This window comes from Ammospiza caudacuta, chromosome 8, assembly GCF_027887145.1.
Source record: "Ammospiza caudacuta isolate bAmmCau1 chromosome 8, bAmmCau1.pri, whole genome shotgun sequence".
Taxonomy (NCBI): Eukaryota; Metazoa; Chordata; class Aves; order Passeriformes; family Passerellidae; genus Ammospiza; species Ammospiza caudacuta.
In genome coordinates, this window is record NC_080600.1 from 37,902,223 (window position 1) to 37,974,311 (window position 72,089).

At 38.7% G+C, this 72,089-nt stretch overlaps 1 protein-coding gene across 1 annotated transcript; it reads right to left on the reverse strand.

Moving 5' to 3' along the window:
• Nucleotides 1-22,158: 22,158 nt before the first annotated feature.
• Nucleotides 22,159-25,450, reverse strand: CXCR4 (C-X-C motif chemokine receptor 4). The gene is made up of 2 exons (XM_058809694.1): nucleotides 25,334-25,450; nucleotides 22,159-23,735 (listed from the first exon to the last, which is right to left on the reverse strand). The coding sequence occupies exons 1-2, from the start codon at nucleotides 25,370-25,372 to the stop codon at nucleotides 22,674-22,676; spliced, it is 1,101 nt and encodes a 366-aa protein (XP_058665677.1). The 5' UTR covers nucleotides 25,373-25,450; the 3' UTR covers nucleotides 22,159-22,673.
• Nucleotides 25,451-72,089: the final 46,639 nt, after the last annotated feature.

Genomic DNA, 72,089 nt, shown 5'->3' on the forward strand with positions numbered 1-72,089 from the left:
CCTTTGTTGTCTAAGTTGTCATAACGGATGACTTGGTGAACTGTGATATTGATGAAGAATATTGATGGATCAGTCGTTATATTTTTCTTACATTTTACATTTTTCGCCTTAGATTTTCCTTGATTTTACTCTCCTGTATTTGCCTCTGTCTTTTTCTAAGCTGTGTAGTTATTTAGGGAACAATCATAATGCTTATGGAGGTTTTTAGTATAATACATGTTTTCATATTTAGTTTGATATAAAATTTACATATGTTTGGCAGTGCTGTGTCAAATGGGAGTAAATCCTGAGGAGGTGCCCCTGATTTAACCCAGTGTCTTGTGTTATCCAAAGAATAACTTCAAAGCTGATTATTTCACTGAGAGGAACCACACAGGGCAGCCCTTTGATTTTCCTTTTTACTGCTCACAAGCTCTGATAAATTAAAATAAAATTTCTCAAAGACTACTTCTTTATATTTTTAGTTGCCCTAATAAAAGAGATCACCTCCACGTTTTTGGTTGCACTATAAAGTGCTTTTCTGTTGAGCCAGTGTGATTACCATTTGCACATTCCTTAGTTTAAAGGAAAAAAGAAAGCTTTATAACTTGGAGCTTGTATCACACAGCCCTGCATTGTGTTTAACGTGATTCAGTACTGCAGCTGTTTATTCCCTTTCTTCTTTTCTCTGACAACAATTTAAGATGTTTTTGTTTAAAGTGAAACCATGTTCCTGTTATTCACCTACGTTATAAAAATCCTGCTGTATTTGAAAGTGTCATCAGTTCAGCAAATGTTTGAAACTGTATTGAGGATTTAATAGATCTGAGCAGATGGGTCCCCAGTTTCGATCCCTGTAGTGAAAGATGTGCACTGCTGAGAACCTGCCTTTAAACAATGACTATACCATATGTTGTAAAGAAACACATCAAGGTTTGGCAAACTGTTTAAAAAAATACTTTGCATCGTTCAACCTCTTATTTTAAGATTGCCAAAGTTATCTCAAAACATGGAACAAATAATTTAAATCAAAGAGTTTAGCAGTGCTGATGAGCATTTATTCTGGTGTGTCCTAAACAGCTCTGTGCATAATTGAGAAAGACTCAGAAAATGCTACTGTTGTATCAAATAGTATGTTGGCAAATCATTTAACTGGGCTGTCCTGAAGTTTTGTTTGATGTGTGAGAACATAGCCTTCTCACACTGTTTTTATTATGAATACAGGAAGTAATGGTTATTAGGGCCTGGGAATCCTGTTAATGCATATACTTGAATTAACTTGTTACCACTGACAGTAGACTTTGTTAGCAAAGAGCTTGAAGCATTCAAGTAAAAAATAATGTATTCAAAGGCCAGTAAATGATGAAGTAACAACTTATCTTTTAGTGCATAAAAAGTAACCACACACTTAACATGAGATCTCTTTAATCTACAACAGTTGGGAACAACAAATGAGAGAACATAAAATAAGTCAAGGCTCGTATGAAGAAGTAATGCCATGTAGTAGACAAATGACTTAAGTGAAATAACAGCTGGACTTTCTAGGGTATAAGGTCTTATTTAAGCCTGAACTAAAGCTACAAATAAATATTTTATTTTGTCTGCTAAAAATATTAACTATCCCTAGGCAGCTTAAATCATTTATATGCACATACTGTCATAGTTGCAGATCATTGCTACTAGAAACATATTTGTGAAAACAGCTTTTTTTTTTTCCCCTAGCTATCCTCCATTCTCCTCCACAAAGTGATTCCCCTGATTTTTGGGAGGGAACTCAGATACGCTGGAAGTGCAGAGTCAGTAACAGTGCCACATACCATGCAATCCCAGTGAGAAGTGGAATACTTGAGATACAGATCCTTAGACCAGCTTGTATGGAATTGTCATCAGGTTCCATTAGATACGGTCCAAATTTGTGGCCACAGTGATTGCTAGAGGCTGCTCCCAAAGCCTCTGCTTCCAGAGCCTGTAGCTGAGCATTTATCCTCCAAGGCTGAGCCTGTCAGAACTTGATACAGTTCTAATTCACAATTTGTAGCCTTCACGTGGAAATCTTCAATTGTAACTAATACTTGGTATTCTGGACCCTCCTTTGTAGTCTGTAGTAAGTTCTTAAATTTTATTTTCTTCTAAGATGATGGTGTACTCTGGCAATCTTTTCAGACAGAGGATTGAGTCCCTCATTCAGGCTGAATGAGCGGTTGTGTTGAATCCAGTGGGCCATGCTGTCTGCACAGTGGGACAGTGGGGCACTCTGCCTCACTCTCTAGGGGTGCTTGAGGCTGTGCCATTGCTTACTAAGATATTTAAATCATATAATTGCAGTTACTCTTTTAGAATGTGCAATATGTATGGCTTTTGAATGGGAGATGAAGGAGTGAAGGTTTGCCTAAGACACAGGTAATAATTAGATGGTGAAGGAATGTACATTTAAGGATGTAATAACATTGAGCATTATGGGTGGTGCAAGCACATCCATAACAGTAGTGCTGTACCTGTGCTGATCTGAGAGCTCAAAAGGACAAGCAGGGCAAGGCTTCTAGGAAAAGCAAAATCTTATTTATATGAGTTTTCAGCTGGAGAAAAGAATAATCTTTTGATGCAGGACAGAAGGAGAGATGGTGTAGAAGCAGCAAATGTCAGCCTGTATTCCATTTGGGAATAATTGCTTTGGTAATTTAAATTAGTCAATTACATTAAAGAGTTTGAAGGAAAAGAGGTGGCAAGGACTGCTGCCAGCACAGGGAGAGATGGAAAAGTCATTAGTCACTGGAAGACTGAAGGATAATGATGGAAAACCACAATAAAGGGAAAGTTCAGAAACAGCTACTAAAAAGGAAAAAAAGTATATTGAAATAGGGTGTTTTATTATTAAAAACCCCACAACTGCATTCTTCCAAAGTAATCCTGTGAATTTCAGTAATTTCTTGTGGGTTGTGTTAGAACAGAATTTCTCCACCAGCATCCTTGCCAGACTGTGATTTACTATCTGTGATGTAATTGTCTTTATGTTTGTATTTAAAGTAACTAAGTTCTTTCTTTGTTCTTTAACTTCCTTAAATTGAATGTTTTCTCTCTTTAAGTGTGAAGGCACTTGTTCTTTTATTTGGTGAGAGAATCAAAGCAGCTCAGATTGCATAGCATTGTTTCTAATCAAATGAAAGCAGATAACTCTGTAGTTTGAAAGTGAAACCCAGCAGCAGTTCCAATGAAAACAAATCTCATTAAGTGTAACTATTTTCTCTATTTATATTGCCTTGTTTTTTCCATCTCCTTGCAAATTGCTGTTTGTTCCTCTTCTTTTGTAGTTCTAACAAACCAAAATGAAATTAAACATGCTCTGATTGCATTAACATCATCCAAAAATTCAGTGACTCACATCATATGGAAGGTACATGATCTAAAGACTCAGTTATGTGAACTTGGTAGAAAGTTTGTTTGGTATTATCAATACTCCTTCTTCCAGAACAAATGTGTCTGAAATACTTTCAAAGGAAGATAACTTTAAAAATTTCAAAGGAAGACATGGTTTGAGTATTGCTGAAGTACTTTCTGTATCAATATGATTCTTAGCAAGTGTTGATCATTAAATATCTTTACTAGTGTATAAATTTTATTTTTAGTAATGATAAATGTAGATGCCTGCAAAGCCTTTTTTTTTTTGCCTGTGAAGTGTCTTACCAAAATGAAATACAGTTCTACTGTGAAGCAGAGAAAAGAGCTATGATTAGCATTGGTCACTAGTTACTGCAAAATTCCACTGAAAATCTGCTTCTAACAAATTATAACTCACATTACTAATACTAAATACTTTAATTATGAAATTGGTAGAATGACAGGCCTTGGTCTGATTTGCCAATGTATATCATAACAAAAATCCAAATACCTAAGCTAATTTTCAGAGTGGCACTTGTGTGTAGATGCTGGTGTTTGCTCTCTTCATACTTGCAAATGCAAACCCAGAAATTGGTGTGTTGTAATGATACCTGTACCTGCAGAAGGGGCTTTCACATGTAAATATGAAAGTAGAGAATTTGAAAGTACTTCTAATATCAGCAGAAGGTGAGGACAGTAAGAAATGTTTAGTGTTAATTCATTAAGTATTTCTGTGAAAAGCCTTTGTGAAAAGAATTGTTTAATTGACTCATAACATTGCATATTGTGTGCACTTCATTTACTGTAGAAAGCTAAGATATTTGTGTGCATGTTTATAACAGTTTCTTCTGAACAAACTGGATTCTTCTGGATCAGGTGATGCATGAACTACCAGTTCCTTAACAAGATCAGTTTAAAAATGGTTTAAAGTACCTACACTGTCTTGTATAATATTGGGGATTAAGCATAAAATTGCTTATGTAAAAAAGTCTGACAATTTGAGGAAAAATCTGAAAGTTTCTCTGCAGAAATGTTTTTTCATCAACTACCACTGAATAACAGCAACCTTTCAACTGATTGCTGTAAGATGCTTTTTAGGAGAGGAAAACTACTAAATTCATACTTGTCTCACCTTTGACACTGTTTGTAGGGTCTAAGTGATTAAAGGTAACTGGTGCATTAAGATCTGAATCTCCAATCAATTAATTTTATTTTGGATAATTGCTTGCTCTGGACATCTGGTGTGATTACTTCTATCACACTGCTTTTGTCTCTATTTCCACCAGACATCTGCCCTGCAGACATTGTTTTCATTGCCAAAAAACTCTAGAAAACCTGAGTTAGTCTCAGCTAGAGAGCAGACTATAGACAAAATCTCAGTGAACATAAGTCAGTTTGTTGGTTCCACAATGTTAGCTCATGGCATTTGAACAGCTAATTTAGCTGTAATTAATAGTTGTATCAGATACCCTTAAATTTCACTCAGCTAAGTGCTTATTTTTCTTCATTCTCTATCACTTGTATATTTTGCCATGTGCAACTCATCCCTGCATCATGGCTCCTAAAGGTGCAGTTTCTCTAACACTGGCAAAAGGACATTGTCACAAAGATGCTATAAGAAAACACCAATTCTGAATACTGCTGATAAAGAATATTCCTTCATTTACTGGATACTGACCAGCTGAAGATTACCCATAGAATAATTTTATAATAGAAATAGAATAGTCCTATTCTGCGGAATGCTGGTATACAATTGAATTTGAAAGTTGTATGAAACAGTGCTAGCTTTTTGGCTCTGCTTTAGTTTAAAATTGTTGCTTTTACTATCTACTGCAAAAAAGGGTCAAATATTGTGTTATGAATTATATGACATTAGAAATTCAGTTTTAGAGTTAAGAGAATTGGAGTTCCAAATTAGTGGCTGAAGTAGACACTCAGACCTGAAGTCTGTGCATATTAGCAATCTGCAGTATTCCTTCCTCAGTGTGGGTATTCAATTGCTGGAAGAAGTTGCTGAAAGGGGAAGAAAATTTCATTGTATTTTCTCATATCAAATTTACTTGACTATGTCTAATTATATCATGGTTGACTGTCAGCAGAAAAAGTGCTTGGGTAATGTTTTCCCAGAGCATAATAAAAATGCAAAGAAAAAATTGCAATAGTGGGGGTTTTTTTTGGTCCCTATTCTGTCTACATGATAGTGATGTTTCCCTTTTAGGCACTTTGGGTTGTTTCCATTTTTTAAAAACTTTGTGCTGAAATACTTCTCCATTTTGCTGTACCCTCAAAGAGTTTCCCATGCCAAACTCCTCTTACTGGGACAATCATGTGACAGTTCCTATTCTAAAAAATAAAAAAACCCCACCACAACCTTTATAGAATTTTGAAAGAATACATTTATAGTCTGATCCTGAAATCTTGTGGCTTCTTCTACTGTGCCATATAAGATTCTTAAAATATAGCCCACTTTTCCCCCTATATTTACTTGAATCTGTGTAGTTCTCATAGTAGACCTTCCACATAAAATAGCTGCTGACTTAATCTAGAAGCCACAGATTGTCTTTTCTTATATATCAGAGAAAAGGTGTTTTACAGTGCATATTTTCTATTATCTAAAGAAAAAAGGAGGCTAGGGAGCAATCTCAGACTTTGATTTCATTGAATGTTTTTATTCTCCACTTCAAGCTCAGGATGATTATGACCATAATAATACCATGTCTCAGAGGGTTAAGTCACTTTTCTCTCTTAGTCTTAATTTATTTGCACATTGTAATCCATTCCACAGGAAATGTCATCACTCTGTTGCAGCCCAGTGTCACTGTTTGTACAGTGCAGTCCAATCTTTCTGTTACCTTGAGGGCCTCTTGCAGTGGCCAATGCTCATATAAACTTATTTTCTATCCTTATATCTTGGTAGATGGCAAGAAAAAATCTTTAAACATACTGCAGTCTCTTTTGGACTTATTAACCCTTTAAATCTCACAGTCAATATGTCACAGTCTCCTCTGAAGTGCAAACCATGATGTACATGAAGCAACCCATCTTGATTTTATTTCTAACAGACCTTATCTGCCTGAAATCAATTCCAAATGTAGGATCTATCCTTCAAGAGACTGAGGTTATTCTTTCATGTCACAGAAACTACTTAACTTGAGGAATCATTCCTTCCCTTGAAAATTTTAATTCCAAGAATGTAAATATGACTTTGAGTTGTTCACCTCAAGTGAACATGATGAACACAAAATCTCTAGGAGTCAAATTTTTCATTATATACTGGAAAAACCCACAAAGTGTTAGCAAGGGAATGTTCTGTTATCTTCAGTGACAGTGTAGGCCATCAGCTGTGTACACATCTCTTGGCTCTGGTGTTTAGACACAAGGTCTGTCCTAAAGTTTCTCAAATCTTCAGCTCTGCCTGGTGGTCATTTGAAAGATAAAGCACAATGCAAACAATCTAATTATTTCAATAAATTAGGGTTGAGCAAAGCTGATCTCTTCCTGAATTCATCCCAGCTCTTAGAGAAGGCATGTGAAACCCTGTCCCCCTCTTGTATAAAATCCTGCTGTATTAAAAAATTATGGTGAACAGAAGAATGTGACAATTTCCTTAGAAATTCTAAATACATTGTCTTTGTCTTCTTTCACTAATCTTACCTGTGATTAGGTGTCACAATTTTGTCTCTTAAATGCATGCTTTCCTTTTGCATCTCTATGGCAACATTTTCAGTTTTCACACTTACAAGCATATCTGGCTGTTTCTGACACTTTGATCACAAACTCCAAGGAGCACTCATCTTTCTAAGTTTATTTGTAGGAAGAACTATAAGAGTAATTACAAATTGTCATGTTAAAGTCAAATATTTTTGAAGTAAGGATAATGTACTTGTGTGACTGAAGTCCTTTATCTCTTGGGGTAAATTGTATTCTATCAGTGTATTCTGTTCTTGGCAGTACTCTTAATATCGGTCTTTTCACCCTCAGGACCAAAATATTAGAATTTACCTTCTCACACCATTTTTTTCGTATGGGGTTCCCCTGGTTGAAGTCTCCCTGTCATGATCCCTGTGGAGTTATGGACACTGCTGCTGCAGTCTGCAGCTATGTTTCACTCTCAGCTGTGATAACTCTTGAGTTAAATCAGCTGTAATTGAGGCTTTTGCATGCTTCTAAATAATTGAGAATACATTTTCAGAAATGGCTGATAACTGAGGGTGCATAGGTGGACATTTCTGTAAGAGTGCTAGAGTTATTGGTGCTGAAAGTGGGACATGGTTACTGAATCTGGACAGTCCCAGAGAATCCAACTAAAAGCCCCGACTCCTATTATCCCATGTAGGAGGGCAACAATCATGCCACAGTCTCATTCCAGGAACGTGGTTCTGCCATCAGCCTCAGCCTCATTAGCTTTCTGTCTAGTGCCAAATGTAGCAGAGTTGTCTTCCTGCTTTCTGTGCTTTCTCATGAAACTGTTTCATCCTCTCTCACAGAACTCACAAGCCCAGTCTCTCCACTACTAACTTTTTTGAAGCTGTTAAAAAAAGAGAAGGAAGTATCTCTCTTTTATTTACTTAATTGTTCCTACTCAAAGCTGGGTATTCAGACCTGCATTGTATGAGAATTTAGACATCCAACTGATTTCAGTAGGACTTTTCAAATCCCAAAACCTGCATGTAAGAACAGCTTCTCTTGGTCAGACTAAAGGTTTGTCTTGTCTTGGCACTGCCCAGCATCAGAGCCCAGGAAAGGATATATGAGAAGACAGAAAGTATACAGTGCTATTTCCCCAAAATGCTCTGCCAGCCTCCAGTAGTTTTCAGAGCAGGAACCTCTAAAGCCAGATATGGCCTCTTTGCTTTTAATGTCCAGGCTGGATTTTCTTCCACTAATTTTATGACACCACTTTTTTTGTCCCGATGAACTTTTAGCATCTTTTAGTTCTCCAGATTAGCTATGTGCTAATAAGCAATAGCTGCTTGAACCAGATGCTCCCTCATTTTTATGTCAGTCTGTTTTACACTCTCTTATCTATTTATCTTCTGTGTAATTCAGTAGTTGATTGGTCTATCTACAGCTGCAGAGTCCTGTGTGTATTTCTGTTCCTCACACAGAACCCATCCCATACCTGTGGTGCACATAAGCATACGTAAGTCATGAAAAAGAGTCATGGTCTTGGCACCTTGCCAGACGGAATGGCAAATTTAATTTAATTTATTAATTGATTAAATGGATTATATCCAGTAAACATTTTATATTCCTGGATTTCAAGCTAATTCTCTCTTGGTATTTGAATCCTTAAACTTCTGGTCATGGTTCTTTAATTTGTAAAATGTGAATTACATGCAGTTTATCACTTCAGAGTTCAATGTCCAACAGATATATTAAGATAGAAATCAGATGGGCTGCCAAGATAATTGATTTTTGCATTAATATTTACAAAGTTATATATATTTATAAAATTTATTAATATTTTCTTATCTCTGAACTTTCCAGTCTGTCTATCTACCTGACTGGGGTTACTCACCACTTACTATTCCTTCATCCTAATAATTCAGCCCTTCACATCCCTTCTCTTCAAGTTAGCTCTTTTAACCTAACAATGCTTCATTTCTTGACTAGGACCTTGTTAAAATACCATTCTTTTGTCTTCATAAGCTGTTCTTGTGACTATGTGCATCAATGTAGAGGAATTGTTACCATTTGTGTAAGATGGAAGCTGTCTCAAATTTATGCTTATTACATTCCACAAGACAATTCATGCAGGGGGAGAGAAATGCAGTTCTTTGAGGGCTCTGTAGAGAGGAAACTTCCTTTGTCAGGTAGAGTGCATCAGAGTGAGCACAGAGGTGCTGTCAGGTGCCTGCAGGAGGATGTGAGCTGCCTGACACATTCAGTTCCTGACCAGTCACTGGATGGCAGTGAGCTCCAGCAAAGCCCCTGGGAGACAAATACCTTGTCTTTGTGATGGAGAATCAAATACAGCAGCAAAACGTCCCCAAGAGGAAAACATGAAACTAGGAGAAAGAAAAAAGAGAGAATTACAGAGAGGTATTAATTGGAATAAGTTTTTGCCTTGGTTCTCTTCTAAAGGACTTCACTTTTTGGCGACAGGTAGCAGAATGTTTTTAGACAGTTCTAACATATTTTATTCTCCCCTCATCTCTTTGCTCTTCATTCCTTTTTAATGCATTTCTGTTTTCACCTTTTCCTTTCTACCTTACTTTTTATTCTCATCAATCACCCTTTGATAGCTTTATATTTACCTTTCTTTGTGTGGATCAGTTATTGAAAGTAAGCAACTACTTTTGATGTCTCATTAGCACTTTTTGAGGCTTTCTTCTTGCTTCCCAGTTTCTGGTTACAGAAGCATAACAGTTGTCATGAAACCAATATTATAAATAATGGAATCTGTGTGTTTGTGTATCTGATGAATATATAATATTCAGTTCCCATAATTAAGGCAACTGAAAAGGTTTTAGCATATAAATAAAAAAGCACTGTCTGCATTTTAAACTTAGGGAGTTGCACACAGGCAGCCTCAGAGCAGCTACGAGCAGAGGTGCCAACAACAGAATCAGATAGCACTGCTGGGAAAAAATACATTCCTGAGTTTGACATCTGGGTCCTGCAGCTGGAGTGACTGGGAGAAGAAAGGGAAACAGTACAGACTGTCATCAAAAGGAGATACTGGTGCCAAGTGGAAATTGCACACAGATGCCACTTTTTTACTTAAGACAAATAGCTCAACTATACAACAGCAACAACATCCAAAGATGTGCTTAGAAGTGCCTGATGGGTAAATGAGCATTGCTTTTTGCCAGTAGAACTGGCTTATGACTAGAGATGTGAGATTTTGAAGCTGAATTTAAAGTTGGATACATTTTAATGTTTGAATAACTAAGCTCCAAAGAATTTTAATGTATAAAAAGGCAAAGAACAAACATGGTGTATTCCAGCTATTTTCTGAGTAACTCATTGTTTTAGCTTTCCTGCCCAATACTTCACTTTGCAATATATCACTCTTGCTCAGCACATCAGTTAACCACACAGGGCCCACTGTAATCACTCTGCTGAAAAGCCCCAAGTATTTGAAGCAAATGTTAGTCAGAATTACTTAGACAACTTTCCTAGAATCATGTGATTCAAGCATCTCAACAGAGAAATAATGTGCATTCACAAATAAAATGGAAAAAGCAATCTAGACTTTTAGGAGTTGCTTGTCTGATCAATATGATCTTCTGGAGAAGACAGATAATCAGGTAGTGCTGTGTGCTCTGTAATGCCTGCTGTGAATACAAAAAGGTTGTGTGCCCTCTTTGTTGAGGAAACTCTGCAATAAGAACAATAATAAACCAGGAAACACAACAGCATAAAATTCCAGTAGGGATACTCTGCCTAGAGAGTGTACCAGCACTAGCCCTAAGGAGATTGTGACTGGAGAAGAGACTGGATAATGCCACAGAAATAAAGATGAAGAAGGAGGTACATTTAGATCTTAGATTTATTTAGACCATGAATTAATGGTCAGAATCTATTGTACAATGAAAAGATGTCCATGTACTGGAATCACTTCTACCCTGCTGATGACTTCTGCAGGAAAGCTCTATAATCCATGGGTCCTAAGGATTTTCCTTTGCTCATAGAGGTAGTCCCAGGAAAGTTATAACATCTTCAGTGTTGCAGATTTTCTGTAAATGTTTAGAGGTTGTACAATTTCCAGAAGCACCAAACCAGGCATCTTCTACAGCATAAATCAGCCTTAATTAATAAAACTGTTACATTACCATGGTATCTGATTTTAGAGATTGAGTATTTAAGGCTTCTCTTTCTATCACCACATCTTCAGCATCTGCAAGTGTATTCCAGGCTACTTTACTAAGAAGAGTAAGTGGAAATGCTGATTTGGGGAGTAAGCAATTGGTGGTTTTGAAAGTCTGTCTACTGAAATGCTTGGGGAAAAATAATGCAGTCTGGCAGCTAAATAACTTCTTCACTGAAGGACACTTTACATTATATACTGCAAATTGAAAGGAAAAAAGCTTGAACCCAAATCAATCCTATACAAACAAGACTCTTTCTTGTTTAGCTTGTATTATAACTTGCTGTCTTGGTGCTATCTGAAGCAGCATCAATGGGTCTTGCTACCATTTGGGAAACCTGTGTGTGTTTCAGTCACACATTGTTCTTGCAGGATTTCCTTAGGCTAAGCCACAGAAGTGAAAGAGCTCCATTAAGAGAGTCTGTGAATAGCTAGGAAATGAGCATCAAACTCGGCATTATCTGAAGATGTTTGTTAACATGCAGGATGTTCCTTAAGGCCTCTGTCTTGACTGAGAAGAGTTTTTATTCAGGATTGCTTTTTGAAAAAGCAAGAGTTCCTTTGCATGCATGTCACTATGGACCCTACTGAGGCAAAGAACGCTGTTTGATGCTCTTGGCACAGTTTCCTTGGATATAACTGCTATAGGCAGCTTTATTTGGAAGAAGATTATGTGAGAATGGGCACAACCTTGCATAGTTGCCTATAAACTACCCCTATTCTATTGCAAAGTTGTAACAGAAATCATAAACCCCCCTGGTTCTCTACTGAGGGATCTCTAGAGGAAAAACGCTGTTATGGAGAGAAGGCTCTGCACTTTCTCAGAAGATCTACTGTGACCCTTGCCTTATTTTATAAAAAATACTACACTTTTTATCTAGCTGAGAAAAGGGAAATATCTTTGTATAGGCAGTAGTCTCTGCTTCCTAAGGAATGTTGGCAAAATTATTTCTTATTATATAGCAGAATAACAAAACAGCTGGAGAAGCAGGTTTTAGATGGGTGCCAGCTCAAATGTACAGCCATGGAGATAAATAAAATTGAAGTTTGCTATCAGAATAAGAGATTATGACCCAAAGTATAATCAGTTGGGTTTGTGGGTGTGTATCTGTGTGCTTTCATGGATGTATTAAGAAGGCAAACATATTTCCAGAAGTATGTTCTTACTTGAAGCCTTGCCTACAAAATTTACACTAGTGAAAAAATCTAGGAAGTTGTACTGGTATAATTTTCTGTAATATTGGCAGAATTTCAGAAACAGCTTCAGAGAAAAGTATTAACCTTTAGACTATGAAACCCATAACCTTTAGACTATGAAATGTGAAAGCCATCCGCCAAAAAGTTAAGAAAGCATAAAGCAGAACCTTGTTAATACAAAGACAAAAGGGATCCACTCATACATTCACTCTTGTGTGCTTTGTATTAGCATCATCCTCATCTCTAGGGAAGCAAAGGCTTAGAAGAATACAAATGCTGTATTCATGTTTATCTAATTAATTTATAGAGAGATTCCTAACTCAGCAGACAGTTTTTTATATATTAAAGTCAAAGGTCCTAACATATGTCAGCCTTCTTACACAGATGTTATACATTTGATATCTAATAAATAATTAATCATTAAATTCAGTAAAGCTACACAGAATATAGATTTGGCCTATTTAATATTTGAAAATTTGAAAACCAAAAATAATATAGATACCACAATGATGTTAATAAGGCAAAGTGAGGTTGTTGACAAGGTTTGCTTTGGAGGCTATGTCAATTTATGTTAATTCAGTGCAAAATCAGGCTGGGATATTGAATACATTACCATTTTCCACTTTGTGCCCACTGACTTGTAAATCTTGAATTATTAGCTTTTATGTCTGATGGTTTTATCAATTGCCTATTTTAGATTGAAGCAGATCTTTTAAATAAGTCAGAATAGCATGTTTTCTGTTTACACCATCTTTTCAGCTACTTTAAATTAGCAATGAAGCTACCATGTAGTGTATATGAAGATACCTGCACTTCAGAAACAATAAGAGTGTGGCTGAAGTGTGGCTACAGCAGCAGATGTGAACTAATTTTTCATCCTTTCCAAGTCATAAACAATTAACTGTTTCTTTTCCATAAATGCAGACTATCTATTGTAATGTAATGGAACAAATACAAAGCACCTGGAAAGAAAATAATTATAATTAAATTAGTCTTTCCAATTAGAGAAAATGGTGAGCCTTTCCCTTGATTTAGAGTTATAATAATCATTTGTAATCTGATTTAAAAGGGGCTTATGGTTGCATTCATAAAACTGGGAGACATTAGGATTGACATGACCTCTTAGGTATCTAGAGAAATTATAGGTCTACAGAGGTAAGAATATATCATTAAGTCCTGAGCTGACAGCAATTTTTTATTTGTACTGACCTTTGGTTGGATTAAGTCCAGCCATCAGAAAATAATTCCATTTCTAGCAGCTGAGGATTATTATCAGGTTTCGCTGATTCAGGATTAAGTGTACCTCAGTGCCGAGGAGCTCATTAGGATGAGCTGGTGGCGTTTGGGAAAAGACTGAGGAGGAAAACACATGGAGCTGTTTTTGTCTGGTGTGTGAATATCCTCTACAACTCCATTTTTAGGTGGTACAGAGTTTGTAGTGTTCTAGAGTCCTCTTGCTGACAGCTAGACTGCAACACATTTCTACAGAAATGATATGGACACTTAAATGCAACCATAAACCTTAAGAAGCCTTTATGGGTTCCCAGTAGGTCTGACAGCCAGACATCTCTTGCTGCTAATGCGCAGAACTGGATAGTGCCCGTGGACAGTAGATGTGCCGAACCCGGGCAGAAGTCATAAACAAAGCACTTCTCAGCTTTTTGCGAGGACAGTGCTTACTCCTATAGGTGCTATTTTAATCCTACACAAAACATTGAAGAGCAGGAGGAGGATCCCTTTTTCAAAAAAAATGTCCCTTGTCAAGGGACTTCGGGGCAGAAGCTCGGGTTTCCTTGCAGTCTGAGCGCCACTGTCTCTCGGGAGGTGCTTAATCACAATGCTGTTGTATTTGATGGGGTGCTTTTGTCTTGGGAGTCCTTTTGAAAATGCTGAACTTTGCATAAATAAATATTCACCAGGTCGGAGAGAGACTAATTCTATAGCCCGATGGTCAGGACAGCCGGGATGGATAAAGGGACAGGTAATCACAGCTGCTTCCCTGGCTGCGTTGATATTACCTCGGCTAATATCAGCCAATGGCACAAGTGGGCTCAGTCAGTGTCACCTCAGCAGCTCAATCCCATGTTCCAGTTCAGGAAGATGCACCTTCAATTTCCTCTCAGGACATGGCTTGTAGAGGGCACAATGGGCCCTAGTTTGGATGGCAGCTGAAAGAGTATATGTAAAGTGTATGCTATTAAGAACAGAGGATTTCAAAATGGATTCTGAAGAGATAGAAAAATCTTTGTTCTCATTGTTTAATGAGAATGAATTAATGAGATCTCTTTCAAACAGAGTCATCTTAAATATCACAAAGGATCTTGTATCCATCATCTGTTACACTTTTTATTACAGATGACCACAAAGTGCTTAATGAGGGGACAAAGTTTCTTACGACTTCCTCCACATTAGCTGGTAGGAAGAAAGCAGAAGCGAGTGGATTCAAGGATTCATAGCTCTGTTGACTGTTTATTCTCTGGGCTGAAGTATCATTAAACTATTGGACTGGTGAATACACTACACTGAATATTCATGCAAATGGCATGCTCTCCCCTTTATTGCAGAATATGAGGAGAGCCATATAGCTCCAGACATTCAAACTGTACAATCTGAGCATACTTAGTCTAGTTTCAACATGGCTGGGCTGACTACATTTCAAACTTAGTGAAAGTAAGTTTGCCTGTGCAGCAGGGATCTGATGTTTTTTCCTAAGCAGTTGTCATACCAAGAGGCAGCTGCTTTCCTTAGTTGGTAGGTTAAGGAGAGAATCACAGCGTACTACTCAAATTAAGTGCTTTGTGGGGTTTTTTGTTTTTTGTTTTTTGGGGTTTTTTTTTGTTTTTGTTTTTTTGTGGTTTTTTGTTTTTGTTTTTGGGGGTTTTTTTGGTGATTGTTAAATGGGAAAAGACCTGCTCTCTGCTTTTCAAGCATTCTGCTTTTAAAAATCACTCTAACATCCACCTCATTCAAAAGTCCTGTGGACTCTATATATGAAAATAGAATTGCACTGTGTCTTAACCAATAGCTGCATTAAATCTGATGAGCAATATAGTCAAGAACATGATTTATCATTGAGATATATTACAGATCTCTTTAGTTCAAAACACTGTTATTCAAGACCTCTTTCTTGAGCTTTGTTTCAGGGAAATGTTCTCTGCAGGACCATGATTATGTAGTCAACAGGTAATGAGATATTTTACCTCAGGAGCTCAATTCTCTTAATGAGGGGCATCTGTTCTCTTCATATTTTTCAACCTCTTGGCCCCTACCTGAGAACTCGTGTGTTTGTTTAGCAGTTTGGCTGTTTGCTTAAGGAAGTTTTGACAAGATAGCTAAACTGGTCTAACAGCTTGCTGGTCCCAAAAGCTGGGGTCCCACTTTGCTGCCCTGACAGCTCCCAGGTGCATGAATCTGCCCTCAGTCTTGCAGTTGCTCTGAGTTTTGACTTCTTAGGGAGACAGTTTGGTTCACTGTGCTGCCTGAGATCCATTCACTTCCTTCTGTTCATTTTCTGTGGCTGGTAGGCTTTACAAAACAGGAGTCAAACTAAGAGCTTATTGCTGCTGAAAGAAAAAGTGAAAAGTTTCTTTCTTTGCTTAGCCTTGTATCTGATTACTTTTTCTTTTAATCTTGAGTGTAGTCAGCCCTGTTCCTGAGCTAGCTTCATTAAAATTGTATAAAATACATTTAAAAATACTGTCTATTTAATTAATTAAGTCTGTTAAAAAAAAAAAAGTTACTTATTCAATAGATAATGCATAGCAGGTGATAGGGCCACAGAATTTAGAATCTGAGTATTGAAGATTTCAAATGAAAGGATTAGAAGAGGCAGGGAGGGAGACTGAAGACTTTCCCAACAGAGGAAGTCAGCTTCAAATTCCTGTGCAACTCAATTCTTCAAGAGCTGAACTGATTTGCCAGGGAGTCACATGAGCAGAGACTGAGGGCTCTGCATAGGTAAGAGTAAAGGAGAGGAGGAAGGGGACTGTGAGGTGTGAGACTCCTTTTTATCCTGTTGATGAGCAGATGAGCTCAGTTACCTTGTGTTAGTGCCCAGTTCCACGTGGGAAAGCTCTGTTAGGGGATCACCTCAATGGAATTGGAGAGAAAGAGAGCAAGGAAAGCAGAGTGGGGGCATGACCTGAAAGGCCTTGGAAAGGAAGGTGGTGAGCACTGAAGGGCAGGGGAGGAAAGGAACTCTACATTTCCTTTGCTGTCAAATTAAATCTAACGTGAACCTTGCCCTTGTATAATAATCCCTTTTCTCCTCATATTCTTGTTAGACTCTTATCAGTGCATTCCTGTACTGAGTTCCAACAGTCACCTTAACACTTTTATGAGATGTAATTCCTCCCACAAAGAGCAGGAATAACAGATTTCAGATTCGCAATGAGTCTAATCTTGACAAGACATATCTATTGCTATCACAATGAAACATGTCTGTAAAAACACCAGAACTGTTCTCTTGCTTCCCACAGACTTTAGAGATGGAATTCATCTGTGGACACTGAGGCCCCAGTGTCATCTTCTACTAACAAGCATACCAACATTTCTCTCTTTGGTGAACTCATGTTCAGACTTGGCAGAATCAGTGTTTTTAAACACATTTTAAATGCTAAATATTTTCCCCAAGGGAAAAAAATCCAAAAGCATTTCCCTAAGAGGGGACAGCATTGAAATGGAACAGCCATAAGAAAGATGACAAGGAGTTGTGAAAGGAAATCTAAGGAAAGATATTCTACTTGAACTTCTCAAGTTTATTTTGTGTATTTTGTTGAAGAATGTCACAAGTTAGGATTATCACCAATGATAAGTATTGCTGTCTAGTCTCATTGTAGCTTGCAGAGTGCTGAATTCCTGGGCAGCTCATGTTCTTCAAGATGTGCTGGTATCAGTGGTGACGCTGACAGGCAGGTAAGGGCCCCCCTCAGCCCCCTCTCTGGAAGATCTGCCCCATTTCCAAGTGCTGGATAGGAAAGAACCAAGGAAGTAAACAAATGTATGCTGGGATTGCACTTTAAGAAACTTGAGAGGAAAACCAACCTTTGAGTTTAAATTTTTCATACAATATAGAAGTAATTTATCCTTCAGCTAAAGAAAAGCAGATGTTGGAATGCAAATACACATGAGAAGACATAGAAGCAGTTGTGAAAGCTTTAACTTTTTTTATTTGAAAAGTTTCTTTTTACTTGTGAAAAGAGGGTAGAAGGAATAAAAGGCAGCATCAACAGCAAAAAAGTCCTAGTCAATACCAAACAAAAACAGAAGCCAAAGAACTCTTTGCAGTGTTACCCTTCAAAAATCCCTCATAATTACTAATTATTCTGACATGTGAGTGTGGTGAGAATCTGTTCCTGGTGTGAATTCCAAAGGACAAGGCTATTTTAAATGTTGATCTAATTTTTTTAATCACTGTGCCACTGAAGACAAATTACTGCGCGACCGTTGATAGGTGGGTATGCAAAGCTTGCAAGCCTTCACTAAGAGAGAACCATTTTGCTGAAAATTTATTTCTGTTTTGTTCAGCAGAACAGTTCCACCTGCTCCTTACTGACAGATTTAGCTTCATGTACATCTCTGACTGCAAGTGAAATCAGCAACTTGTAATCTTCATTTGTAATTGATTTGAGCTGTAAGGTTGTACACTTTAGGAAGCATATTTCTTTAGACACCCTGCTGTCTCTGAATTCAGTTGGAGTTTGTCACTGAAGCCATCTGTCCTTCCAAGAAAATAGTAGTGTTAATCAATCCTGCTACATGGATAATGAACTCTGACTCCTCTGAAGTCAGTGGTAGCTGTGCTGGAGCCTGGATCACTTGTATGAGCAACTGAAAATGGTGCTTGGTTATCTACATCATTATATACCTGTAGATATATTTATGTTACATATTTATAAATAAGCAAACACAAAGTACCTTTATAATCAACTTCTAGTAAAGTATATTTTCAGAAACAATAAGAATAGCATTGTTTTATTGTATGTCCTGATAGAACTAGAATGGTGGGAAGATAGTAAGAGAATTGCTATTAAAACATTCTCCTCAAACTTCACCCTGTGGAAGATGAAAGATTTTCAGAGAAAATGAGAAGAATGACAGAAAAATTGTTACCTAAAGAGAAAGGATTTTTAAAAATCTGTGCCTTCTTTATAGGCAATAATCCCAGTGCTCATGTAATTTCAATTGACACGTGATTTATGGCTGTGAAAAGGAGTCTGTATAGCTCTTTCAAAACATAAAGTTGAGGGAGTGGCATCCTTTGAGCAAAAACCTCTGGGGCTCTATCTGCTTAAGTGTTTCCTAAGTTTCAGCCCTATGAGAATATGAGAATACTCCATTGTTAGGGGATTTTGGAGGCATGCCTGGATCAAGGAAGTACTTCCTCGTCATGCTGTTTCCTTTCCCAAACAATGTAAAAAATGGCCTTTTCAACCAAACATCTAGAGGTGGTCACTTTGTACATTGTCTAGCTAGAGCACAACCATGGCAAGATAAACCATTCACTTGCATGAATGGCTCCATGTTATTACTGCCACTTCCTTTTTATTTTCATGGTGATTTTGTTTTGATTTATGTATATGCATAGAAGTTCAAGCCCCTGTATAATGATTGTGTCATAAAACTGGCCCAGAAAGCAGCAAGTGACACCCCCTGCTCACTGCCCTCAGTGTACATTTGCTGGGGCAGCCTCATTACACCCCTCAGCTTTTCACTTGCTCCTCTAATGTGGGCTGGGTAGCACCTGATCAGACAGAGTAAAAACACACTACAAATAATGGATTACCACACAAATAATGGGTTACAGTGGCATTTTACTCCACTCCTTTAAGTGTTTTGACTTTATATCCAAACAACATTTCAGAGGAAGCAAAAGTAAGTTTGTGTACATGTTCCATTCTTGGTTTATCCTTGCATGATCCAAAGGATTTCTGACTAATCTCAGGCACTCAAAATGTGTGCATTAGAGTATTAGGTGAATATCCATGTTGTAGTCCAACATTGCTGTTGGCATATTGCAAAAATCGTAGCAAAAATACTTAGTGAATTCAGTGGAAAAAGTTTTTGTAAATACATTATAAATCTTTTAAACTGCCACACAACATTTTGAACTGGTTTGTAACCAATACTCAATGATTTGTAACCAAACTCACATTTGTTCTCTGTTCTGTGTCTTAAGTTGCATATTTAAAATTACTTGGACACAGCTATTATTTTATGACTTCAAGTAAGTGCTGAGAGTATGCATTGTGTATGTCTTGAAGAATGTCATGATTATTCTGTATGCTAGAGAGGAGTAATTTGAAAAAAGACTTGGAAAGCTCCTTCGAAAACTTTGGCAAATTCTTGGTCTGTGTGAACTTGTCCAATGTATAAATCACAAAATTAGGTTCATTCGCCTTTGTTGCTGAATTTACACTTTGAGAAATGCATTTACCAGGACCACTTTTGCTTCACAAAGATCTAAAAAGTCACAGCCTCAACAAAAAATCAGCCTAAAGGTGATTTTGTTTTGAAATGGAACAAATTAATATTTTTAATGACATGGTATATTTGGAATAGCTCAGTGGATTTAAGAGAAATTTGCCTTATTTTCTCTGACTTACTCATAGGTAAAAAGACAGAACTGGATTAATAATTTCTTGCTAGGTTTCATGACAACCTCATCCAATTTGCAAATATTTGCCCTGTAAACAATACAAATATATATTATATTCATATTTATAGATATATGAAGTTATTTAGGAATAAATACATGTGGCTTTTGACTCATTTTTCTTGCTGAAGCAAAACCCCAAAGAGCTTGCCACTCCTTTTCAAGACAGTCTTGTGTCCATAGGTTCATTAATTCTACTGAGAACAATGGCAGTTTTATAAAAATCATCCCTCTGGGGCATGGGTTAAAGTTTTTTTAAATTTTGCTAATTAATTTTCTCCACAAATTCTTTCTGTTGTTTGTTTAGTGTCCTTTTAGTGGTCTTTGGCAGTAACATGACTGCTGAATTTATTCTCTCTTTCACCCTCTTTCCTGTTAACTCTGCTTGAGGTAGCAGTTGGTTGACTGAAGCATAATGGGAATAATCTAAGTTAATGCTGGGGGCTCTAAACATTTCCTCAACAAATAAGCAGCAGTGTGTTGATAGCCTGTAACTATTTTATAAGTGCAATTAAATCACAGTGATTGATTGGGCTGGGGTGAAAATCAGAATCATTTAGAACAGCAAATTCTTCACAGGGAAACCCTCACTAAACTAAGAAAACACACAAGCGAACAACAAAAATAAACCATTTAAGGAGTTCTGCTCCTATACCATGTTTTCCTCATTTCTCAGCCCTGTTTAGGAGGAACAACTTGATCAAAGTGAGACCTTTTGTTTCTTGAGACTGCACCTTTTCTGCTGTTAATTTATGTTGAGTGAAAACACACATTAGAGTTAACTGATCTAGAAGTTTAGTTGCTAAAAGTGGGAGAGGAAATCTGTGTCCTTTTCATTTTGTCTCTTTTCTCTCCCTTTGCCTGGCTTCAGATTACAAAATCTTGCACTTCTGTAGTACTTGTTGGATTCCTCCTAGAACGCATTCAATTCACTAAATTGCTGGAAAATTACCTATTTTCTGCCAGGTTTTGTGCTTGTTCAGCACTGAATCAGCTCCACACAGAATCAGATGATTACTACTGTCATTGCGAGGGAAGGAGTGCAGGATGCAGCCAAGGTTGCAGCCTCCTCACTGGAGAGAAGGGAAGTTGAAAACAGAAGGGTCACGTATTTATGAAAATAACTAATATGAAATATGGGATTTAATGTATAGTTTAGCATAGTGGTACTGGCTCCACAAAATCACTAGGGTGCTGTGCCTATGAAAAATTTGGTAATACCCCTGCAATATCTATGTTGCCTGTTTCAGTTCTGTCTGAGTAGTAGATATTAAATGTTTTTGCTTTTTTTTACTTCTAGGTTGTTTTTTATATGTAAGTAACATTTTGTTTGTTTTGTTAATCTAAGTACAAATACTCTCAATGGATCTGTTCTCTTGGGTATCCATTACTTCTGAATGCACTCTACTAATGTGAAGACATGACTAACCAGACAACTAAGATTTCAGCACTAATTATTGGTAATCCTATAGTCTGGCTGATTCCTACTAGAACTATTCTCAAGAATTGGCACACATTCTGTGTTTTTAGAAGCAATGTGAAGATTTTAACATTACTTTAAGAAAATCTGGATGTAGACAGGATAGGGAAAACTCCATAGAAGAGAACCACTTACCTCCCTTAGAACAGATACACTTTATTAGAATAACTTTATTTCTAGTCAGAAATGGCGTTGATTCAGCTGCATTTGATTAGTATTAACTTGTGAAACTAAATTTAGAACCACAACAAAGGCAGAAGAAATGTATGATTGACTTTGTACACAGGGCATAAAGGTTAGGAACTTGCAGTAATCTGAGTTTGACTCCTGAGGCCATAAACTTTAGCAATTGTTTAACACGTTGGTTTTACTTTGTAGATATTTTTCCTCAAAAAGTTCTCTAAGTGACAGTTTAAGTAATTCTAAACATAGTGTTAACTGGAGCAAATGTATTCCAGTGAAAAAAACATATGACATGGAACTCAGAGGTGTCAACTGAATAATCAGTATGTACTGAAACTAATTTTCCTGCTTTTCACAAGACCTGCAATTTTCTAAGACATTATTGTGTATTTAGAATTGTAAATAAAAGCACTGAGAAAACTTGAACCAGAAATGAAAATACCACTCAAAATAACTTTTTTTCATGTACTTTTATTTTACCTAGAATAGAAACTTTGCAAACCATCAATTACTGAGAATGGAGGGAAATACCTTAGCATGTAACAGAGGAGGCTTTGGTTATAAGTGCCATTTCTACAGCAGAGTTAAGCTATTGTAAACCAAACATCTTGTAGTAAGGTCAAAATATCCAGGCAAACTTTTAAGAATAACACCAACACCAAAAACATTTACATATAAACAACAGAGAAATATTTTCTAAACTTTTAACAACGACTTTGCTACAATCCAAAGTGTTTAGTTCACATATCTATACATACAGTCACTAAAACTTTTGTGAACCAACCACTTGTCCACAGGACCTGCCTAGACAGTTTGTCATCAATACGAAAGGTTTTTTATATAAATAAGTCAATTAAACTTCACAGAGACTAAAAGAAACAATATAAAATTCCAGCTGTAAATAAATCTGTACATTATTGTCAGTCTTATTTGTCTGAAATCTCGCGCAGCTTTAAAGTCTCTTTATAAAATGATGGCAAGGAGCAGCGTTAGCTGGAATGGAAACTCGAAGACTCCGACTCTGTAGAAACAGAAGAATGTCCTGCACGTTTGCCTTTTGAAAGAATCTTGAGGCTTGATCCTCTGCTAACTGATGTCAAGGCATTTTGAGCTGATGTTTTGAACTTGGCACCCAAGAAGGCGTACAGAATTGGATTCAGGCAGCAGTGGAAGAATGCCAGGGCTTCTGTGATGGAGATCCATTTGTGCACTATGGTCTCCAAGCTGCAGCGGTGCCTGATGACCCCCAGCAAGATGAAGGTGTCGATGCTGATGCCAATATAATATGGCAGCCAGCAGGCAAAGAAGGCGAGGATGAGGATAACCGTGGTCTTCAAAGCTTTGCGCTTCTGGTGGCCTTTGGAGTGTGACAGCTTGGATATGATAATACAGTAGCAAGTCAGGATTATTAGACCAGGCAAGACAAGTCCTACCAGGATATGCTGAAATCTGAACGAGATCTGCCAGTTTTCATGAGGGTACATGCGGTCACAGAGATACTTTCCTTCCACTTCACTGGTACCGGCGAAGATTAAATCGGGTACTGTCAGAAGCACAGCTGGCAGCCACACGCCCACATACACCACCTTCTCAGCCAAGAGCTTTCGTGGGCGCTGGCTGTTGGTGGCGTGGACTATTGCCAGGTAACGATCTAAACTTATGAAGGCCAAAATCAAGACACTGCTATAGAGGTTGACTGTGTAAATGACATGAACTGCCTTGCACAGAACATTCCCGAAGTACCAGCTTATGGCTGCATCCACAGACCAGAATGGCAAGGTGATGACAAAAAGGAGGTCAGCCACAGAGAGGTGCAGCCTGTATTTATCAGTCATGCTTCTTTGCTTCTTCTGGTAGCCCATAACAATAATAACCAATCCATTGCCAATTATTCCGGTTAGGAAGATGATGGAGTAGATTGTTGGCAAGAAGATGCGGTTGAAATCGGCATTCTCATGTTGATAGCATGGCTCTTCGTAGTCTCCATAGTCACCCGAACCAATCTCATCTGTGCCATTTTCAGAAAGTTCAATTAATAACCCAGAGGACAGCTAAAAAAAAAGGAAGAAAAGTAAATTAGATGTTAGGTTCTCTGCAAAAACTTCTTCTATATGACAATATGTGAAGGGTTGCTTGAACAGTCTCCACTGTCACAAATGGGTAAACGTTTTGAAAACCAGGTGGAAAAATACAATGTTTACATGTACATATATAGAGTACACAGCAAATAAGAATAACTTTAAAAACTTCCTTTGTCTTTCTCTGGGGAGTAAGATCTTGCTAAGGGCAGGGCATGCAGAAGCAAAGAAAGATAATGGCTACTCCCAGAAATAACGTTGGTTACAGACACTTCAGTGCTCTTATCAGATGGACACTACAAATGGGAGAGACCAGAAAGTGCCAGATGCGAGAGGTCTGTCCACATAGAGCATGACCTACACCACATTTAACTTCTACAATAGAGGGCTATAAAAAAATTACTTAGAAATGCTGCTGCTCCAAAGTCCCTTCTCATTAAGAGGATGGGGTCAAGGAGAAATAGAGAAGGTACCCTCGGCTGATGTAATAAAGGATAAATAATAGCAAGAATTCCCTACTGAGAAGCAATTGACAGCTCCACACACTCAGACAAGGAAAAAACCCCCAAAGCCCAGAAAGAAAGAAAGAAAGAAAGAGAGAGGTGACCTTAATCAGGGGAACTCAATGCCCGTGAAGGGTCACAACGATGGTCCACGCTCCCTCCCTTTGTTCCCCACCCTCTGCGGTTGCGGGGCCGGGGGTGAGCGCGGCCGGCGCGGGACTGCAGCCAGACGGACAAGTGAGCACAGCGGTGGAAAAAGGAAGCGAAATTTGGTGGGGGCAAAAAAGCGCGTCAGGAAACCACCAACGGTTTTGGCCACGGCGCTAAAAGCAAAGCTGGCGGGAGAGTGCCATCTGCCTATGTGCAATTCCTCAGGTTTTCAGATTTTTTGCCGTCATGCCCTGTGTCCCACGGACCCCCGAGCGCCGCGCAGGGCGCGCCCGAGAGACCCGCAGCGCTTCACACGCGGAGGCACCGGCACCACGCGGGCATTAACTGCGGGCCTAAAGTTGGAACTTGCCAGAGATCTCCTTTTTGCCAATAACTGCTCCCCAAACCAAGGCAGAGGAGCTGCCCCCGAAAGAGCGGGTTGCCGCTCCGTTTCGCTCGGGGAGCGGGCGGGATGGCCGGGCGCTGCCGCCGCCCCCAGTCCCGCCGGCAGCCCCAGGTCTGGGCGCGCACCGGGGCAAAGGGATATCGTGCCCTGGAGTCAGACCGCTCCAAACTTCCTCGCCTCTTCCCTTCTCATCATTCCCACAGCGCTAATTGCTCTGCCGGCGTTTTTCAGTCCAAAAGGTGCCACATGTCACTTGAACTGACGGCCGAGCAGCAGAGCCCCAGAGAAGGAGCGGAGTCCCGCAGCTGGAATTTGCAGCGGCTGCAGCTGTGCCAAGGTCCGAAGCGCTGCAGGCAGCGGCAGCAGCGGCCGGGGCTCAGAGGGGAACCCTGCCCGTTCGCGCCCACAGAGCCCTCCGCTGCCCCGACCCCGCCGCCCGCAGCCTCCGCCGAGGGCACCTTTGTTTGCCAACAGCGCGCACATGGGCAGCCGGCCGCGCTCCCGGCACTTACATCCAGGCTGTCGAGGCTGCTGTCCATGCTCAGAGCCATCGGACGGCTCCGCGCTCTTGGGCTGTTGCCGCTGTCGCAGAAGCGCCTCCCACAGTGACACCGCTCGCCGCTGCTCCAAACACGCCCCGGCTCTTCTGGCGGGACGCCTTTTTATGCGGTCCCAGGCTGTCCCCCGCCCCCGGGGCAGCTGTGTCTGGCTCCTCCCCGGCGATGCCGCTGCGCTCTCGGGCTCCGGGCGGGCGCCTCGGGCCGCTCTTTGTCTGCCGCCCCGGGCATGGGAATCGCACTTGCCCGGCGCGCCCGCGGGGGCCACGCTCCTCACGGGGGCATTTGCCCCCGTCTGATTGATGTGTTCATACAAGCGGGCTTTTGAATTTCCCCTCAAGAACATTCTTTGAAGTGTGTTGCGGAGCCCTGGGTTGCCATGGGTACCCCAGGCGGGCTCCGAATGAAGTCACTGGTCCAGGAGTCGTGTGGAGGAGGAAGAGCAGGGGTCCTGTATGCCATTCAAAATTCTGGCAACTGTCCTCAAAGTTGTCTCTTCCCCCCTGCTGAGGAGAGGCAGGAAACAAGGGCTGGTCCCTATTGAGACATGAGAGGTTCTACAAACTTTTCAAGCGCTGCAATGTGAGTGGGTTGCAGGTTGCCCTCTGAGCTCCTCTGGCACCTGTGGGTTTGGGTGAGAAGTCCGATGATGATCCCTTTCATGTAGCTGGATAATAAAAAAAACCCCACAAACAAACAAACAAGCAAATACCCCAAACAAACAAAAAACCAACATCAATGCCCCCCCCACCAAACTAAACCAAACCAAACCAAAACACCCCCCATACACACACAAAACCACCAAAACCCAAAAAACCGAAACCCCACAACAAATAAACCCCCAAAGCCTGAAATTATATATGTAGAATATACGTAGCAATTATAGGATAGGTTTGCAAGAGAAAATCTACCCAAATATAGACACAAATAAAACAGAATAATTGATTTCCTCTACAGTTATCTCTGGAGTCTCTGTAATATTGTACTGGTAATATTCATGCAGGCAAATTAATTTGCAGAAAAGATTTTAATTAGCATAGTGTGTCATGTGTGTGTGCCCCCTCGACTTCACAACTCACAACAAAAAGTTATAGTTAGTAACTGTACTGGGAATATTTAATTCAGTTATATAGATTTACTTTTTACATTTGATTTTTGTAGTGGAAAGAAGAAGGGAGAGAATATTCTTTATGTAATAAAATGTTCTCAAATTACCCTGGTAGCCTCAAGGGATGATAAAAGTGAACGTTTGACCAAAGTTTTGTTCTGAAATGCCCCTATGATCAGTTCACATGTGAGTTAGCTAAAACAGCAGTTTCAAATGCAAATATTATCTTCAAGTATTTGACAAGAATTACTATCTTACTCTTCCTCTAACAGCTCTAGAACTCTTTCTTGTACACTTTCTCACATCCTACAGTGAGTATGAATTTGGTTATGATTAATAACCAAATAATGTTTATCTTTAAAAACATGGTATGTAAGGTATGACCTATAACGTGATTGTGTACTTTCACTGTACTGGAATTTGATAGTAATTCATATTTTGGTAGCAAGTCTGGAATATCACATACAAGTTGCATTAAAACTGTAATTGATTATAATCGAATTAGCAGTCTTCAGAAAATTCAGTATCTACTTTATGTTTATATCCAAAAAAATCTGAGTGATATCACACTATACCACAGAATTCTATATAAATAAATGTTCTCCTGAGTCTCCATAATTAGATACGTACCTAAGCTTATACCATAAATCTTCTTTAAGAACAAATGTGACAAAATTGTAATTATTGCTATTAATTCCTTATTTTCCATAAAATCTGTGATACATTCACTACATTTTAGACATGCAAATAGGAAAACACATTCCCCAAATCATCACAGAATGTGCACAACATCAGATGTCTAGGCAGATAAATGAGCAGATGAGGGATTTTTGTATACAAATGAGTAGTATCATGTCTAAATAATCATCTTTCACTCTTTCACTAAAGGGGGATGCCCAGCTCATAGCACCATCCATTGCCATGCAGTTTTCAGGATGGATATGCAGGGATATGGTGCTGGGAGGGCTCTCCAGCCTGCTAAACTTGCAAACCTGTAAAACACGTTTGCAGAAATACGCATATTGAACAGGTTCTAAAAACCTAATCAGGACACAGAACTGCACACAGGGGAGGTGAGCTTTAGGGAAAAATTGGTTTCTACCTTTCCAGAAATTCATATGGGTGACAGATGTGTTTTTTTGGAGAAGTATTCTCATCTTGGAGAGGCATAGATGATTAAACATTGCTCCTTCTCTAAGTGTGAAGTGCAGGACATTAAAATATGCTCCTAGTGCAGGTGAGTTGTGGCAATGGCTGCAGATGAGCAAAAGATATGTAGTGATATTATAGTATAATATAATATAATGTATAAGTATGTGAGGTCTAGAGCTGTTTGACAAATTTGAGAGTTGCCCTTCATTGGAGTGGGTAGCATGGAGTGCATTGACATGTGGGGAGGGATGCACAGAACAGTGAGTGTGGTTTCAGCCCAAGCAGACAAATGTTCCCACAGCTCCATTTTACTGTACAGATAGACCTGTAACAGCAAAATATATGATGTAGAAATCGATTATGTTAATTAGTGGGATATGGGACAAACACTCAGTTATTTGTGTTCACGGATAGCCTAAGAAATTTGGAAGTGAGGAATGGTTCACTGGATTAGCCCTGAAGCATGGTAGTGCTGAGTGAAAGGAAATTTGGGGATGATACCGATCTGATGAGATGTTACTGAGGCTTGTTTGGATGAAGGTCCTCTAAAACTGTCTTTCACACTGCTGCTTTGTTATCTATGATCTCTTTTGTTTCCCCTATCAGAAAATCCATGTGAAAACTTCCTTTGTTGCACAGAGGACCATCCAGGGCAAGTTAATGATTTCCAAAGTGATAAAAGAGGGGAGCTGTTTCTGCAGAGCATGTAATTCTTCTCAGCTACAAATCTTCTTGAGACAGAGCTAGCAAATAGCAATTTCCAAGCTTATGTTTTGCATTATATGTTTTCCTGGTCACAGAATTACTGTGAAAATCAGACCCTTCCTAACCCACATAATACATGATTTTACTGCTGGAAAAACACACCTTTCTAAGAGTCAAAATCCCACATGTTCTTACACTGTTAGATTAAGACTACAATTCCTCAGGCTGTTAATCATTAACTATTTTCTTCTAAAAAGAGACCTAAGTGATGGTCATGTAAGAGAAAAGTAGGTACTAACAAACCTTTCTAATGGTAAAAATAATCTTTTGATTCAGCATCCACAGGAGTAGAAAAATAAATTGCATTTTATTTAACCACAACCATATGTTAAATAATTTACTTAATCTGAAGGCTTCACAAATGCCTTTAACAAAGTAAACTTTTAGCTAATAAAACTTTGATGGGCCATTTCCTGTGGGCAACACCTAATACAAAGGAGGTAAGATCCTTAGATTATGGAATATGTGAATACCACCGTGTATTACAGTGGTGTACTAATAAACTGTTTGTTATTTTTGTAGCATTAATGGAGCTATACTTTCAGGACATGTAGAAGATTGTGTAATAAAAGCACATAACCAGCAATATGGCTGAAATTACTGTACTATAGCATGGGAAGTGAATAATTTTCAAAAATTCACTGATTTTCTCTGTGCATGTCAATTCCTGTACTGGAAGGCTTCTGACAGTAGAATGTCATCTGAAATATTAACAGAAAATGTGCTCAAGAGTTGCAAGACATCAACTTTGAGTAGTGGATTTTTCTATTCTAAAAAGTATTCCAGGGAACCAATGCTGTGTTGAAAAGTGGTTTCCTGATAAAACTCAGAAGTTTATTACAATACACTGGATTGACTTAATGACAAATGGGTCTCCAAGTGGCCTGAAGTTGTATACATAGAGAGGAAAAGGATATACTCTCCCTTTTCCATCTGATCGTTCTGTTGAAGTGGGAAAGGTATCAATCTTACGCCTGTTAGAATGGTTACAAGCGGTTTGCTGGGGTTGGGTTTCAGTTAATGGCTTTCTTTGCTCTTGGTTCTCAAAGCTCTCTTTCTCCATTTCTTCCTGCCTGTGCTGCAGTGGAAAAAGCCTACCAACTGTTACCCTGATCCTGGAAGGAAAGTGCCCCATTTATGGGCAGGGTGCCACCTACACTTAATAATTTGAAAGCACAGAGACTAAATAAAACCTATGAAGGAGCAGGACATATCTTTCAATTAGTAGCATGTTACATTGCCACAGAAATAGTCCCTCCCTGTATGATAGGAATGATACTTGAATATCAGAACAAAATTATAGGAAAACCTTTAACATCAGTATAAGGAAACAAAAGGGTTATCAGCACAATCCCCAGACTTCTCTCTGTTTCCTTGCTTTTAACAAGGACAATTTATATTGTTTCCTTTAAGTATTGCCACAAGGCCAATATGTCTAAAGTCAGCACAGAAAAGTCAGCAGAAAAAAGAAAGAAGTGCTATCCTCTAAAAAGAATCATAGTGACTCTTGTGTTTTAATCCCACCTCCATCTGTGGCCTGCAGCAAATCACTTAACCCTCTGACTGTGTTCAGCCAACTGTAAAATGGGGATAACAATACCTACTTACCTACCTCAGAGGAGACTTGTAGGGATTAATTGGTTGATGTTTGCAAGGCACTTTGAAGACAGAAAGTGCTTAATTTAGAGCCTGTTGAAATTATTGGTGACACTGATCAGCTAGAATTCAAAGGGACCCAAACTCATTAAGGTTCTGATCTTCCTCCATTTGGCTGTGTTTATGGGTTAGCAAATCTCACTGCATGCGGGACAGTTTATTGTTTGTTTGGAAGCAGAGTAGACTAAAAAGATGCTTTGAACAACTTTGTTAATCCTTTTAAAAAACATGTCATCATTTGCATATCACTGGAGCTGAAGGGTTTACCTTTGATGATTCTATAGCAGAACACTTCTGGAGACATGTTGAAGTGGCTATTTTTCCAGAACTGTGGTCAGATCAAAATTATGAGAACAAAGTAAAGCCTCCCTAATTATATATAAGTAGTTTCTTTCCTGTAACCAGACAGGATTTTGGCTTTCAGAGCATTTAGATAGATTTCTGTTTAGCAATGAGATGTGTTTGTTATAATATTCTTTTATGCCGTAAAGTTCTATTAGAAACTTGCTCCAGTTCAGTTTGGATTACTAAGGAGAGGATTTGTTTCTGGGGATCCGTGCTAAGAGCATACTATATCTTAAGAGTATATAGAAAAATTAGAGAACATGTCCAGCTATTTATGCATTCATGAATGTTTGCCAGATCTCATGATTTCTTGTAGATAGCTTCAGAAACACAGTTGTATCTGGGACTGGCCACTGCTGCTCCTGCCTGTGAAAACAGGACTCAGCTACTTGGAAACTAATAAACTGAACAGGGCTCTGAGCAGCCTGCTCTGGCTTGGAATCCACAGGTTCCTTCCAACCTGAATTATTCTATGATTGAAAATGCCTCCATCAGACCATGTCCTCATGCCTCTGCCACTGGCAGTGCCCAGAGTTATCTGGATCAAAACAAATCCCTTTATGTTTAATTACATTAAATCCATTTGCTCTGCACAATGGAAATGGCATTTTGATGTTGAGTTTCCGCCCTGACAGTTTTTGATCAATCTTTTGTTGAAATGGTGTCTGTGGAATTGTGTGCTTGGGATGTAGTAAAGTATGCTAGCATGTGTGATGTTTTCGTTATCATTTTCACACACTTCTTCTACTTCTTTTCTTTGGATGCCATAATAGGCATTTATTTTCCACACATTGTGAGCTTCTGAGCTTGTTGAAATAATTTACTTACCTCATTTGCCCACTTGTCTACAAAGTGGCACTGAAAGCAGAGCAGGAGCAACCACTCTTCCTGTTTAGCTCAGTTTGGCATCTGAAGCTCACAAATGCTTTAGTTTTATTGCATCAGCTTTGAAGTAAAGTCTGTACATGTGGATGCTGAATGTCAGCTCAGATGCTTGTTTTAGAAAACAGGATTTCTCTTGGTTCAGCAAGTAGGAAGGTTGCCCAAATTTAGTAATGAGCATTCCCATAGTTTCTTACTTTTGAATCTCTTCACCCACTGTTTCCCTGAAAATTTACTTCAGAATTCCAAAATTCTTTTTTTTTCTTAGTACTAGAAACCAACTGAGATATGTGCAGGAGTGAGACTGAGCTTACATTTTTGAGTCAGTCCTTCCTCCTTAGGTAATATCAGCATTAGTTTAGTAACTGGGATGTCTGTTGCAACATGACCAAACATTTCTAAAACAATCAAAAAGTCTCCATTAGATATGACAAATTTTTGGTCCTGCTGCCAAGCCCTCTATATACAGTGCTTGTCGAAATACCATGAGTAAATACCCATATACAGCCTGTTCTATCCATTTATTTATAGCCAAATACAAGGATGTAGATGGAGAGCTGTAGGAATATTTATGGCAGGTACATTCCTTTCTCTATTCATTAATTGCCAGTGAAATTAGCATGATATTACATACTCCTAATTTTGAGCTGATTTATCATTAATAGTCGTATTTGTTTTTGCTGGTCTGAAAATTTAGTAGGTAGGATTTGAGGCCTAAACTTTGTAAATAATCACTAAAATCACATAGTAGGATTTCTCCTCAATCATTAGGTAACAAACCTTTTGAAAGGAAGAGATCTGCTTGAAGTAATTACTGGCATGCTGAACCTCTTTTTCTGGTTTAATGGGGAGGTAAATCCAATTTTCAGGGTATCTCTTACCACATAAAGAGTCACATGACACAAAGAGCTTATCTCTTACAACTGAACTTGCTAAACTTTCATCTTGCAGTTTGGATTAATTTTTAGGAAGTGGAACAGGCAATTTTAGACAACCTTTATGCTGAAGCAGGCATCATCCACATGATTTCCATAATGGCTAGAATAAAGACTGTACAAACATCATGGTGTGTGCTATGGATGATTCTACAGAAAAGTGACAGCATGCTAGTGCCTGATCCAGATCAGATCCATGGGGAATTGGGAATTCAGCAACAAAATGAGGAACTGTGGAGTCCTCACCTCTACAGGAAGAGTTGAGGCAGAATCCTTAAGGACCATGAAGAATAGAAGATGAGCACCCTAGAAAATAAAGGACTAAAAAAAAATCTCTTCCTGGCTTTTCTTTTTGCACAAGGAGAGCTGCATTTGGCTTGTACATGGACCTTAAGGTGAAATAGCTCTATTGGTCACTGCCAAGGAGAGAAGTCTCCATCTGGACTCAGATCAGTTCTTTTCCCACTGTCTCACCTGACTATTGCACACATCACAGAAGCATCTAGAAGCTGAGGTGGGATTAATATATTTGGTCATGTGTGCACAGTTGTTCACGCTTCAATATGCCTAGCTATGCATCAGGCTACACAGAAAAAAACATCTTCCCCAAACCTGCATATAAACAGAGAACACTTTCTCCTAGGTGAATGTCAGCAGAGAAAGGGAAAGCACCATCCAAACAAACTGTCTCTGTGTTTAGGTTTTTCATCAGCCCCAAAGTAAACCTGAACACAAGAACTGAGGAGTGTAGGAACTCCAGTGCTTTAAAGTGATGGTTCCAATTCAGCTTAATTTGCACTTCAAACCTTTTCCATTTGAAACTGTAGTCTACAATCCTGTTTCTTCATTCATGAGTGCAGTACAACTGGACATGGGAAGAAAAATTTTAGCCCTAAATACTCAATTTATAGATGAAATTGCTATTCTACGAGTTTGCCATTATTTTAAGTGATGGTTCTATATTTCTGAGGTTATTTTTCAATAGTGAGTGAATATTGTGAAAAAACATACAGGAGGGGAATTCTAAAAATACTCCTAGGTTACAGTTTGTGTTCAGGACTGTCTGTACCAAATTATATTCGATCTTTTTTTTTTTTTTAACATATGAAAACAGGAAGAAGCCCTGCTTCTTCTGAGGACCCTGACAAATATTTCTACCTGGCTCCTTCTAGAAAGATCTCTTCAAGTGCCAAGCAAGGGTCACTGTAACCATGGATACTTGTACTCCATTTTCCCCTGGTTTTCTGTGAAAAACTTGGTAGAGTGCCCAGTTTAAACCACATTTTGAGTTAGGTAATCATAGGCTCACTCTGTTCTTAGGCATTGTGGTTTCAAGTTTTCAACGGTTTCTCTGTGGTTTCAAAGCTCTGTTTTTTATTCCCTCTTCTTTTTTAAGCAAAGGAGATGTTAAAGCAAAGTTGCTTGATAACACTTATTCCACCAAAATAATATCTTTTGGGAAGGTTTGATTGCTGTGTGGTTTAAAACTGAAAACCACTCAGAAACCACTTAAGCATCATATTCAATGCAAAATATCTCACATTTTACTGCATCTGGAAAGAGACTGTTCAATTTCTGGAACTTGTCAACATGCACCTAGGAATTAAGAAAGACTTGATCTGTTTTCAACATGTGTGTTACAAGTCAGTCATAGAAAGATTTTTAAATGTATTTTAATGAAAAGTAGAATACCTCTCATGATGTAGCCTGTCAATCCTCCTTTGCTGCTTTGATATAGACCTACAAAGGATCTGAGGGTGGTAGGAGTGGTGTCATCCAGCTGAGGGGAGAAACTAATTATAGATTTTTCTATATGTTTTCTTTTGAAAATATTGGAAGTGTTGAATAGGTGGACAAAGGCAAAGATTCCCAATATGAATGAGAATGAATGAGTATATGGAAATGGAAACCACTCTGCTGGGTGTGGAAGCAAAGAAGATCAGATCTCAAGAATAACCCTGTCAGCTCCATCAGATTCTGAAAGGACTGTGTTAAGCCTTGAAATGGTTAGTTTTTACTAATCTGTCAAAACCAGGACAAAGTTATGTGACTACTGACTGCAAATGCACAGCCTACATCTGAAAAGAATAACATGGGTTGCTATTGCTTTAGTTATCTGACTGGAGTACCAAGCTTTAGAACAACCTCTGGTGGGAAGAATATTGAAAAATGTGGAAATAAATTGAAACTAGAGCAAAAAGACAGTTGAGTTTATAAAGGTATGCTGTAGTAGGACTACTTAATAGCTTTTCTTGATAATTACTTCTTAAGCCAGATGAAATACAGTAGGTTTCACTTGTCTGGACTGTAGTAAATAATTTCATAGGATGCTCTTTAAGTGCTGACAATTCATTGAGTTAGGCTCTGAGAAGTAATACAATGTATCTAATATAGAGGAAGACATTTGTAAAGGAAAATAACACTGATGACACTGAAGGCAACCAGTAGGCTGTTGGAAGGCAACTAGGTGAACTCCTCAAGGTTCATGGGTAGATCAATCATTGCTTTATTTTGTGTTAGCTTTGGAACAAAAATTAGTTAACTCCTGAAAATCACTCATAGTGGAAAATGAGGTGCCACTGCTGAAATTGGGATAGCCTCAGACCTGGCAGAAGTGGGAGCACACAAAGAGAAGAGCCAGCTGCAGGATGAGTCTGAATTTCTCCTGCACATCTGCAGGGAAAGCTGCATTGCTCATTGAATGCATCAAGTAGGGTACACTGAAGGGAGAAAGAAGTACTGAGGAGAGAAAATGCTGTTGCTGCCAAACAGAGCACTGAAAAGGTATCTTCTGAAATACTTTTTACAGTTCTTAACAAGAAAAATGAATTCAAATGGAATAGGTGCAGAGAAGGGTGAGTGGGGTGAAGTGTAGAATGGAGAGCTGCTCCTGCAAGTACGGGCTGAAAGAGCTTCTTTTCATCAGTTCACAAAAGGGATGTTGAAAGGGACAATGAAGGAAGATGCTAGACGTCTGGGAAAGAAAAGAAATACTGGGACCAGTATTGGCACACAAATGACTGGATGCAATACCGTGGTGAATACACACTGTAAAAGTATGAACAAGTTGTTAACTGTCAGAGGAATGAGCTTTAGGAACAGTTTTCCCATAAAAGAGAGGATTTTAACCAATTGCCTGCTTTGATAGATTTGTTGGGATTGTTGGTCCTAGATCAGGTCCATTGTCCTAAGTTCTGATCTGAAATTCTGTTCCTTTGATTGCTCCAATGTCTGTGAAATTTAAAATATCACATACCTGATGATCACAGAATAGAAACGTTTGTGTAACTTTTATACTATGCATTTTTGTTAAATTCAAAACTTTGTGTCTCTTTCTTCTGGGTCTCAGGAGCTATTATGGTAGCAGGATCAGTTTTACATGTGATGCAAAGAGCTTCTGAGGAAGTACCCTTCTGGCCCCTGAAGACAAAGTAGCATTGAAAAGTTCATAAAATCCTGATCTTTTTCTAAGGGAGAAGCAATTTTCAGCCACAAATGTCAGATTTTAGTGTCCAGGCTATGCCAGAGTTGGTGAACGAATCTCTGTTGACCAATACAATAACAACTGCTCATGTCAATTATATTTGTACCTTGAAAATATGTATCTTAGGGTAAAATCAGTCATGTTCTGTACTGCTGCTTATCAAAAGAAGTCAATCACTATCATTGATTCAGTAGTTTCTGACTGATTGTGTGAGAGCTGCTGTGGTAGAGAAGATTCCAGAAAGGCAAATGTTAGTCTTTGAATAAAAGTCAAACTCAAACAATTCAAATTTTACAAACAAAGAGACACAAGAGCCTTTCCATCATCTGTCTTACTGGCAGTGGAAGGTGGTTTCCTCTAGGAGAGGTAGAAATCAAAGGCAAGAAAAGGCAAGTAAAAGCAAAATGTAAACATGCAGAGCCAGAATCTCGGGGTCAGGAGGAGGCCAGTGCCTGACATGGTACAAGCAAGGTTTAATTGTGTTCTTAGACTTTGATTTTTAAATGAGTACCCCACTAAGGCAAAGGCTGCACTCTAAACAGCAAATACTTTGTGTGCATTATGTTAGATTTTAGGAAGCACAACCACAATCACAAATCCATTGCAAAGTTGGTTTTGTTAATTATTGTAGCTTGGATGCTACCAGAATATGTCTTTAAATTTTAAATACTCTGTAGAATTTGAATGCTTATTTGTGTCTGTTCTTATAAATTGGATGTACACAATGAAATAGAGGTAATGTAATATAGAACAATAGAAGTAATGTAATATAGAACAACAGCTTGTCTTTACTTCTAGATAATATCCAGTTGAATGCAAAGCAAAATTTGTGCAGCTTCTTACACCCCAGTCAGGCACAGATGGACAAGAAATGGCAGTGAGTGTTTAACTGGCCTCATGCCCAGTCTTTAATGTAAAGTCCCTGAAAAGGCTCTTAGTTCTGGGTAACAAAACACTGGCAAGTCTGCCTGTGATTCTTTGTAATATTCATGACACAGAAACCACTTCCTGTCCAGGTAAATTCCATCTCAGAGAGACAACTTGTGAGCAGGGACCACAGAATGAAAACGAAAAGACAGTAAACTTCATGGTAAGAGATAAAAGGAGAACATGTGAAAATAATATTGTATATACATTGTAATACAAGCACACTCATCCCAAAACAGCTTGTCCAACACAAAATATCATCCATGAAGTAAGAGAAGGAGAAATATCAGCTCAGTCATTTACTTGCAAGTGCTGGTGCTAGAGGTGTAATCTCCCCAGCAGCCAGACGGATTTCTGCATCAGCTTTTCACAGCAGTGGTGTGGTCAGCTGGGAAAGGAGAGTGGAGCCAGGCACAGCCTGGGTCCTGCTGTTGTTCCCAAGGTGGAGAAATCACCTTGATGGCAGCAGCTTTTTATTGTGGAATGAGGGCTGCTTCAGGTTAAACAGCAAAGAGAGTGAGGACAGCAAAGAGGAAAGATGAAGAATAAGTTCAGAAGAAGCAAATAAATAGGAACAGAGACAGTGGGGTCACTGAGGGACAAGAACATGAAAAGATGGTGACAGATGAAGTTGATAGTCCCTCTTTTTTACTTTCGGTTGTCACAAAACCATAGAAAAGCAACCTTATCCTGGTGCATGAGAAGAGGTGAAGATCTCTCAGTCAAGGAGCAGGTCTGTTTGAATTGCTGCAGCCTGAGCAGAATGACAAATGAAAATGGAGACAAAAATGGGGGCCTTAGGGGAAATTTGTCCTAGCTCAGTACAGACAGGGATAGTACCAGAGTCACACAGACTTATTTATCATCCAAGGGAAGCAGACAAGAGAAACTAGAGAAAATAATGGACTTATTTACACTTTATTTCTGTGAGAAACACTTTAAATACAAATAGGCCGACATAAAGTTCTTTAATAATACATGTTGGTGCCTTTGTGCTTGTGTCTACTCTAAAAAGAAAGGAATGCAATGAGTGTGAAATTGTAAGATTGGCAGTTTTCAAGAAAAGTAAACCTGTACTATTCCAAGTGCCAGGAGAGCACAACCAGTAGAAGTCAAATATGGATAATGTTAGCATTTCCATCTCTTGCTGTTAAATAGCAAATCTCTTTATCTGTTTGTCAGCCATGTTATTATTCAAACATTCAAAATCTATTTTTATATCTAACAAATAGCAATTTTCTTTCTACTGCTATTAAGCAGGAAACCTTTGTAAGTTATTCCTGTGATTTCTTGCTTGATATGGAAGAACATGTACACACATTCTCTGCCCTTTGAACTGTACAACAGTGTAGAGGAGACAAGTCTCCTTTTAAATATAACAGGGGACAACTTGTAGTGTATTCCCCTCTGAACCACATGACAAAGGACCAAAATAATCACCACAACTCACAAAATAGCATTTTATCTGCTCTGATTGCAGGATTTCCATAAATGGAAGGCTTTATTTTTTGTAGATCAGTGCTGTAATAGCCCCGAGAGTCCCACCAGTTTCAGTGCTAACCATGAGGACCTACCTACAGAATAAAAAGAGTTTATTTAGTTCTTTCCTTGCAGTAGTCAATGGAGTGTCACTCAGGTCGAAGTGTAAGATGGGGCCACTTGTCCATTAGGAAGTGGAATGAAACCACTAATTCATTTTATGTAGACTACAAACCAGCTGCCAGACAGTAATAATTTTCAGTCAGAGCTGACCTGGGGTAGATTTAACAAGTGACCTAGAAATGAAAAGCTGGGTAGGCAACTGCAAATCCCCTGAGTTGTTTGAAAAGGCATGCCTCTAAAAGATTTAGAAATGTATAATTTAGTAAGGGACAGACAGTGTGTTTTAATTAATATCCTTGTATTTTTCTGGGTTGGATTTTCTTTTCCAGTTTACTTGATGCTGTAATTTATGTCAGTAAAGAATGGGTGTAAAATATTATTTCCTAAGAATAGTTACATTTTGTATTGACTTTACATGTAATTAAATTAACCCATGATCAGGAAAGTAATACAGAATCAAATTCCTGCAGGGCAGATTTGCATTTATGAAAATGAATGACAATGCTGTGAGTAAATGCCATGCATTTTGAAATCACTGAAATATTTCTTTGGTTGTGCCTGTCAGGGGAGGTACCCAGGAATGAGTAATGACACTCTTCAGAGCAGGGGCCTTGGCAAAAAAAGCTGACACTGTTGGTTCTGAACAAACATGAATAACAGGGGGGCAAATTATAAAATAATGAATGGCCTAGAGAAAACAGAGGAGGAGCTTATTGTCTTCTAATTTTACACGACTGAAATAAGGGGATAGTCAATGAACTTAATATAGATGTGACCTATTGCTCTTTGGCTGAGGAAGTCACACAGCTGGGGTGCCTGAGAGCCAGTGGCAGAGGGAGGTCACTGCCCCGGCGTGCTGGGAGCACTGCTGTGATTGTCACATTGCTGAACCTGAAAGTGGACAGGGATTCCAGAAAGGAATATTGGGGAATATAGTATATATCCAGAGCTGTTCCAATCTGTAATACCTGCTCCCAACAGTTTCAGGCAAAAAAAGGATTGATGGCTATTCACTTTTTTTTTCCCTTGGTAGGGTTAATCTTGTGCATTTTAGCTTCCTAAGTTGGTTCATTGTGGAATCGGAGCCCATACAAGGGAAATGTTGGGATTTTTATTGCTAGGATCAAGGCTGACGTTAGTGGGGCAAACCATTAGATCTTCTTACCACTAATGTGAAAATGCATTTTGAGAGATCCATGGAAAATATAATGGCTGGCATGAGGGCAAAAAGCAAACCATTTATCAGTTGGGTATGGGGGGGGGGTTGGTTGCATTTTCTCCTGCTGGCCACTGACAAATGAAGGTAATATGTGCTAGGCCCTAATGCAGTGTTGAAATTCCCATATTTCTATTGACATAAACCACAACATTTTAATTTACCCTGGAGAAGCTACACTCCAGTCCTTGCTACATGGAACTTGTCAGTTGAGGCTCCAGGGTTTTGATAATGGCTCTACTTTTCATGTGCTGGATGACTTCAGGCAAACCATTTCCCTGCCACTGCAGCAGCTTAATGCTTTTTGAAAAGAAGATAACACATTGTGTACTGGACTCCAAGAAAACCTTGAATGCTAGATGATCTCATAGCACTGGAGTTGGCTGAGTTAGGAAACATGCATGACAAGTAATGTTTCTTTAATTAGTTAAGCTGTTGGGGTTTTTTAGGAGGAAGAAAACCCAAAAGCAACCAAAAAACCATCCAAATTTGGGGTTGATCTGTTGGTAAAGGTGACTTCAAATTACCTTACATTGACTGTGGCAATACTGTGCCTAAGAAGAGGGGACACTACAGGTGTGGCCCGCCTGTCACAGTCACAACATCACCTTATAGCCCCCCAGTTTACTACAAGGCATTAGTCCCCAAAGACTGACCACACACACCTTTCACCTCTGCTAAATCAGGGTGATCTGTTGTCTTATTCTATGTCTGTCATGGCACTATTCTACTCATTTTCTGAAACTGCAAGGTCTACAAAGTATTTTTCTTTCACTTCCAGCCAGCAAGAAAGTTTTAGCCATATTTTGTGCTGTTTGATGGAAATATTGAGCTTTGCAGTTTTCTCCATAGATGGTGAGGTTGCTGACCTCTATTGAAAGAGTTTGTGCAATGGATGCTGAGCCATTTTTGTCTCTGCACACCTAAATTTTGCTCTTGATGTTGACAGTTTCATAGTTCCAGTAGGATAGAGCTGTCATCAAGGGAAGTTGAGATCACACAGCATGAAATGGTCCCTCATTTAAACAGCACTGAAGGAGAGCTTGGACATGGAGAACAAATAATTTAACCTAACTGAATGTCCTGATGAGAGGAATGGGGAGGACTGAACATGCAGATGATGATGGACTTCCAGTGGTTTGCACTGGTTTGAAGGTTTAGCGAAATATCCTTCTAAACATTGATTATACCTGCAGACACTGAAAATTGGACTTGTCAGCCATTAGCCTATGAATATCTATAGTAAATTTCCAAAGAATTGATGAAGAGCAGTTCTTTTTCTGATCAAGGTAGAGAAGTTTTTACTGACTAGGACAAACCTCACATTTCACTTCTATTATGGTTTTATCTCTGCAATCCAAATAGAAATGTCTGTATTTGAGGTTAGAAGAAATGCTAGCCTGGAATAAGTTATCAAGCCAGGAGGCACATACATTTGTGGCTTAGACAGAAATCCCCTGTTTTGTAGTAGACATCCAAACTGAATTACATCAGAGTTAATAGTGCAATAGTGCATATCCATGGTTGTCTGCAAAGGGAGTTGCCTATCAGCTGATTAGGGAAACATTCTGATGTTTCTCATGAAAAAGAAACATGGGTATTTCCTCAAAAATATAAACGAATTACAAAACAATAAGGACCAACAAACAGAGCAGAGCTGACATGAAAAGCAATGAATTCAGAATACAGTTCAATGAACTGGACCCTGGATTAGCATCTCTTCTCTTAAACCTTGAAAATTAAGCAACATCAAAACGACTACTTCTGATAACCCCCTCAAATAAGGCTTAAATTCCTGCAGTGATTCCTTTGCTGAAGGAGCTGCTTTGTGTAACAATGAGCCCTATACAAAGGCTCCCTGGGGCAGGAAGATAGGCAGGATGCAGGCTTGAAACTTTGCTGGCCCAGTCAAGACTTTTTATAGCCTTGGGCTACACAGCACCAATTAATTTGGAGAACTGTTTAACTGACTTTTAGTTGTACAATGTTCCTCTCTCTGTGTTTAACTGAAAGCTCTTGGTTACACCAGTTGGCATCATTGTAGTCCTTCTAAAATAACTAGAAAGCTGAAATCGGTGAATTAGTGTTGCAGATACAAGAATGGGTAAAGAGAATGAAAACAAAGAAGTGAAATCGAGTTTTTGAGTAATTTTCCTTTTCCTTTTGCTGCAGTTGTCATGATTTCCTTGTAAAGCAATGGCTACTGCTACTGACTACTCAAATGCAGCCCCACAATAAAACCCCCTGTTCCTCCCTTTGTTCCTCTCTCTCAGCTCTCCCTCAAAAACCCCCTCCTGAACTTCATTCTGAAAGCAGAAGGAGCTACGCACATTCTGAATATCCAGTAATTACCAAATACATCTCTGTTGTCAAATTAATTTTTGTATAGAGCAGAGACCCACTGAAACTTTGTTTTGTCTGTGATGTTCCCACGTTTGTATCTCTTAGAGGTCTGTAAAAACATGATAAATTATAAGTTATAAGCATCTTTTCATTACTTCATTGGAACAATTTTATGTACATTCTGCAACCAAGGATACAGTACATGGCCACTCAGGAGGGATGGCTCAGTTCTTAAGTTTCTGACTTAAGAGATTATAACTCAAACGGAAAATGAGAGAGCAAAGTTAAAATGGAAAAAAATTGGCAACATTTTACAAGAACATAGACAATACATTGGATTTTTTTAAGCATATTAATTAATATTTCTGATCTTTAGCAAAATTTTATTATGTTGCTAAAAGGAGGTCTGTGGTATTTTTGAGAGTAGAAATTTGAAAGGGAAAGAGACCTGCAGTGATCAGGTTCTACTTCCCTTCCCTTAATTGAAGACCCACCTAAAAATAAAGCCTTAACGTGGTGTCACATGAGAGGAAAAAGTGCCATCAACCTGCCACAGATGGCATCCTGGTTTCTGTGGTTCATGGTGAGCATCTTCGGTTCATTGACATAACCAAAGGGCAGTTGGTGGCATCAATTGATCTGAAACCTCCTGCACACTGGCACTTTTTCTGCTTCTCACCTCAAGGTTTTTCTGTGTTTGGTTTCAGCCGTAAGTGGAAACTGGTTTGGACTTATTCCTTGAGCTATTTCTTGGTGTAATTTATATTAAAGACTTTTTTCCCCCCTCTTGAACAATAGTAGAAACAAATATAGTAAAATCAGTTTTCTGTCAGAGAAATCTTTGTTATAATATTTTCTCTCCAGAAATCTGCTTTGGTTTTGTTTTGCCTGTGTTTTTCCAAGGCAGAAGAGGCATCTAGTAAAAACCAAACTGCTTCCTTATGGGAACACGTTCAGCTCTGTTTTCTCATCTTCTGTGAGATACTTCCCCAGAAATCCTAATATCAGACATAAGTGGAGGCAGTGGGAACAAAACCACAGCAGTTAAAGTAGTTTTTATGGCATGGTGCCCTTCTCTAAGAGACTACATTGATTAGAAGGAAGTGAATCAGTTTTAGAGAGCTTGAATTACATGTCCATGCACACTTAAAAACAGATTTGGTGAGACTAGTTGCACAGTAATGTGTACAACCAATGCAAAACTTTTTTTTCCTCTCAAATAATGATGCATTAATATAGAATGAAATGTACTTCTTTTGTATCAAGAAAATTTTAAATACTTAAGTGTAGAGCTGTTTGAGCTGCAGGCAGCACAAGGGAAGGTGTCCAGTAATCAAGGAAGCAGGTAAGAGATTTCAGATCTAGCAGCCCTAACATGTCAGAACTCTGAATAAGAACCTACATTCCAACAGCATTTCCTATTGCAAGATTTCCAAGATTTTGATGAGAGCTTGGAACAAAAGCTGCTCTGTTCCTCCTGGGGTTTGTGTCAACCAGTTGTCTTATTATTCCTGATACTTTGCCAATTATATTGTACGCTTGGAGAAAGGGATGAAAAAGCAGCTTTTCTCCTTTAAAGAGATTTAAACTTCAAAATCTTGTTACTGTGACTCTGAGCTGCAGAAGGCTGGCTGAAATGCCAGCTATGAGTACAGCAGAGGCACTGCTGGCAACATTTTTACAAGGTTCCACATAATGGCATTTCTGTGTGATGACCTTAAGGTTATAGATGTTTCCATAAATTATGGATTTAAATTTTTTTATGGGTAGGAATTGTAGTACAATAGATGGGATTAGAAACAAATCCAGCATGACAAGCAATCTTTATTTTCTAGATTTATTCCATTTTCTATAATTTTGAATGCTTGGATTTGCAAATTTATAATTATTTTAAACATATTTTTGATGCAAATATATTTAATTTGGTTGTCTCAACTGCCTTAAACATTAAAGCAAAATAAAGAGGCTCAGTCTTCTATGCACTAATTGTGCTTTAAGGAAATGTGCTTTTATACTTGTAACTTTGGAATAGCTTTGTCTTAGTAGAAATGCATTATTTGTATTTGCATTGTGTTGTGTGTATAGATAACCTTTAACACAGGTTTTTGCAGTGCCACAGAATAATTTAGGTTTTAAACCTGCTTACAGCTCTTAATCTGCATTTTAAAATATGTTTTCTAGTATTTTGTAAGATATTTTTTCAGTCATTAACCAACTCCCACTTAATCAAGCCTTCTATTTTAAAAGTGTCGGGGCATAAAACCCCACTGATTTCTTCTATTTTTAAAATCAGTGTTTCAAGCCCCTTATGATAACTTTACTAAGACAAAATTGCCACTGAACATGCCCAATACAAAGTAAGTAATTTTGGATTCAGCTATATTTCCTTAACTAAAACCATCAGAATTGCATTTATTATTAATGCTACTAGTCTTGTCTTGTAAGATCACAATCTGCAACAAGAAATGATATTTCAAAAGTTCAAATCCATGCATATTATAGTCTGAACCAGCACCAACTGGAGAAATTTTGAATCATTTGGATCTAATGTGAGAAAGTAATTCTCAAATTTTCTGCATTTGGGCCTTTAGAATAGTTAATATTTGTAATACAGTATATGAAGTATTTTTCAGTGAGAAAGCTATCAAACATAACAAAGGAACTTTCAGTCAGTTTATGAGAATTGTAAATATTTTGTTGCTAATAGTGTCTAGAATGAAATGAAATGAAATGAAATTAAATTAAATTAAATTAAACTGAAAGCTGGGTCGTGGGAGAAACAGTCATATGGAGCCAGATCTCTTTCTCCTAGAACTTAAACTAAAACCACACCAAAGTATGGAGCTATGAAGAAAAGTCCTATGCACCAAGAAAAGTCCTGTGGATAGCAGGAGGTTGAACAGTAGCAGGAGGAAGGAGCAATAACAGAGCTGCAAACACAGCCCTGGTTAAAGATACCTTTGAATCTGCTTGTTATTTTAGGGCAATTTTTTCAATAGGAATTGCTTATTTAGCACATATTCTCTCTTGATATCTAAATTTATATTTATATTTATATTTATACCTACCTACAGCTTCTTTTTCCAGTAGAAACTTTTTCCAGTGTTCTTTTATAGTCCAGATTTTCTATGCAACACAGAGCAAGATCACTCTTAATTAAGGAGACAGATTCTGACAATTATACAAATGATTATTTTACTATCTGGTATACCAAATACCCATAAGGATCAACAGAAATGAAACAAATCCTAGTGGGGTGCCCCACCAGTAGTCACAAGGCTGGTGGCAAAATCACATATGTGACACCATAGAAATATTAGAAGAATTTTAAGGATAGCTGAAGTTTTGATATGCTTTTCAAATTTTTACACTGTTATATAAGGTAGTAGAAGGAAGCAAAGAAATTGGTTTACTGCTGCAATAAATTAACCTAAAAGAAAGACTTAGAGGCCATGGGTCTGAATAATGATATTGGTATTAATGACACAGGAAGGCAGCCTTCCTTGAGTAGCACTGCAAGCTTATAACTTTGAAATGTCATGCTTGTGCTGTATTTCATAAATGGGAGATAAATAGGTCTACATGTCATGAAATACGAGGGACTAAGAGAATCTGGTACAAACACTTTGTGAAATTATAAAGGTTAAAAAATGTTATCACAGTAGAGAATCTCCATCATCAAATCTAGGGAAAATGAGGTCTTTGCAGAGTTAATTTCATTACACTGGCCTTTTTTTCATATACTACTTAAAATGTGTTTTTGAGGACTAGCAGAGGGCATGCTGCAGAAAGATCAAAGGAAAAGGTTTGTCTTTGAGACCTTATCCAGTGGAGAAAGAGTGTGTTAATAGTATTGAACAGTATTAAAATGCAGCATTTTATTCATAGATATCCAAATGCTCTGACTCAGAAAACCATTATCTCTGTTTCACAGATGGTGAGATGGGGGCACAGAGAGTTATCTGCCAGGGCCATATTGAAGGTTATGAAGTCAGGAGCAGAACTGACTTTAACTCTGTCTCTGACAGCACAACAGGTATGGATTTGTATATTCTTAAGCAGCTACACTCACCATCATACATGACTATTTCAAAAGCAAGTTCAGCTATTTCTTGATTGCACAGCACAGCAATGCTCCCTTTCTGCTGTAAATTTTGATAGCATTAATTATATTGGTGCAATTTACTACAGGCAGTTTTTATGAAGCAATAAGCCAGGTTACCATTCCATCAAGTCTAATAGGAGTCTTTAGGGGAATGCTGGTATGGGGTCAAGTAAGCCTCCTCCTTCTCCTCCTCCTCTTTTTGTTATTATTATAGTTACTCCTTGTTTGGGTAGTGTCTGCAACGTTCTGGGCAATTTCCCAACATAAAAGAAGGCAATATTTCCTTCCCTAAGAGGTTACATGATAAAAAAACAGACAAAAAGATAAAGAGTAGGAAAGGTCAGAATAGAAACCATTAGTGGTTTAGCATCTTGTCACGTTTAGGGAGTTTACTGAGTCACTGAACAATCTCCAAGAATCCCTGTCTGGCTCAAAAAGGTTCTTGCCATTTTTACTGATCTGACCTGTTTGTGTGTAGATGACTGTTGCCCATTCTCAATAAAGTAATCTTTTTTGCCCCAGCTGTTGATTTGGGAGGGCACCATGAAAAACCCAATGTTTAAATAGAGTTTAGGCATAGAGCTCCTACTGATTGTGAACCACTCTGCACAGAACTTCTATAATCTGTACATGCTGGCTGATTTTTTAGTGTATGAATGGGGGCTATTGTATTAAAAATACAAATCAGTGCACAGGGGCAAAGCTGCACACAGAAGCAATTGGTAATAATCCAGCTCATAATAACATTACAAAAGAAGAACACATTAAGAAGCCAAATGTTACAGAGCACAGTAATAGGACAGATTGTCTAAGGCTTTTAAGTCCTCAATTCAAATCAAGTTTAGGTCTGTATCTACCAAATGTTACTCTTTGATTGTTTTTCAAAGGCCTGTAATAAAGACATTTACCTGTCTTCATTTGTGTGCTTACAGCATGAAAATTATGACTGCAATAAAAATCTTGTTTTAGCAGACTTCATAGATGACCTTAATTTACTTTTGACAGTGTGGGGACACTTGGAAACTTTACTAAGTCCTTTCTGGGAATTCCACCTGCATAGAGACCTCAGTAGATGGGTTACCATCCTTACAACGACTAGGTTTAAGTTTAAAAAATGTGTGTTAATAAAATGCAAGCATCAGAACAGAGCTGAAAACAGTGATTACACTTCTGATCTTGATGGTTTTCAAAATTCAGAACTTGGCCAATTATTTTGATATTATTAATGAATAGAACTTTATCTAGGATGATGTTATTTATCCATATTGCCTGTCTAATGTACACATTAAACCACTTGACAATGGTATAAGCAACTTATTAAGAGCAACCTATTCTTCCCACATTATTCTATTGCTGTATCTTTAGTTGGCATAAAAGATAGTCTTTCTCATCTTGCAACACACGTTAAAAGATAGATAAAAAACAGAAACAGCACAAAGTAAACCTCAAAAGGGAACAGGATGCTTATAATCACAATAATGCTCAGATAAAATCTAACAAGAAAAAAAATGGGAACAGGGGAAAAAAGATCTTCCTAACTGCTTTATAAGTAGAGTCAGCAAAAGATACCTGAAAAAATATAAAAATTAAAATCTCTAATTCCAGGTTAAAAATACATAATGTTTTAAAATAATTGGGTAAGAAAAATGTTAAAGAAAAGTTAAGAGGAGAGTGACAACATTTTCATGATGAGTTTTTCCAATACATTGGATCATGTATTTGTATGTATTTGTAGACTTGAAAAACATCTTGCAAAATTAGTGTTTTGCTGAAATTTGTTTCATTTTAACTGTTGTTTCTTATACATTAGCATCTGTGAAGACTGGGAATTTCTACACTGAAAAAAATTGTTTTTTAAAAATATTGTAATTGCTTGCAACAGACTGCCAAGTTTTTGTAGTATCTTGTTACTCAGTTATTAGTAAATTCCCTTTTTTTGGGCTTATGTCTAATCTTGAAGTTTCACAAAGAATTTATGCAAGGGTTAGCTGTAAATGGTCATACATAGGGGTGTTTTCTACTCTTTGGAAACTGGCTGAAAGCTAAGTATTTTCAGTGTTAGTTTTCAGTAGGATCAGTGAGCTGATCTTGTTTATCCTTTGGCTGTATGATGTCTAGAGCCCACACAAGGGAAGTGGTGGGAACACACAGCTGGAGATAAAAGGAAGTTGGATTGCCCTGTTCAGGAGCAGTGCAGTCTTAGATCAGCTTAAATTGACTGTGAAATCTCACTTTTAGTAGAGAGGGAAATTTGCTGATGTACAGAGCAAGGACATTGGCACTGGTGTCTGATTTCTGTCTTACATGGGTTTAAATTAGCAGTAACTTTATTCAAGTTAGTAGGCTTAAAATAGTAGGGAAGTACTAGGAATATTTTTTTTAATTAGGAAAATTGTTATACCTATCAAAAGAAACAAGTTCATTCCTTCAGTGATATATAAAAAAATCTTTTTATATATTCCATTTGAGCCTTTACAGGCTTCCCATTCATGCACAAGTTCTAATGGGACTGTGGGATCAGCTGACTTCTCTCTTTATAAATTTATTTAAAAAGTTAGAAAACCAAACATGGAAATGTGTGTAGCAGCTTTCCCAGTGCCAGGCTGTGGCTCTATCAAAACAGATCTTCTCTTATGCTGGGTGCCTCTTTGCCTTGGAAGTTGGTTGTTGGAGGTGAACATTTCTGTATTTTTATTTCAATGGATGGGATTTACTGACTTACATGCCCCATGGCACCTCTGCCACCCCACCCATGGCACATTTCAGCCCCCAGTGCCAGTCCTTGCACCAGTGAGGTGCCACAGCCCTGCCCAGCCATGGGCACCATGGAGCCAGGTCTGCTCATGTCCCTGCCAGTCCCTGCTCCTTGCCTCTGTCACCTGTGTGGTGCCCTGGGCTGTCCCCAACAGCCCCAGCCTGCCCCACTCCTCATGGGGGTGCTGAGAACAGGCCCTGGCTGGTGCTGCTATGCAGCTTTACTGGGGTAAAGCAGGCAGTGGTTTCAGCTCTTCCACTGCACCATAAATCAATATCCATCACAGAAAAAAAAAAGGATATTCTGCTGGCTGTCCCTTGTTTTTTGAATTCTGCCATCTCATGCGAGATTTGTTTTATAGCAATTTTGCACAGAGCTAAATGTATGTTTATTACACTCATTACATGAATTATTACTGGCCAATCAATTGCTATCTGATACAATTATTTTCTAGCAGAAAAGAAATTAAACTGATAAGTGGGCAATCTCTCTGGTCAGTAAAGTTAATATTTAATGACATTATTGAAATGTTATTACTGTGGTATTGATTTTCTTATTAAAAGTTACAATTGGAAGCATAATTTATACTATTTTGATTGGGTTTCTCTTTTAACCAGAAATATATTTTTCTACTTCATCTTAGAAAAGATTTTGCACAACCTTGATATTTCTGGCTGTCTGCCTCAAGGAGTCTGAGATTTCTTTTTGTTGTTAAGTGGGGGAAAGTTCTTTGTCTGTCACTCATCTTTGAAACAGAAGCAACACTTGAGTGAGAGCTTCCCTGTCACCTTCTCGCGTCTCCTTTTGTTTATCTGACACTGTTGTGAGACATTTGGAACCCTCCAGCTCAATATAAAACATTTGTTTGGCAGGTTGGGCCTCCTCATCCTTTGATGGGTACAGCACATGTGAAGAAGAGTTGTTGGACACATCTGATCTTGTTCCATGTGCCTGAATCTATAAATTCTTCTGATGTAATAACTTAGAAAAGCTCTCCTTCCTGTCCTTGAAAAAGATCAGCTCCAAACTCTGTCTACTGAAAATATTTCAGCTTCAGATCAAAGCAAAATAACATTGTTGCTGTTTAAGCATTGTTGTTAAATACCTACTACTTCACATTTATGCTAATTTTCTGGTTTTTTGAGTGGTCTCTGCTGGGATTTGAAGCAGCTGAGAAATGTGCTTTGTGCTGTGCACATGCCCAGGCAATCCATTTTAGATACCACAGCAGAAGCAAGGCTTTTGCTGTTTCTGTAGTTAATAGAGATTAATTTTGAATTTTTACCCAAATTATACCAAATTTCCTTATCTGGAAGGATACAGATAGAAATAAAGTAAGAAAGAGCATTTGAGATCAAAAAAATTCCACAGTGCGCATGTGAACTTGAAAATTTATTCATTTTATGTAAGGGAAATGTCACATAAAGCTGCTCAACTAATTAAAAATGCCATCAGATTTTATTTTCAATAAAACCTACTTAGATGCACACTTGCAAGTTGAACTACTATTGTTCAGTGCACAGGAAGGTACCTATGCCCATTGTTTTGAGTAGGGAACTCAAAGCTGGCCTCTTGCAAAGCATTTTTTTTCTGCTCTAAGGATTTACACTTTGCCTGTTCCTGTTTTCCAGGCTGTTTCAGCAGAGCTGCTGTGTCCTAGGCCATGCAGAGCAGAGTTTTGAGAGACTGGGGGGACACACCAGTAGATACTCTGAGAGCTTGTTTGCACATCTGCTAGTTATTGAATTGCTCCATTTGGCCAAGTGATGGACAGGCATGTTTTCATAGTTTGAAGATGCTGGGTTCAAATCAAGCTGCCTTGGGGAAAAAAAGATATGTGATTTTCCTTAAGAATGGCAAAAAGAGATGTGTTCTCCTGTTCAGTGGCCACAGGACTTCCACTACACCAGGACTCAGGCACGAGCTTTCTTACATGAGTTTGTAAAAAAGGACAGCAGAGTATGGGTGTTGAAAAACTCAGATGATGGTGAAGTTTTCTTACCACTGAATGGCCCAAGGCCTGCAGTGAGAAGCCCCTGTGAGTGGCCTGAGAGAGTTGTCTGCTGCACACACTGAATTTGCTGTGAAATGGGATTTGTTTTGACAGTTTGCACATTAGAGAGGGCAAAATAATATTCACTGTGTTTTTGAGATAGCACAGAAGCTGGCAGCCACCAGTGGTCTACAGTAAGTGTGTGCAAACACACATGCATGTGTAGGGATAAATAACAAAGCACACTGTATGTGCCTGCTTGGGCTGCATGATAAATCAGAGTGCATGTGCCATCTGAGTGTGTTTGTGTATGTGCAAAGGGCTGCCCTCAAATATGCAATAATACTGAATTACAGCTAAGTCACTCTGCTTCTTTGGGAGAGGAAATCAAACATTTATATTCAAATAGGATACTCTGTGCAATGACCTAAGATACCTTTAATTACAGATCTGGAATCTGCTCTCTGTGTACCTGTCAGTATTGCACTAAGACTCTCTGCAGTGTAATGTTGGTACAACATTCACCTCTGAGCCACACATTCTGTGCACTTCATGCATACAGATCTTTAATATTAGAAATTCTTGCTTAGAAAATGCTGTAAACGTCTAGGAAAAAGCTTTTTTTCCCCTCTATGAAGTGATTGTTAGCAACCTATCATCATGATTAAACACAGAGGATAATAATTATTTTCCCTTCCTAAACACTTCTAATCTCTTTATGCCAAACCAGGTGAGGCACAGAACATTCTCTATTGATTCTCACTGGTCCAATCTGGGACACAGATAAGACATATTTGACTGATTCTGTTAACCTTTGCTGTGAAGAGGAAAGATGAGTCTCAGGAGAAGAATGAGCAAATTGAAATTGCAAATTCAGGAAACAGTATTGCAACTTCAATTACTTGAGTGAGGAAACAAAATGAGGCTCTGTCACAATTTCAGTTGCAAAATGTAAAAACACTGGGCATAAGTAAAACAAAACCTGTCATTAAATCCATTTATCCATTTTGATAAAGCTTTTCATGTTTTTCCCCCAAGACTGTAGACTTCTTTATCTTATGGAGAATTGTGTGCAAGAAAGGTTTAAAGCACTGTAAATATATCAGAGAAGTTTTACAGAAACTGCAGTAACTCTATTAATTGCATTTATTGAAAAACACCAAGCTAGAATTTAATTGGAATAAACTGAGTTTCACGGAATAGTTACTAAGATATTTTCCAACATAATCATTTGCCTTAATATGGTCTTCAATTTGTTTCACATTTCAAGCTCAGCCTGAGCCCTTGTAGCTTTAAAATGATTGCCAGCCCTTGAATATCCATTTTAAAATGTTGTGTTTGGTTTTCAGAGATTAACACATCTGTATTTTCACTACAGATCAGTGTACATGCAGATACCAGTTTATCCCACACTCCTGCCTTGTGTTTCTCATGCTATTGCATCATCAAACCCAGGTCAGTGTTGTCATAGCAAATTTAACAGTAAATAGTGGCAGTAAAGTTTCATTTGAAGAATGGGTCCATAATCTCAAAATTAATATACAAATTTTCAGAATGGAAAATGCTACATTATCTTCCAAGCCTGTGAGTCTGGACTTGGCACTGGTATTTTATATTCAATTTACAAAATACTGACGACAAAGGAAACTTCACTTGTTACTGTTGTAGTTTCTGCCTTTTCTTGAAGAGATTTGATATCTCTTGTGAAAAAAATAGTTACTAATAATGGTGGCATATGCTAATAACCTCTGTGTAAGCAGTAGCTATTAACAGAAATAAAGCTTTTGGAAAGCTTCTGAATTCATGTGGCTTGCACTCTTGCCAGGTGAATTAACAGTATTTTACTAGAGTTTCAAATGTTAAAACCTTTTTTTTAATACAGAAATTGCCCAGCTTATGAAAAGACATATTCAATAAAAAGGAAACTTTTAAAAATTCCTGTATTTTATTTCAGTCTTTTCTGTTTCAGTTTTCCTTTTTCCATGTGTTACAATTTAAAAGAATTTATCCACATGCTCAAACAGCAGTTGGTTCCACAGGACATGCATGTGCTGAAGCCCCTTGGCTAGGGGATGGCTAAGCCCAGAAGTGACTTGATTGCTACTCTTTTAACAGGGGATAATATTTTTTGAGATTCATTGTAATAAAGAACTGAAGGGAATAAACATGAGAAGTTGGAAAGAAAACAAAACATATTAAAAAGGAACTTCAGAGAAAAAGTCATCTGAGCAAGGTTTGTGGAAAATACCAGTGTTGTTTGTGTGGTGAAGTGTTAGATCAGCTGTGAGCTCTTGCAGATGTTTGACAATGCAGAGTTTACCTTCTGTGTCTGCAGGCTCCAGCCCCTGAGCTCTGCAGAAGTATCTTCTGTAGGATACTTAGGGTGCAGTTGTATCAATCCTTCCTTCTCTATAGAAATAATGGGGATGAGGGTTATTCTCACACAGGTAGAGGCAGAATTTACCTTTGGAGTTTTTGAGCTCAAGGCTGTGGGACAGATGGCAGCAAAGGGAGGTTGGTTACAGAACACAAGGATACAGAGGAGTCCTGAAGCTGGAACACATAGCCGGTGATTAGACAGATTACCTAGTCAGGAGCCTAGGGATGAATTATAGTTCCAGATAAATTAAATGAACATGAAATTAAATTTTAAACTTCCATTGTCTCTGTAGAGTGGAATTAGGAAGATTTGAATGTAACTGCTGCAGCCCTGGTATGGAATAAAACTCCTGCTTTCAGGGACCTGTGTAGATCTAGATTAGAGCTCCAGCAACCACCAGTTGCTCAGATGTAAACCTCTCCATTTGCTTCAGCAGAGTTATCCCTGACTTGCAGAGCTGCAGCCCTGTTAGGTGTTAGACTCTCCTCTGCACTGGCTTGTTCTGTCCCCAAGATGAGCACTTGGCTCTGCTGTAGGCACAGACCCTGGTCTCTGTAGTGTTTGTGCAGAGATGTGCACAAACCTCCTGTGGTCTCAGGAGGCAACAGCAGCAGAGCAAGTGTGGCTGCTGGGGAAATCGTTGGGGAGCTCTGATGCAAACAGGATGTGATATGTTTCTGGATGTGGGCTGTCAAGGCTCAGTGTGAACCTGTGGAACACTCTAGAGCTCAGAAGTGCTGAGAGGCTGGTCCCTAGAGAAGTAAAACTTGCTTTACAATAGTGTGTCAGAGGAGCAGAAGAGAAGAGCAGGGACTTGAGCAGTATTCTGGGAGCTGAGAGAGCATTAAATCAAGGTTTAGGAAACCAAAGAATAAAGATATCAAAACCCAGGGCTTTTGAATGCATAGTTAAGAGAACCTGAGGGAGTTAGGCGTCCTGTCAGTGTTCAGTTTATAGTGGACATATAGTGTTTATGAAAATGTATGCAGATAGATTGGCTCTTTGGAACATTGTTGGAAAATTGTCAACAATTCTTTGCTCTGTTTTTCTATAAACATTTATATTATATGTTCTTTTATATTTTATGCTTCACAATGACATTTGGCTTTGCCAAATGTATCTCAGAGGAACTTCATTATTTTTGTATTGTTTGTGGTATGAGCATGAACTTTGACTTCCTGCCTTCCAATTTAGTTTGGTGTCTAGCTTTTTGCTGTCTGGGTCACTCATGTTACAGCTGGAGTTTCCTGTTTTCAAGCCCATATCAGCCAACCATGTAAACCTGAGGGTCAGCTCGTTTAGAAATGATGCATGATTCCAGTCACTTGTTTACTGAAATAAATCAGATTTACGTAATGAAAGCTGTCAGGTGCTGTATCAATCTGCTGCACTAGTCAAAGTACTTCCTTATTTACAATTCTTGTTTCTTGATGCGCAACTCAGCCACTCCAAAATGCCTAATTTCACTTGGAGGACAAGTGAAAACTTCTTTCACACAAATCTGTTATTGAATTTTGTGAGCCTGATATAAAAAGTCATTATTAATGAAAGTTAATGCTATTCTGTGTGTAAAATATTGGGTGAAATAGTAATGATTTTGGGTCTAATATCGTGCTCTGTATCTGCAAGTAAAAATGTCCATCTGTGTATGTGCACTATCCCTTCTATCTGGCAGAGGAAGGGAGAGTGGAGGGACATCCTTGTGTACACATGATCCTGAAATCTAACACTTCCTAGAGAGAGTTTTTTTAGGAAATAGGAAATGCTGTTTCCTGACTCTAAAAAGAAACCCCACAGTTTCTGTAAGGATGGCTGTGGTGGGTCAGTGCAAGCTTCCCAGATCCGTCTTTCCAAGAGTATAAATGCCAGTCATTTTAGAGAAAGAGACCCCACAGGGGATCCTCTGGAGATTTGTTCTCTTTGGGCAGTTCTGAGGGTTCTGGAAGGCAAGGCATTTGCCTTTCTCTCGGCTGTGAGTGCTAGATTTTCTCAAAGTGTCTTTCTGATGCCATAATTTCTAAAATATCAACAGCATTGCCAAACACAAGTATGAGCCTCTCCTCCCTTGCCCATCAGCAAGCCTCCAAAACATCATGAGATTTGCCCAAGTCATGAGAATTTGAAGATGCCATACTTATGAAGCTCTTGTTATTTGACTTCTTGTTTTTGTGTCTTGAGGATACACCCAAGTCACACTGGCCAGTGTTTCCTCCTGGAGGTCACATGGTGGCCCACAGTTACATCAGCTGTGCCCTGAACCACAACACGAAGGTGTTACGTGCAATAAAATCCAAACACTGTGGCAGATGGAGTGCAGTCAAAGCTGGCTTGCTCTTCCTTTTCTGATTCAGCATGAATTCAGAATAACTTTTTTTAAATCTGAAAAGTGTTTATTCCACAGCAAAAGAAAGTACATATTCATTTGGTTTGTGTTGCTTGATTATTTATGGCCCCAGAAGTGGTGCTACTAATTTAATAATAAAAAGCATTTGGAACATTTAGGTGTTGTTTTTATTTACAATTAAGGAATCTTTGCAGAGCTCTAACAATATAAAATGGCCCTTAAGGGCATTGAAATTGCATTTAAGCTGCAGCAAGATAACAAAAATAATTTCAACTTATTTTCCTGTCCTTTTGGGTTTCTGATCACAGCTGAGGAGCTGTCTGTGTTTGATGAACAGACCAACAAGTTTGCTTGAGTTAAATGGGTATAATAGCTTCTTCATATCTGAGGTATTCATTGCCAGCAGAAAGTGTATTCTAATCAGAGCACTGGTCTCTCTTGTATTTTTAAAAATCAGTTTGTTGGATAGATGATAATATGATGTGAGTTTCACCTCAGACAAATTCAGATTGTCAAAGCAAATGTCACACTAAGGGTGTGAGTGGTACTAATGGAAATAACTGGGTCACAGACAACCGTGAGAGGAATCAGAATATTAACATTTTCTTTTACTTGACATTCATAATATATGATTGAGAGCTTTGTGCATTTTTGACCAGGCTATTGTCAGCCTCAAATCTGAGCCTTATATTTTTATATTCACAGCTTTCAAGTCCCAGCAATTTTCCTATGAGCCAATTTTGTTTGTGTGAACTTACAAGGAATTATCAAGTTGAACTTTATCTCGTAACTTTTGAAAGAAAGTGTGCTGGTAGCAGCTGGGGGCTATGGCCCTGTTAACATCCTCTGTGAGTGGAAGTGGTGGTGGTTTGTTCCAGGCAGACTCAGGTATTGTGCTCATCCCTGGAGGCCTTCCCACTGTACACTGAGCCAGATGCTTGGCGTGCTCCTTGGGAGCAAGCGTGCACACAGTGCATTAATCTGTCAAGCTTTTAATATGCAAATTTATACATATATACACACACATGCACAGAGAAACACAAAGGGAGGTGCAGGCACACATTGGTATGCACAGTGATCTTCTTTGTTTTAGAGAAAATAAGGTCAGACAAGTGCAACATGGAGAAGAAAGAACATTCTCCTTCTCGAGGGAATTCCTTCTGTAGGCCTGTGTCAGCAATGCAGAATATTCCTGCTCTAGGATGGATGAGTGAGTGTCACCATTATGATCCAGTTCTGAAGGTTCTAAGCAAGAAGCTGTCAAAAACAGTCTTTATCCTAAAGGTGTATAAAATAATTTGTACATCTTGCCAGCAAACTTGTAAGCACTATATGATTAAAATAAATGGTCTCAAATTTTATTGATCATTCTGGTGGGCGTCAAGGTAGGACATGTTTAATAAATTCATGACAGTCTGTGTTTCAGGGGACATGCATTGCTATAAGTTGAATTGTTGGCATTTCCTGAGGGTCAGCACCTTCACACTCATGTTCTGCATTGTTATGATCTAGTGAGTAGGTGAGAAAGAGCAGCCTCTGGGGTGTGAGCATCCTAGAGCTGGATCACGTGGGGTGTATCTATTTTTAGGGCATCCTTTTAAGCTCTGGTGTCTCTGTGTCTGTGCCTCAGTGCTGCAGTTTGGTCTCTGCACTGCCAGCATGCAGGAAGCAGCTCTGTGACTGATGGAAACCAAGCACTATGCAGAGAGCAATACTTAGGATGTGGATACAAGGTACCTCCTCCAGAGGCATCTTCTTTGGGGATGGTCTCCCACCAGTTTGCTCTCTGCATGTGGGGTTTTGCTGCTAACGGGAACATCACAGTGGTGATAGGACTGAGGAATTCAGGAACAGTTGCTGTTCAACTTATACACAGATTCTGTAGTGTTCCTAGGCCTTTGCCTTTGGATGGCCTTTTGCAGAGAATTTGGTAAATGCTTGTTGGGATCAAAGGGGAGGGTCTGACAGAGTCAGGGTGGTAAGAGCTGGACAGGCCAAAATGTCAATTTTTAGTGGATGGGACTTGGTGAGACTGTAAGTAACAGGTCTATTGTGTGCCAGAACAGTAAATAGTGATAGAGCTGGGACCAGTGCAGCATTCGAATGGTTACTTAGCTGACATCACTAATGAACAAATCAGGAGTCCCTCATCTGTTTGTGACATACATAGCTTTCTTCAAAGGTATTCAGCAGCATTCCTACTGGGAATAGTGTTTAATTTAAATTAAATCTCTAACTAATTAATTACATAAAGCGTATCTTGGTTTTCTAGGCTGCTGCAGAACTTGCATTGATGGTAGAATAGCATCAGATTCCCTGCCTGCCCTTTAAGTTTGGTATTATAGTGGTCTCCCATGCAAGATAAGTTTCAGCCCTTACCTAATTAAAGCTCAAATTTATTAACTCAGACAAGATGTTAAAAAAATTGAGAGCTTCAAGCTGCAGTGATAATTCCTAATGCTCTTACCTTACACCAGTAGAAATTATATGTACTCTTAAATTCCCCTCCAGGTATCCTCAGTAACCTGTAAGAGCTCTCTAATTCTGCCATGAAGATTAATTTGTATCTGTGGTGAATATTTGAAACACTGACTCTTGCTTGTAATTCATCTAGATTAGGCTTCTCCTCTGCTGTGATTTTACCTAATAGTGAGGCAGCTTCTCCATCTACCAAATGAATAAAAGCATGAACTCAGCAGCTGCAGGAAATGTTCTGTGGTGAAATATTTTCTTTTTGTTTATTTCTGTCTTCAGAGATTACATGTGATAACAAAAATTTTAAAAAAACCTTTCCCTATTTCATGGATAAGACGGGTATTTGAAGGGGATAAGAAATGGAAAGTACAAGTACCAGGCAGCACACAGTTCTGGGTATTGATTAATCCCCACCTTAAATCCAGCATTTCACTACAGACAGCCTGCTTCTGGGTGATTTTCTGCTTTAGACAGATTCTCTACAAACTTCCTCATATTCTGTTCATGGAGAGAAAACAGCTGGAGCTGGTGTGGTTTACTGAGTAGGCAAGTCCTGTGCACTGGAGCCAGAGACTGTCCTGGTTTAATCTGGCCTCAAGGTTGTGACTCATTTGTGATCCCGAGTAAATCATTTGACCTTCTTGATCTTCTGCCAGCTCAGATGGAAAATTAGGTAAAAAGCAAAGGCTGCAGTGGAAACTTGGTTCTGTGACTGAACTGAAGAGATGAAATGAGTAAATGTACAGGTGTTTCCCTGCCTGTACATGACTGATACCAATGGGAGCCACAGCAGGATTTAAACAAAAGACAGAAAATAGAACTTTTGGCATTTTTTCTGGCTGAACAGTCATTCATAATATGTAGCATTTCACTGGAAACAACCCATTACAAATATGTTAAAACAAAGCAGTTCAGTATGCTGTTATTACCAAGGTGCCATCCACAAGGAATGTGAATTTGATAGCCACAGTGATTTTTTCTGCTCTCATGTTTCGCCTTGGCTTTGGCATGGCATTTGATAGCCCTCACTTCCACTTGTCCTGCCTTGAACAGAAGAGCTCCAGAAGTTCAGAAACCACTTGGAAAGATTCTACTCAATAGAATCCCTCTCTCAGAATCACAGTTCCTACTTCTCCCACTCTCTCACACTGAACCTCTGTTTTCATCTCTAAAGTATTTGCATTGAAATGTTCTCTAATATACTGAAATTAGCAATACTTGAAAATTTGAGGATCAAGTACTCAATTAAAAAAATTGGTTTGCTTTGAAAAAAATTAGCTACCTATGAAAGTGTGATGAAAGCAATGGCTGTAATTATGTTGAGGTTTTATTGCCTCTAGGAGGGAAGGTACAATTAGCAAGGGAAAAGAATAAAGATCGTGGTATAGTCTGAGCAGGAACTGAAAACAGATAAGAAGAAGAATTTTACATTATGTTCTTTCTCCACCCACATTACTAAAGCTCCCTTAAAAACTGAAATTCTGGAAAAATCTGTTGCCGTTGTGGTTGTATCATAGACCACTTGATCAAGCTTGTTATGATGCCACCAGAGCTACAAAATTATTTCAAGTCTTACTGCTCACATTGCTTTTATCATTTTTCTTTGCATATCACTGTTACATTAGAAACTGTTAACACCAGCTGTGAGTTTGTTTGACATTCCTCTAAGAATTCAAGAGCTACTGACTTAGTCCTAGATGTAGTTTTATTGCACTGTGTTATTTTTATTACCATGCCATGGAAAACATGTTCAGATTACTGAAATCCATCTGAGAGAGATCTTATTACCTGAAAAAAGTGGGGATTTTGATCTTCATACATCAAAGGTAATCCTTTTCCACTCCACAACTGGTTTAGGACCAGCCACATGAATGCCAGTAGTATAAGTGTTTTCTGAGAATGTCAGAAACCTCAATGCCTGTAGCTTACATGCTTTTTTATTTTTCTATCTAAAATGTATACCTGTATATTAATTATATTTCTTTTTTCCCTCTGGTGCAAAGCAGACTCCAGTGATAGATGCCTTAAAGCATTGACTTGGCATAAGGAAATTTTATTTCCACTGTTATTAAATCTGGGACATTTTCCCTATTTAAGAATTATTTTCTCATGTACTATTTTCATTTACTATGTGAACCTAAAATGATTTTTATTTTTTTGGCTCTGAACATCTATTCCCTCTGCTGGACTTAGCCTGGTGCAAGCTACCTAAGGTAAAGGCGAGATAAAATCTGAACCTTGAACTAATCCCATCCTGCAGAAACTCCAGTCTTTGAAATAGAAGTAGAACTTTCATCTGAGCTTTTGGGAGAAGTGTCTGAACACAGGACTGAGATCTGAATTTCACTGCCTGATCCTGTCTTGCTGATTGGAATTGTCCTATAGTTACACTGAAGTTATTTTGATTAGGGTAGTAAAGGAAACTGTTTCTGATTCAGTCTGATTCACCATGCCCGGACTTCTTTCTCATGACTGATTAAACAAAACACCATTTATTGTGTGTGCAGGTTACCATGGTGACAAGAAACACTGAACATCAATGAAACTGATTAGAAATTGTGATTCTTTATCTTCAGAAACTTACCTTTTGTGTGGAGACTCTCTTATAAGTTTGGATTCATGAGTTAGCTTTGGGAAAGCAATCTCGAAATTTGTTCCCACAAATATGATTTGGTCATAGGTGCACACTAGGAACTTGTATGTGCAAATTAGCATTTTCAGAAGCAAACAAAGGCAAATTATTTGTTTAAGATGTGGATCTGGGCAGCCTGAGTCCTTTCCCAGATTCAAACACAAACATCTTGTTTGGCCTTGGACCTTGTCACATAAAGACTTTTTTAAAGGTCTGTTCTTTCAGGCACTTGTATTTTCAGGCACTAAAGGTACTTCAGGCCTGTTTTATTTCAGATAATCTGTGTATCTGTGATTTTAGTTGTCATCTGTGAGAAATTTTACTTTTTTCCCACTGTAAAATACACATCTTAAAGCAAGGCAATACAGCATAAATATTTTGTTTTCATGTAGTAGCCCACTGTGCAGAACATCTTTTCACTTCCCTTTTCTGGACTATTGATGAGATCTTCTTAAAAATAAGAATGATGTTGTCTTCTTCTACCACTAGGTTCCACTTGCTGGGTTTGTTTGGTGCTGTCTTTCTCAAACAAGTAGCACGAACTAATCAGGCCATTTTCATGAATAAAGATTATACATAACAACGATTATAGCAGGATGAACCTAACTTCAAAAATTAATCTAGCTTGCCCTGAATCAATTGTGTGGAAAAGAAGCAGCTTTGATCTTGCCCCGTGTAACAGAATTCAGTGGATTTAACAGTTCCTGTAGGTGCACCTGCTTAGACCTTGGAAGAGGATGCTAAACATGTACAGAAATTCTCTTTGCATTTACTCTTGTATCTGTTAAAGACTATCTCCTGGGTAGTTACTCATGTCTGGAGTGAGATTCCATTATTTTTCCCTGTTTTCAGAAATGCTTCAGGGACAGGCATCAGCTGCTAATTCCTTAGCCCTTATAATGTCCTGGCAGACAATTTCAGAGATCTTCAGTATGAAAGCAGGACTGGGGTGGAGAGAAGCTTAGCATTGCCAAAGTGTGAAACATTAATGTGGTGGGTTCAGTGTGAGGGATCTGAGGTTTTCTTTTTCCCCAAAAAAAGACCCCAAACAAGCTAGCATGAAAAATGAATTTATGCATTCCCTGCAGATATGATTTGTCCTGCCCATGGAAAGGTCACTGGTAGGGCAGTGTAGGTAGGATTAGACATACAGACTTGGCTTGATGATTTATTTTTGGTTTGAAACTAATATCACTTTGCTGTTATACTGCTCAGTTGCAGTCCATGACAGATGGGAAGAATCCACAGCCATTTGAACTGGTTATAATATTTCAGCATTTACAACTGAAACCCTCTAGTTCATTGTGTGTTATTTTAGAGAAAAGTGATTAAAACAAAAAAATAACATAAATCAAATTTTCTTTCTCTATTTCTTCTCTCTCTGCCCCCTCTCCTGTCTCCTCTTCTTTTCTTCTTTGGAAGGGTTCCAAGAGATACATTAGGAAATCTAATGCCAAATGCCAACAAAGACTCAACCAGTATCAGGATGAGACTTTACAATATTTTTTTGTTAGTACATGAAAAGGCCTGCAAACTAAAGTCTTCTTTATTTTATTGAATTACAGATAAAATACTGAATAGCAGTCATCTCAATCAGACATGAAGCTTTTTGAAAAAAATCCATTTGACTTTAATAATTGTGTAACAGCTTTTTCTCCACAGCTTTGTTTAAAATAAAGCTTGGGAGTTTGACACCAAGACATGTTTGTTCCAGTCAGCTTATAGTAGAAGTGTTTAGTACTTCTTGGCTGCAGATGCCCATGAATTTTAAAAGGTGATGAAGGATTTTTCAACACACAGGGAGAGTCAAGAAAAAGATTTTTTTTTTTTTTTTTTGAGAATATTACCAAAAATATGTCAGAGGAACTGATGACAGAATTCAGAACTCTTGACTCTGTTCAGCACCACAACTTTGCCAGACGCTGCTTCATTATTCATGTGCTCTGTGGGAATATCAACTTCAGCACCAACTTTTGCAAGAGTAAACATGTATTTGCCAACACTCCTTTGCTAGTGATATGGAAGGATGAGAGCATTAGCAATTTACAGACTACTCTTAATCATTGTTCTTGTGGTTAAATCTCTGCCAGAAGATGATGAAAAGTGGAAGGATTGACAGATAACAGCCTGGCACTTGTTTGATTGTCTGGGAAGTGGTATCCTGTGTAGGACAAATTCCTATATTCCTGTAATAAACACAAACTACAGTGTGGTGAATGAGATATTACAGTGCTAAAATGCATTAAAATGTCCAGGGTTCAAGTCTGTCATGGAATGGGCACTTCTATGGCCTTCTAGGAGTTAAAGCAGCATTATATCCCACACAAAGGAAACATTAGCTGGGGAAAGGTTAGGTAGAAAGATTTCTTGATTTTGATGAACCAGAAGCAATAACCACACAAGAATGAAAGTGGAATGATGTCTTTAGCCCCTGACTAGAGTTGCTGACTTTTTTGTGAAATTACATAGCAGGCCAGATAAGAATATAAGACCTAATTAATGTATGGTAGGTACGGATGGAAACCTGAGACACTTCCTTAGGAACAAGGGATGAGCCAATACATTCACAGTAGGAATCCTGCAATCCACCGAACAGAGGGGTTTGAATGGTGCCCTAATGTGGCTAATTTCTGCTAATGCCACTAATGGATTCTTTGTGGGCTAACCATTCTCCCCATGCCTTTCTCCACCATAGTGCACTGAGCTTAAGCTCCCACATTCCTTGGGGGATGTTGGGGGCCAGAGGCTCAGCTGACTGCGCTGACAATATGGGATGTTGCTGCCAAAGATACAGCAGAGGGATTTATCCTGTAAAACAAATTCTGCCTGTTTCATATAAAAATCTTCCTCTGACAAACAAACGGTTGTATACACTCCAAAGCTAATCAGTGCTGCAAAACAAGTGGTCTTTAGTAGACAGCAATTAAGGAATTAGGGGGATTCTCTAAAAGGGAAAGTCCTTTGCAGTAAAATAGGTGCCATGAAAGTGACAAAGTGATTGTGTGTCTTTGGTGTGGAAGGGAAATGTCCCGTCACACTGGCTCCAAGACCCAGCAGGTGGGTTCCCCACCTGAATGGTGCCGGGAACATGTGGCTGCACCTCGGAACAAAAGGAACATGAACAGTTTGGGATGGGCTCACAGGCCGAGCCTGAGCCAGGAGATAAAATCTTGAAAGAAAGGAAGGGACTCAAATTCACTTTCCATTCTAAGGAGGAAGATGTTTTGGACTAGGATGAAAAAAAAGGAAAACTGAGAGTTGTCGAAAAGGACTGTAAATAAAAGCAGATTAGGACAATTTAAAGAGTCGATATCTGCTGTCTGATCATTTATTTCTGGAAAGAGACCAGTTCTTAAGTTGCTATGGACTAACTGATCAGTACAATGAGAATTCATCAGCAGAAACACAAACCTTTCCTGTTATTATTGCTAACCCATTTTTGGTAACCTGTTGTTCCCTATGCTCTGGGGACAGTTACAGGATCTAAGTCAATTGGTGGCAGAAGGGAGATAACTTTATAAGAATGGGACAGAAGGCAGGTGTGTGATGCACAAATACATCCCCATTGTTATAAATAATCTCATTTATTTTGTCTTTTTCTGGTCACTTTAATTCTATTCACTTTTGTTCATATTAATTTAGTTTTCCTCTTTTAGTTTTCTGTGTTCTAGCTAAGACAAAAAATGATAATTGGCTTGAATATCTGGACTGCTTTATGCTCTGGCTTTGCCTGCCTCATTTGATTATCTTTATATCTGCTTTTCTATTTCCCACCTCTGTATTTTCTTCCAATTAATTTTTGTTTCTCCCCTTTGTTACCCCTCTCCTTACGATGGTGATTTCTGTCCAGTTCACCAGGAATTAGTTTCACCCCCCAATTTACTTCTCAGTTTCACCGCCCAATTTACTTCTCAGTTGCTCAGTTGTGGTGACTTTCAGTCACTGGAGGCCTGGATCCTATTGGTACCTCTGACCTGAGCTCAAGGTTCTGTAGTGGGCTCTGATTAGCTGCTAACAGGGCCTGGAAGGAGAAACTACAAATCCTTTTATTGTGAAATAGCCTGACCCTCCATTTGCTGAAATCGGTGATACCCAGGGAATCAGGATTGGGTCCAAAGTCTTGGAAGAAGCTTAAGTTGTTTAAATTTTCGTGTGTAGCAATAGAAATGGCATTCTTGGCTCTCTAAAGTACAGCTCTCACAAGGCCAGTGCTGCTGTTTATTCTCTCTTGCCATACTATCTCGGTTATGAATTCATCATGCCTGAGACCCTAAAACACAGAGTCAAACAAAGCCACTTGCAATGATCCAGAGTCCCCATTACTGCCCCTCCTCAGCCATGGGGAGCTCGCCTTGCATGCATCACCCCAGCAATATTTACCCAGAGCCATGAAAACTGCTGGAATTGTGCTTTGCCCCTGCTAGACAAAGTGCACGTTTTAATAGGCATGGGTTGAAAGCAAATTGACTTTTTAAAGGGAAACAGGCTGCTCCTCAAAAACTATTAGAGATTCTGTCATCTGGAATATCCCTGTCGTGTTGACCTTATTTACAGATTTCATGAAAAATACAGCATCATAACATTGATGTATAGACCCTCTAGCATCCAATTTCTTTAAAGGATGCCTCCATATGAAATAAAGATGCTGGTCGTGAATCCATGCATGCTGAGGCAATACTAATGAGAGTGAGCACTGTGGGATATATTGCACACAAAGGCTTTTTTAAAATGTAGTCATACACTTTGGAAATAAAGCAATTTGGCATCTTACCATGGCTACAAATGAGGTGGTGTTATGGAAGGGGGAGTCAGGCAATAAAAGTGACAGTGGTGGGGTGTTATTGACAGCTCTTTTCGTAATTACAAACTGTGTATGCATCTATCCACATTATCCAAGCTCTGGTCTTCTTTAGGAGTAAAACACAAGCATAGGATGGCAACATTTCATTCAGTCTGTTGGAATAACACTTTATCATTAGCAATTAAAATACCTCTTTTATTATTTTTATGCTTTTTATTGTTTCATGCTCACGAACATAATTTAAATGCTCCAAGAATCATACCAGACAAGTAGGCAAAATAGACACAAATCAGATGTTTTAGAGTCCAAATTTACAGTGAAGAGGTCAGGATTCCTTAGGGATTCAGAGTCAATCTAAGGAAGATTCCGGAGAGCTGAAAACAAGGCAAGTGATAATGTGTTCCTTTGTCTAGAACTGCAAATGGCAGCTGCTCTGGGGAGCCTTTTGGAGAGAATAGACTTGAAACAAACAGGCTTGGGATTCCTGGGCCTCTTGCTGATAAGGGCTGGTAAATTGAGAGCTGTAGTCCAAAAGATCGACCAAACAACAGTCTACTGGTGCTTGGGATAATGTGAAGGACACTGGGGAAGGGAGTGTCCAGTTAAGGGCTTTCTGTCAGACACACTCCTGACTTCTCCAGTTGTTTTTAGTGTCTCCATCTTCTCTCTTATTTAAACAAACCTAGCAAGACAGCCTGGAAGTGTTTATTCTGCTAATCTTTCCTGTAATTCCAGGGAATCCTTTACTTGTCTGGAGTGCTTTAATACTATCCATGATTTCTGGGTCACAATACAATGACAGTCGTTGTTAAATGATTGTATTTATGAAAGTAAATGTATGGTCATTTTGACCATTTATATATGTGATTAAAAAATGACAGCAAAATACTAAAGATATTATCTAATTATATTTCAGAATATTTTCAGTATTTTTTCTCTTTTAAATTGAAAGCTAAGAGCTTTTTTAAAATTTAAACTGGTTTCAGCCTGTGAAAGCTATGCTACATGTTGCAAACAATTTGTTAGTGTGACATGAGTCCTCATAATTCAGCATTCGGGAGTACAAGCATCCCACATACAAATACATTCGGAAGTACTTTCTAATAAAATAAAATAAAATAAAATAAAATAAAATAAAATAAAATAAAATAAAATAAAATAAAATAAAATAAAATAAAATAAAATAAAATAGTGTTTCTGTGGTAGGAAATTGTCTTTTGCCTGGAGGCTAAAGTTATCAAGAGAAAGATCTTTAGGCTGAAACAAGGATGTCTGTTTGGCTTTCATACCTTGGCCAGCAGTGCATTTTGAGTCTGGTTTAGAAATTTATAGCAAGTGTTGCACACACTTTTAGCCTGCATATTTTGTGTGATCAATAGATCAGAATTGAATGATATCTGTACTTTAGAGCCAGCAATTCAATTTAATAGACAACTTATTAAATTATGCAGAACCTCATAGGTCTTTAAAACAATGTTAAAACTCAATTTCATGTTTGGCAAACAGTCAGCAGCGCTCTGTCGATGCCCAGGGAACACTGAGGTCATACAACAGCAATTTCTGCTCTGGGGTGCTCATGTAATGAACAAATAACCCCATTAAAATCAGTGGGGTGACTGACTTTACTATGGTGGGTACTGGGGCACGATGGGACTTTTATGGGAAGAGTCTCTTCCCCCTGCATCTGGACAGCGAGGAGCAGATGTAGATTACTGACACAAATGGAGTTTAGATTTTTCACTGGCAGGTGGGAGCCTTTGCTGACAAACCTCAGCATGTCCATAGGTCAATGTGCTTTGATTATACATATTGACATATTGAGTTAGTTCAGAAGTAATCATTCTTCCAATAAATGATAAAATTATGTTCTATGCAACATTGCTTACTGGATATTTGACCCCTGACTCTCATAGGTCTCCTCAAATTGTGTACAGCAATGCAAATGTTCATACTTCAACGTGCTCTGTGCAGCACAAATACACTTTTTTGAGCAAAAGAAAAAATAAGTCCATCTTGTTTTCTGTATTCCATTTTCTGTAAGCCTTGTGCTGACATATAATGGTTTGTATACTTTCAGCAGGTAAGATTAGCTCCTTTTCCAATCATGGAAATGTATTTCTGCCCTTAATAATGTGAATTATTTTCTCTACACATCAATAGAGCCAGCTCCTTAGGTGGTCATGTTTTAACCTGAGTTAAAATGAGTGGTTTTTTTCTGAGATAAGTAACCTTTGGATATGACTGCCTGCCATTCTCAGCTTGTGTCACCAGAGAAGTTCCTACATTTGGAAGGTTTGAAGATTTCCAACTCTTTGTTTTCACTTGGAAGAATTTAAACAATTAGTGGATGGAAACTTCAAGGCTGTAACTGACGAGTGTCCTTTCTTTGAAAATAAATTAGTTTAACTTATGGCTTATGGCAATTACAGCACATCATATGAAATGATATTTATGGGACCTCATCCATCTTAATAAGTTGTGACAGAAGGCACTTTGTGGGAAGGATTGAGCAGGACTTCAGAACAACTCATTTCACCTTCAGTTGCTTAAAGGGGAAAACTAAGGAAGTTCCACACTTCTGGTTCAGTTTTTAACTAAATTATTTTTATTAGTGCTGCTATTAGAGCAGTTTTATAGATTTTTGTTTTATGTCATCAAGGGCCTGCTACCATTTTGTGGAAGGTGATCCTGGTGCTGAGGGTGATCGCTGTGGTAGCAGTGCCCTCACTGATCCTGGCACAGTCCTTCAGGCTGGGACAGGAGCTGATGGCAGGGTCCAGCAGCCCCAGACAAGACAAGGGATGAAACAGGTCCAGGATCCTTCCAGGGAGCCCAGTCAGGGGTAAAGGGAGACTGGGCCAGGGGTGGGACAGGAGACAAAGCCAAAGTTGGATCCAAAATCCAGCCGGGGGATGAGGCCCCAGGCAGGGTGTGGAGCTGATTGTAACACACTCCTGCAGTGTGGATGCAGCCAGCAGGCTGCCAAGGTCCATCCCGAGACAAGCCTGGAGGCAAACATGCCTACAGAACAGCTCAGGCAAGGACTGAAAGCCTGGAATTAAATGGCGCCCTGGGGCCAGACCCCAGGGCAAGGGAGTGGGTGCCAGGTGAGGCAGAACAGGGCCGTTCAGACCTATTAGTGCCCGCAAATCCCAGCATTTTAGAAAAGAGAATCCTTTCACTGAAGATCTTTGTCTACCAGTGGAAAATACACAGAGATAAAGGAATTGTGCAACTTAGTTTCTCAACGTGTCTTAGTACCAGGTTATTTCTGTCTTTGCAGAGGCAAAATAATATCTAACTAATATTTTAAATATCTTTCACAGAAGGAACTTCGATGTTACAGGAGTTAAGAGAATAATAAGCCAGTTTTGAAATTTTGTACCTTTAATATGTGTTCACTACCAAAGCTCTGACAATCGATGACAGAATTTGAAACCATTTTACAGTAATTTTGACTATTGTGTTTTAACTTCTGCGTTATTTGGTCATTAGATGCATTAACCCAGTGTGTTTGTCTAAAAGGCAGTGGAGAGGAAGAAGCAGGAAAAAAGAAATTATTTCTGAGAGGTGCCTTATCTCGATCCCACACTTGAGAGCTGTCGAGGGACAATGGTTGAGCCATTGGTTTTGAGAACTTTGTCCTAATCTCCTGCTGAGTTTACAGTAGTGGTTTTATCTAGGAAGGGCAAACCCTGAGAATACAGAGGAATAACCCCCTTGTGACTGGGTGGTTCAATGAGTCTCTCTCTCAGTAGAGAGGTCACTGAGTTTTTGGGGGAGATAGGCTGGAGTGTGCAGTGTTTGAAAGAGCAAGGTCTGCCCATCCCAGTGGCTGACAGAGTGAGCCTTTGATAAAGAAAAACCAGAAATGTCTCCAGCTCTTCACATTCTCATTTTTAAATGACTGCTTTGATCCTACAGTTAAATAATGATTTTTTTTTTTTTTACTTTGGGGAGCTGTTTTGTCAATACCTGATGCCTGTCAGTATGTCTGAAATAGAACTAAACAGGCTGATTCCTGTTAAACTTTAAGTGTCTGACTAATAAATTCAAAATATTAGTTTTGTATTTATTTTTATTTAGAAAACCAGAGCAGGGTAAAGACACATGGTGGCTATGAAGAATGAACTTTAGCAATAATGGAGGAATGACTAGTGTCTTGTGCCTCACAGACTGACTTCCAAGTATATCCTTCCACATAAACTTACTTCTGTTTTGGTTGTTGTACTCCAAATTGAATGGTATAATGCATCCTCCAAAATGTCCTTCCTGGTTTTTATATTGCAGCAGTGAGAAGAAACTCAAAGAGGTTTTTAATACTAAATACTTTTTCCCACTTGTGGGATCCCTTTAATTTATGAACTACCATGACAAATTTTGCCAAGCTGCGAAATTGAATGAAACAGAAGCAGCTGTTTACTTGGTAATTATTTACCACATAATTTCCATTCCCCAATGGTGGTACTACACTGCAATTAACTGATCAACAGTGATTATGAGTGCCAGGACCACTCACTGTATATTGGTGGCCAGCAAATAAGCTGTTACAAAATGCAACAAGCTAAACTGCACTGGAATTGCTGAAGGTACCAACCCATGCCTTGCTACACGCTCAATTCTCTCTATAAATGCACAAAGATAACACTGCTATGTCACTTTTCACAAGTGTGGTGTCAGCCTGGATACTGAGAGCCCATATAATGTATGTCATAGATAGATCAGTTCAAAAGAGAATCAGACTGTTTATATTCAGCTTTGTAACTCACTAGGAAAAGAAATCCTTGTTTCAAAAGTTATTCACTGAGAAACAAAAAACCGATGAGTTTCTTTGTCATAAAGGAGTGGAGTACAGAAGTCAAGGGCCTCTTGTCTCTTTTTGTAGAGAATCCTCCTCTGCTTGGCTCTAGAACATGGGAAGCACTGATGCTCCTGCTCTCCTATCAGGGAGAGATGGATGAGGGTGGCAGAAGGTATTACAGCTTTGTATTTGTGCAGCTAGTGAACACTAGAGGGTAAAGGTGGATTTTCTCATTCAGTGTTCTGCTGGTTGTTGGATTCAGCCTTCATCCATTTATTACCATTTCCATCAGTTCTTCCTGTGGAAATGTGGCAGGTATGGTCATGAAACTTCAGCAGACTTTTCCCAAAACTTCCCATGAACTAAAGCTCAGGAAAAGATTCCTCCTGGAAGGAAGGACAAAGATGGTAGTGTGCCAGCCAAGTGAATTGTAGCATAAGATGTTATACTCAGAATTTTCCTATTAAACTGTAATTGGATCCTTTTAAATAAATCTGTTGCTTTGCAGATTGAGGAGGCCAATGAAATATTTCTCCTGGCTAAAAACTGACTGGATATTTGGAATGAAGAGAATGGTAGCTTAGAAGGAGAAATTCCATGGCTTTCAAACTATACATCAGTGAGTTACTTGCAGTTTCTTCTTGTTGTTTGCTCAACTGGTATTTTCAAATGTCTCTCTTTGTTGGTTTTTGGCACTGAAATATGAGTAGGGGCATATGACAATAGAAAGTGGAAAGGCACATTCCCCAGTTTTTGGGTACATTATTCCATGAATCTATTTTGTCATTGCACATGACCAATTGACCTTTGAAACTGTGTCAGAAATAACTCCGCATCTTGATGGATGACACTGACCTTAATAACAATAACAAAAAGCGAGTAAAAAATGAGGTCCCTTTTCTTTGTAATCACCATGGACTGCTGGCTGTCAGGCTCAGACTTTCCTTATTGTTCTTCTCATTTACAAGCCAGACAGCATTACAATGGTTTTTACTTACTGGCTACCGCAGGAGCTGGTGTGGGGCTGGGTAGTGCAAGTGCAGCAGCCAGAACTCCATGGTAGGACAGAGAGGGAAAGGAGTGGGAACTGACTTCAAATGTATGGCAGAGGCTTTGAGGCAAGAGTGTCACAGCCTGAGGGGCACACTGAGACTTGCTGGTGTTTTTCCAGCTTATTTCTCCTGTAGAGAAAAGGCTTTCAAACACTGCAGTGATAAACACGGTGTTTGCACCTAGCAGCATGCACAGATGAAGACATTTCTGGCTCCTGATAACACACAATATATGCGTTATTGTGTGTGTATTGCATTGAGAAACAGACGTGGATTAGATTCTTGTGGACAGATTATAGAATGTTTCCTTTGTATTCATGGCTGAAACGGACTAATAGGATTTACTTGATTCAGAGATCAGATCAGGCCTTGTTTAAAGGAACAGGCAAACCAAGAATGGGAGCAGCAACTTTTGTATCACTACAAGCAGGGAAAAATAAAGAAATAGAATGGCTGCAACTTCTATCATACCTTTATCCTGGTGTGGCATGATACAACCTACTTATTATAAAAAAAAATTATTTTATTCCACCATTCAGTTGAAAATGTCATAATTTTAAATTGTTGATAAAAAAGACGAAGGAAATACTCCAGTGTCTGGAGTTAATGGGAAAATGCTATATTGATCTGATGCACCTTTTGTGCCTCTAAGTTTAGGAAGCAGAGAGGGCTCACAGTACACACTTTACTAAACTTGTCTAAAGAAGTGAATACAGTATGATGAGCCTTTACCCTCATGCTTTAAAAAAGGCCTTTGTGAATCTATTCTGACTGGGTACTTTTCCAGATTTCATGCCCATTAAAGCATCAATTACCTGTGACATTTCTATCAGTCTCTCATTAAGTTTGCACTTACTAAATTTCCAGAAATCCTGAGCAAATTAATCCAGGCATTAATCAGACTGCAGAGGGAATAACTTAAAAAAGGAGGAAAAAGAGACTGGTATAATTTATGGTA

Excerpts from the sequence above, each read along its gene's own strand:
- CXCR4 (XM_058809694.1), bottom strand. The coding sequence starts at position 25,372 with ATGGCTCTGAGCATGGACAGCAGCCTCGACAGCCTGGAT. Across the intron at positions 23,736-25,333 it reads GCAGCCTCGACAGCCTGGAT|CTGTCCTCTGGGTTATTAAT; the intron begins GTAAGTGCCGGG and ends CTTTTTTTTTAG.